We start from the raw sequence: 71014 nt of genomic DNA on the forward strand, positions 1-71014 counted from the left end.
GGGTGCTTGGTACTCCCTTGGAAGAACAGGTGGGCTGAGGGCAGGGAAGGCATGGTACCTGGGCTGGACTTGCTGCCATAGGGGAGCTGGCGGAAGCGTTCAGAGGTGAGGAGTGTGGTGGGCTCACTGACTCTGGTGTGAGGGTTGAGCCTTGATTCTCCCCGAGTTCACCCCTCCATGATACCTGAACAAGGAAGGACAGTGCTTACTATATTCTATTTGCTAATGGAGATAGGGTAGTTTTTAGAGTGATAAAAATGTTCTGGAATTAGATGGGGGTGAGTTGTACAACTCCCTGACAGAGAGGGTGCTTTTCAAGGGGCATCGAGGTCTTTGTGGAGGAAAAAAAAAGGCAAACTGTGTCTGCAGATGTTGAGGCACGCAGTGAGAGACCTCAGAGGGTAGTCTTGGGTTCTCCTGGGGTAGGATGAACGGGAGAAAAGATGAATAGCAGCCACCATCTCAACGGTCTTGGCCGTGGCGCCATTTTGCCGCCTTGTGGGTGATGTTGTCAGAAGTAGGCCTGGGACACATGCTCTTCCCTAAGCTCTGGATCAGTGAGCTCTAAGCCAAACCAGTGACTGCTTCAGAGGGCGGAGCACCAAGGCTTGAGGTGCAACGCGGTGAAGTGAGGACATTGCAAGGTGTTGGCCTTGAACAGAGGTGAGACTGCTTGCGGGTGGGCTGTCGTCTGTGGAGGAAGGAGTTGAGACTAACTCAGGAAGAGAAGCGGGCATGGGTAAGAAAGAGGAGGGGAGGAGGAAGGCAAGATGGGTGTGTCATCCTGCCGTGTGTGGAGAAGGGTTGGGGGATCTGATTGGAGGTGAGTGGCGGGCCCTGTGCCTGAGGAAGAAAGAGCCACTACCTAATGGCCTCCCACAGCGCAGAGTGGCATAATCTCAACAAGGTCGATCACTAAGGATGCCCTAACATTTTGATTCAAGAATTGTCTCTGCTGGCAATGACTCTGATAAGAAGGAAATGTCACCATACACAGTGGGGACCATATCGGACCACTTCCCAGCACATTTCCTTAGCTAAAAAAATAATAATTTCCAGCTTTCCCAGACTGGAAATGGTGTAGGAGGACAAATGTGAGCCCTCAGCACCTGACCCTGGGGGTGCTGTGAGGGCATCTGACCCTGGGGTGCTGTGAGGGCATCTGACCCTGGGGTGCTGTGAGGGCATCTGACCCTGGGGGTGCTGTGAGGGCACCTGACCCTGGGGGTGCCGTGAGGGCACCTGACCCTGGGGGTGCCGTGAGGGCACCTGACCCTGGGGTGCTGTGAGGGCATCTGACCCTGGGGGTGCTGTGAGGGCTCCTGACCCTGGGGGTGCTGTGAGGGCCTGGACACCCGAGTTTGTGGTGATTTGATCAGCTGCACCAGTTCTGCTACACGATAGACACAGGATCTGTGAGCCTGGGAGCGGGGGTCTTGTTCAAGGCTCACCCCAACAGTGGCCCAGGGGAGCATAGCACAGGCTCTGCCTTGGACAAGTGAAGGAATCGCCCTGCGCAGGTACACACACCAGAACAGTGCTTCTGCATGGTGGGCTCATAGCCATATTTCCCCTACTTGTATTTTTTCTTACAATGAAGCTGTAGAAATGCATTCTTCTGTCATAAAATAAGCAAGGGGCGGCAGCTCCTCAGTGGCCCATTGCCCCACGGTGCCCAAGCCCCATGCAATGGCTGAGGGGGTCTCAAGGGTCTGGGTTGTCCCCCCGCCACACTCTGGGCACTGAGCCCACCCAATGTGAGGCTTTGTCCAGCCCAAGTCCTTCTCCCTGCTCCTTCCCAGCCTAAGGCTTCAGTGGCTCAACCTGGCCATCCCTGACCCCAAGCTCCAGACTGGTATGTCCTCAGCGTGACCCCAAAGCAGTGGTCACTCTCCGCCAGGGCCCCTGTGGTGATTCTCATAAGGACAGGAGCCACCAGGTAACAATGAGCCCAGTGTGTCTCGGTGTGGGATCCAGGAGAGAGACGCTGCAGCCTGAAGAACTCTGTCAAGATGGCCAAAGCTACTGAGGATTACTGGATATTTACTTATCTGGTTATTTTCAGATAGTTTTACTCTATAGCCCGGGCTGGTCTTGATCTTCTTGAGTAGATCAGGCTGAGAATCTTGTCATCCCCCTCCTCGGTCTAGAATTGAAGCTGCGTACCACTATGTCTGGCTGTGTACCTGTCGGCTTTGGATGAAGCACCTTTCTTACTACCCTTCCTGGCCCATCCTCCTCCCCTGCCCCTTCCCTAGTAATCCCCAGGAGATAACTACAGGAAAGACGAAAATCCGGGTGGAGGGATGAAGGGCTGGGTAGGTGTGAAGAGAGTTACATGATGCCAGGGGACCGATGGCATGTGGATGGGTGTGTGGAGTATGGAGAGGTGGGTTTATCCTGTGTGGGTAGGAGGGGCATACATGCTGGTGTGCAGAATGGTGGCTGCTTCGGACTAGACCCACAGATGGAGCAATGCCTACACTCACCACCGGGTGGCGCCCTGTACTAGCTAGAGTCCTGGGCCTCCCAGTGTATGTAAATCCCTGCCCAAAAGGGATTTACAAAAAAGGAACCTTTTGTACCCACCAGGTGAAAGGTTCCCAGTGACGTAGACTTGTAAACAAGTTGCAAAGACTGGAGCTGGGGACCCACGTCAGGGGAGACCATGCAAACAGAGTGCACTGACCTTGCCTCTGCTCACCCCAGCGTCCCTGGGGAAGGAGCACAGGTGGGGCCAGCAGCAGAGTTCCCAGGCCAGTGTCCAGACTGCACCTTCTCTACTTAGCGGTGGAAATAGGCAGAGATGTGGCAAGGCAGAGAGCCTCAGAGCTACTCCACCCATCCCTCTCCAAACCCTCCAAACAGCCTCTTCTACCCTGCCCAATTCCAAACTTTCAGGGAATTTTAAACTCAGAAGCCAGTGACAGCCCAACCCAGTCACACCTGGCTATCATCAGACCCCAGTTTATTCTAGATACCATCCAGGCTCACATTTACACCCAGAATTCTCTAGGTTTTTTTGGGGGGGTGGCCGGCGGTATCATACCTCAAACATCCTACAAGGCCGATTGGCTAGTTAGAATTACATAGATGTAGAGGGTTGGTACATCGCAGGTCCAGAGCCCAACTGTCTTGGGGTGTTTTTAGGCCCCTTACGTCATTCCTTGCCCATGTCCTGTCTATCCTAACTTGTGACTACCATGTTAGACCTTTTTGGATAGACTAACAAATCATGCCAGCGTCCGACGACCCGGAACTGGGAACGTCGTAATTCAGCCTCTGAGTCCCAGAGCAGCCCTTTGCTTTAAACCACCTGCCTGGCGTTTCTACTACCAAAGCGCTGAAAAGCGCCTTGACTTACAACTCTCCTTGTTCTGTTGCTATAAACTTGACAAGACACTTACTGCACTGGAGTGTGGCACTTAGGGGACCCAAGTCTGGATTCCTGGGCCACAGCCACTCATGCTTGGCTCCAGAATAAACTGTCTGCTTCCTATGAGGTGAGCACAGGGTTTTGTACGGCAGTGTAAGAAGTCCCAGTGATATGGAAGTGATCGAGGTACAAGTGGCCTCCCCCTTTATCAGCTGCCGCTTCTACTCTGAGTGTAGCCTTGATCCGACAGGTGTCCTAATGACTGCCATCTTCCTGTGGAGGTCTCTTCTGACCATAGTCTCCAAGCTTAGTCCTCTGCAGCCTCTGGAACACATTCCTCCCCACATCCCTGGAGCTCAGCCATTCTCCTGTTTCAGCTTCCCGACACCTGGGGTACCGGGCGTGAACCACCAAGCCCAACAGCTGGGGTACCCGGCGTGAACCATCAAGCCTCGCGGTCTTTTGGCTGTTTCTTTTAGAGTATTTCCTCATTTTTCAGAGGAAAATCTGGGTTTATCTGGTTTAGCTTCTGTCCCAGGAGGCAAGGGTTAAGCTCCTCTCTAGTCAACCCTGTTTCCACTCACCAGCCTCCCAGCACCGTGCACACAGGGCATGGAGTACAGTCTTGACCACCTTCTGGAATGTCCTTAGAGAAATTCTTTTTGTTTTTCTTAAGGTTAAACAGTCCCCTTGCCATATTTTCTCAGGCTTTTACTCCATTTTATTATGAAATATTCCAAGCTATAGACTATGTAAATATACACACATTTCAAAGGATGTGTGTGTTGTGTGTGTGTCTATGCACTCAAGCACAGAGGAATATTGGTGTCATTTGCTCTTACTCTCTGCCTTGACACAGGCTCTTCCACTGAACCTGGAGCTGTGCTGGTGGCTAATGAGCCCCAGTGACAATCCTGTCTCCACACACAGCTTTTACAATGGATACTGGACATAATTAAGGCCTTCACGCTCATGCAGCCAGTATTCCCATCCACTGGACCATCTCTCCAGCGCCAGAAATTATTACTATTATTTTTAAGAACAAATACCTCAGTTAAGACTCAGAATAGTTTTCACTTCTTAGCTTTGGCTAGGGTGTGCCTCAGTGGCAGAGCTCTGTCCTAGCATGAGAGCAGGGCCCTGGGTTCCATGTGAGCCCCGCATCCCACCACGACACAGCCACACAAAGGTACTGAGTATTCCTCGACAGTACCTTGTTTAGTTTCATCCAAGGTTGAACTTAACCCCTGAATTCTTTGCCCTTCCAGGGACCCTTTTTTTTACTGGGAATTGTGAACCAGAGCCACAGTGGGAGCCTGTGGCTTGTGTGACTTGGGTGCTGCTGGGAGACTCCCACTGCAGGAAGCCAGCACAGGGTGTTTATCCATTTTTACCACGGAGAACGTCTATTCTGCACCACTTTCCCTTTCACTAGCAGTGCCTGTCTCCATGCACGGAGAGCCGCTGCTCGCACATGCTCACTGCTGCAATTGCTGCTCATGGCATGTGCATGAGTTCATGCCACTAGATCATGCCATGCTGCTTCCCCAAGCCTTTGTGCCAACTCCACTCCCCAGTGGGCGAATTAAGGTCCCTTTGAGGCATTTCCTTGCTGCTTTGGAATACACAGTCTTCCAAGCATGGCAGCAATTACCATCTTTGGAGCAGCTGTGACTCCTGGCAAGAGGCTCCCAGTATTGGGCCTGTTAACTTTCCCTACACAAAACAATAGTGGAGAGGTTGTCACACTTCATCTGACGCTCATGGTATCTGGGGTGCTGGGCAGACTGAGTACATGGAGGTAGAGGGTTAGCTGATGGAGGGACTCCATGTGGGCAGTGGGCAGGAAGTCCTCAACCACGCTGGAATGGGACCTTTCTGCAATGCAGCTGTTTGGGGGTGGTCACCCACACTCCTGTCGGCAACCCCTCTTATAAATATGCCCAATAAGCCCATTGGTCCACAAAGCTAGGCTTAAGTAGAATCATACTTTGGTATGAATTTTTTTGAGACGGGGTCTCTTGTAGCCCAGGCTGGCCTGGAATTCATTATGTAGCTTGTAGTGATATATTATTTATGATTTATTAAAGCTTGCCTAAGGATTCAAAACACAAAGTCAGCCACAAAGATGCACACCTTTAATCCCAGCAGCTGCATCCAGAAGCTAGGAGGTAGAGCAGTACATACCTTTAATCCTAGGACTCAGGATTAAGAAGCAGACAGATCTCTCTGAGTTCAAGGCCACCCAGGGAAACACGAAATCGAATCAGTCTAAAAGAGTAACAATCGCACACCTTTCATTCCAGCACTAGAGGGCTATAAAAGATAGAAGCAGGGTCTTTAGTGTTCAGTATGAGGCGTTTGTTCTCCAGCCACAATGAGCAGAGGCAGCAGTTTGAGACTTGGTGAAGAGCTCGTGAGTGAGTGGGTTAGCCCTTTCAGCCTGAGGTAGAGGTAAGAATTAGTGGCCGGCTGATTTGCTTTTCTGATGTTCAGCTTGAAGTTTGAACCCCAGTATCAGTCTCATGGTCAATTATAAATTCGTGTTATAGTAGCTGAGGGTGGCCTTGAGACCCTGCTTGTCCTGCCTCTGCCTCTGATGCTGCCGTGTGCCACTCCCCCACCCTGGCTCCAGTGTGGCTTTAACTTGCTTGCCACCGTGGACAGTGAGGACCAATATCTTCCCAAGTGCTGACCGGCTTTGAGCTTTCTTCTGTGACACGTCACTGAGTGTCCTTCCTGCACGTCCTCCTCTGTCTGTCCCTGGTTATCTGCAGTTCATGCCTTGTGGGTATCTGCTCTTTGTCAGGTAACTTCATTACCCTGAACCTTTGTAGACGCATCCTTCGTGTTTCTGTCTAACCCCCCTGGAAAGCAGTTTTGCATGCAGATTTCTCTATCTAGATAACCAATTGCCACACAATCACCTATTTTAAAAGTCTGCCATCTGGGGCAGGGATGGCTCAGTTGCTAGAAGGCTTGCTGTACCAGTGTGAAACCCTGGGTTTGAGTTTCCAGCACCCAGATAAAAAGCCAGGCATGTAGTAGATGCAGACAGGTGGGTCCTTGGAGTTTTCTGGCCACCAGCATAACTGAACCATTGAGCTCCAGGTTCAGTAAGAAACTCTGCCCTGAAAAAAATGAGTTGATCAGGGTGGTGGTGTACACCTTTAATCCCAGCCCTGGAGAGGCAGAGGCAGAGAGATCTCTGTGAGTTTGAGGTCAGTTTCATCTACAAAGTGACTTCCAGAGCAGCCAGAGCTCTTATGCAGATAAACCCTGTCTTGAACAAAAATATAATAATACAATAATAATAGTAATAATAATGATATTATTATTATTTGAAGTTACTGAGGAAGACACCCAGTGTTGGTATCTAGCACACACACACACACACACACACACACACACACACACACACACACACACACACAAGTATAAAAGAATAAAATAGCCAAAACAGTACATCCAGCCTCATTTGCTTTTCTGGGATCTTGCTGTTCAGGGTCAGGACACAGAGACTGGGTGGGTCTCCAGGCCGCCTGGATCAATAAGATGTGGCCTGATTGTCAGGGCTCAATCATAAAAGCTGTCACAATCCCTTCCCAGTGCTCTCCTGGGGTGCTTGGAAAACAGCCTTAGGAAGTGGGGAGGTCTGGCTGTATAGAGGACCCATGTGTGGGTGCTCCAGCTAAGATCTAGTTCCCTGGGAATCAGCACTGATTCCCAGACAAGTGAATGAGCAGTCTCTCAGCTAATTCCAGCCTCTAGCCTTCAGACCACCCCTGATGATGCCATGTGGCATAAATGGAGTGCTCCCCGTCACACAAACCATAACCAAGCAGGAGATTTGACAACACAATAGATGTTGCTACTGTTACAGTTGCTAAGCTCCAGGATGTTTGTGAAGCAGGGAAGGTGGCTGGGATGCCCATCACCACACCAGACGCCATCTAAGCAGACTCAGGGCAAACTCCCGTGGCTAGGTCTTTCCTAAAAAGGTCAGCGTGTTCTTATGTAAGCCCAATACTTCTGTAATCTCAGGTCAGCGTGTTCGTATGTAAGCCCAATACTTCTGTAATCTCAGGCTGGGAGTGCAGCCCAGTGGTAGAGCACTGGCCTACCTCTATAAGCAGTGGATAAAATATAGCAAAGAGGGGCTGGAGGAATGGCTCAGTGGTTAAGAGCACTGACTGCCCTTCCAGAGGACTCAGGTTCAATGCCCAGCACCCACATGACAGTTCACAACTGTCTGTAACTCCAGGATCCAGCACCCTCACACAGACATACATATAGGCAAACACCAATAAAATTAAAAGATTTTGTGTGTGTATGTATATATATGTATGTATATATATATATATAGAGAGAGAGAGAGAGAGAGAGTGTGTGTGTGTGTGTGTGTGAGTGTGTGTGCAAAGAATGAAAAATCCCCACATCTCCAAGTGTCCTGACATCTGGACTTAGCTGGACACAGCCAGTTCTCAGCTTGCTGTTTGCTTGTCTGAATGGTGGGCGCTCTGGCAGGGTTACACCTCTGGGAAGTGTGGCTGAACAAGGAAGCCATGGCTAGTGACATGAGGGTGACAGGGACATGACAGCACTGGCCTGAAGCACCTTTGAGCTGGGGCCTGCTCACATCTGCACTTGCACTGTGCAGCCATGTCAGCTGGGGGGGAGGGGGCAGAGGAGGTGAGGGGCATCCCAGTTCCCAAGGGCAGAGCTGCAGTCGGCCGTCTCCCAGGCCCTGCTCTACCATGACCCCACGGGCCCCAGACTGAGCGGGCTGGCTTAGCCTTGGTCACCACTGGGAGAGACCTGCTTGAGCAGTCAGCTCACGACAGCAAGTACAGCCGAGAACAAAAGATGCCAAATCCTCCCAGAGGAACTTTCTCACGGAGGGAGGCCCAGGGGACAGTGCAGCGGGCTAGTGGGCAGCGGGCCAGGCCAGAGTGACCAGGGCCTGCAGAGAAGCTGCCGCCTAGAGGGGGGGTGGGGTGGGCAGGGGGTTTGTTTTCGATGAATGGTCAGGCGAGCCTGGGAGAGAGGGTCCTGCAGGAGCAGGGGCCTCCAGGCAGCAAGGACATCGCTGACCTAGATGAAGGAATGGTGGCAGACTGGTGGGTTTTCTCAGAGCAAGCAAAGAAACATAGCTCTCCCTGGTCAGTCGCTGTGGAGCCCCGTCATCTTCATGCATGTGGTTCCTGACGGGGCACAGGAGTTCACTTTACCGTGGGAGGGTCTAGAGGCGACTGCAATGGTCCAAGTGATGGACCTGTCAACACATTACCGGCCATGGTAGGTTTTCATCTGAGCTGAGAACTGTCAGGTCTCAGTCCCACGACCTTGATCAGTGTGCTTTCTCACAGAGTCACGATTTTTCTTTCTCTACTCCATGAGTGAAGAAACGGAGGCCCAGAAACGTTAATTCTACATGGGTAAATGATCTCTGAGCAGAGTCAGTGTGCATGGAGACATTCTTAAATTGCCCTGCACCCCAAATGCCCAGTGCCTTAGGGACTCGTAACACAGCTCCACGCCCCTACTCCAGGGTCCCCTCCACTCCTTGCTTTTTTCCAGAATTGTCTTGCTTGTTCCTCCTGGTTCCCTACGTCAGTGATCTACTGGGCAGCGCTGGGTGGGCAGCTACTCTCCCTCCCCCACATTCCCAGAAGATGAGATGGAGATGGGAACAGGCAGGGTGGGGGCGGGGCCTCCCCTGCCCCACCTGAACTCATTCTTCCCTGGAGGAGCTATGGGACAGCCTAGTCATACTCACCTTCTGACAGCTCATCTTCCTGATGGAGGCCCAGGATTCTATTTTCTTTATAAATAGTTTCTCATGGGGGAGACATCATAATCTTCCTTCTTAAGAGCCTGGTTCCAGTTTCCAACAACATGGGTTCAAATCTTGACTATGTGGTCTTCTACCTGTGTGACTTGCGGGGAGTTAATTAACCTTTCTGTTCTATCTCTGCAATGGATGAGGACAGTTCTTTACTGGGCTGAGTGAGTTCGTGCTCCTCAATTACTCAGAACAGAGCCCTTGAGGTGAGCAATGATCCTGCTAAGGACCCTGGTGAGGAGCCACCTTGAGGCTGCCCTTGCTCAGATGTCCTTAGCACATGTCCCTGTCACTGGCCTCCCAGATCTACCTACCTCCTCCATGTTCTCCTGGCGAGAGATTCCAGAAGACCTAGGCTGGACCAAGTCATTACCCAGAAGTCTCTGCTCACCTTGAGTCACACCCTCCCTGGAGCCCACAAGGTCCAGCGTTTGCTCTGTTCTGACTGTCCTTGGGCTGCTCCAGGCCACACTAGCCTCCTTCTGCTTGTTAGTCACATCAGACTCACTGCCCCAGGACCTTTGATCTGGCTATTGCCTCCTCCCCAGCCTCTCCTTCAAGACTTCTGCCGCCTTCTGAACAAGTCTTCTTCCATGGGCACGTTTGAGTCATTGTCCACGCCTCTATCCTGGCTCCCCAGCATCATCATCCTGTCTCATGTCTTTGGTCACTTCCGTCCCTTCTGATCTCACATGCCCCTGGCTGTCTGAGACACGTGGAGGACACCCTGTTTCTTCTCTTGTGTAACTCTCTCAAGGGTAGGCATGGTTGCCTGCTACATTGTCTGGTGGGACAGATGCCCTCACAGCCTGTGGCATGGCAAAGGCTGAATTGGGAGCGCCAGCCCTCTGAGAGCATCTCTGGGGTAGGGCTGAGTACCACTCCGCTGCCCAACTTGGGGCTGTACCTGAAACAGGACCACATTTGACAGACAGTGGGGTGAAGTGGGGTCTGCACCCCAGACATTTCCCTGCAGACATATGCCCCAGCACAGACACTGCAGGTCGCAGACCTCGCTTTCTATAGCGTTCTCGGTGCTCAAGACTCCAGATGTTTCTGATCTGTCTATAGGGGCAAAATGCCCCAGGCTGTGTAATGAACACCTTGAATCACACAGAGGCATGGAAAGGAGCCCCAGTCAGGAGGGGACCAGGTGAGGGGCCATTTCCTGGTGGTTGCTGACATCTGGGTTCTAGAGAAAATGGCTGAGGGTGGCCAAGGAGGCTTACAGTTAGTTACCCTTTGAAGAGTTGGGGGCCAGCCATGCACTGATGGCCTGTAAGAGGAATGGGAGCTGGCCAGGCCCTCAATGCTTTCTGGTACTACTCAGGCAGAAGAGTCAGGAGCCATTTAACCCTCTTCTGTCTTAGGGACCCTCACATCAAGACTCATGATTCAATGGAGTTTTGTGGGTGGTGGTGGTGGTGGTGTGTGTGTGTGTGTGTGTGTGTGTGTGTGTGTGTGTGTGTGTGTTTCAGGCAGGGTTCCATACTGTAGACAAGACTGGACTCCAGCACAGAGACCCTACTGCTGCAGCCCCTGAGTTCCAGGATTACAGACACGACGAACCCTCTCACCTGTGTGTGTGTGTGTGTGTGTGTGTTTCAGACAGGGTTCCACACTGTAGACAAGACTGGACTCCAGCACAGAGACCCTGCTGCTGCAGCCCCTGAGTTCCAGGATTACAGACATGAGCCCTCTCACCTGGTCTCTGCTTTCTCCACTCCTGCCAGATACATCAAAAGCCTGATGTCTGCTCTTCTCAGAGAGGGCACTTCTCAGAAAAGAACACACCAGCAGGAGGTGCTGGTGAGGTAAGTGCGGGTCCTCCCACAAGGCGGCTACCCAGGAATTGCCTGAATACCCATGCAGGACAGCCTCACTGGGTCTTAAAATGGACACACTCAGGGCCCAGGGAGATTGGTCAGCCTGCATTCATTCCTGTGCTTCATCCCTGGAATCCACGTGAAGGTGGAAGCAGAGAGCTGACTCCACAGTCTCTGACCTCTGACCTCCACAGTGCATCCTGACACGCATGGGCACCCTCCTCCTTAACAAGAACTGTAGATGTGCTTGCTTGTGGTTTTTTGAGAAAGGGTTTCTCTGTGTAGCCTTGGCTAAGCTGGAATTCTCTCAAGAGATTCATCTGCCTCTACACACACACACACACACACACACACACACACACACACACACACGTCCTATTGCTGGGATTAAAGGCTTGCACCACAACCACCTGGCAATGGTAAATTTTTTAATGAACTCAGTCTTTGGCCCAGCATCTCTAGGGAATGGCCTTGGCATGTAGGCAGAGGAGATGGGCTTTTTGTGTGTACCCTCTCATGATTGACTGAGTGACTCTGGGTCTCATATAACCACTGCTGCTCTGGAAGCCAGCTCATGTGTCACCATCCTGGCAGCTGGATCGATGGCAGGGTCCTCTGGTGCCCACAGTGAGCCACTGCTGCTCCCTGGTGTCCTCCTCAGGCTCCACCCACACTGGCACAGGCTTCCTTCTTTGAGTCAGCCATGCCTAGGGACCTTTGCTCACCCTAGGCTCCCAGCCAGGACTCCTCTCGCTAGACCCTCGGCCTCGGTAGGCACTTCAGTCCTTTAGCTCTCTACACAAAGTCCGTTCTAGGAAACACCGCTCACGTTCTGTCCCAGCCCGTCTGCCTGTCTGTATCACAGCTTGTCCTGACAGACAGGACTAAGCATATGTGATGGCTTGAGAGAGCTCAGGGCTTTACATGTGGCTCAATCAAACACCTGTCTCCTCTGCTATCACCCCAATCCCCATACCCAAAGATGGAGCAGTGGGGCGCTGACCCAAATACCCCTCACTCTGGCTTGTCCTCACCTCTTGAGTGCTAATTCCTGTTCCCAACATCAGTAGTCTTCACCATCACCTTGCAAGGCCTGATGAGACTCCGCCAACCTGACAACTACAGCTGGGTGTCACCGTCTCTAGGTGACAAGTCTGTCCTGGAAGCAGAAGGAGCTTGTCCCCCTCTGCTGTCTAGACTATGTCCCTGCTCCTCTGTGCTCTTTAGACTCCCAGGCCCTTGTCTAAGACCTGACGAATAGCATGCCTGCCCTGTAGCACCTGGTACAGCCTGAGAGCAGGAGGGAAAAGTCTCTTTCTGGGGAGGCCAGTGCTCGCTCCCCTGACTGTGGAGAATTATACAACCCCTGTCTCATGCTGGCCTGGGATACTAAGTCCCCTGTGTCTCTGGCTCAGGCTGTGTGGTCAGCAGAGGGCTCCTCCCGTCATGCAGGTGGGAACTATCTGGAGGTCTCACACATCCTAAGGCAAGATCAGAGGGAACACAGGCAAGCCAGATGTGTTCAGTCTGTACAGGTGAGATCCTGACTTTGGCCTGGTGTGAGGTAAAATTCCACCTCCTCGGAAGAGGTTTCATCACCTGGTCTCTGGGCGTGGAGGGAGGCCAGTACCTTGTGGGAGGGCAATGGAACCAAACACACACAGAACCTTGATGCAGAGGAAATTTTTTCTAAGCAGATGCCAGAGGCAGAATCCATGGCTGTATTTGGCTTTAGAAATGTAAACAAATTCTGCTATTTTAAAAGCATGTTGGGCACAGATAAGACTGGGTTTAAGTATCCTTCCCAAGCAACTAATTCATAGTCTTTTGTCAGAGAAAGGTCTGGATTCCAGATCTGCAAAGAGGTACACACAGGCCCTTCCTAGAGACTCGCAATGTCAGTCAAGGGCAAATGAGCACCTGGGAATGTGCATCCAGCAATGAGAGGATTGCAGACTAAGACCGTGACATCTTTCACTTGTCAGATTGGCAATCAGCTGTCACTTTTTATCTAGCGGCGACCCTGAGAGCTGACATGGACCCAGGGAAGGAGGCCTGGGAGCCCACTGGGGCAGGAACCCACAGGACTGCAGCCCCTAGAGTACAATCAGGACGCAAATGTCATAATGAAAAACACTCTTGGTTTACTATCCTGTTCTTCAAATTCTCCTAGAGAGACAGGATGGAGGCTGGGGATATGATTCAGAGTGGCTGCCTACCTGCCGTGTGCAAAGCCTTGGGTTCCCTCCAGCACGCTATAAACTGGGCATGATGGTTCATGCCTGTAGTCCCAGCACTGAGGTGGTGGAGGTCATACAATCATCCTTGGCCACACCGCCAGAGGGAAAGGCCAGTCTGAGCTACAAAAGACACTATCTCAGGAGAATGGGATGCGTGGGTAGGGAGACAGAGACTCTGAAAGGAAGGCGCTAGGGTGGAGTTCAGAACATAGGCTTAAGGTGGGGTGGGCCAGGATTGAACCCTGGTCCACCCCCATCCCAAGTAATATAAATTTACAGAAATATATGCACGGAAGTATGTATTGCGATTGACGTTGTGTTTGCTGTGCTGGGCACTGGACAGGGGTTCATGCCCGCATGGCAGTAGCCTTGACACTCAGCACCAGCCCCTGCCCTTTCTGTAGTTTTCATTTTGAGACGGGGGTCTCACTGACTTACCTAAGGTGACCCTGACTCACTCTGTAGCCCAGGCCTCAGTCTCCGCATAGCTGGGATGACAAGCCTGTGCCTCCAGGCCTGGCTTTTTATTACATTGTCATGTGTGATGGTAAAATTGACTTTTCTAAATTGGACTTGAGTCACTTTTGACCTCCAGTAGCTCATTGCACATTTCAAAGAACTAATGGTAAAGATTTTTAATAATAATTTTTATTTAACTTTTTATACATGTTACTCCCAGTTCCCTCTCCCTCCCCTCCTCCCCCAGCTCCCCAACCTCCCCATGAGGGATTTTCAGAGTCTGTCAAATGGTGAAGATTTTGAATGCTCCCAACCCAAAGAAACAGTAGGTGTCTGAGGCCCTATGCCACTCATCTGCATAAACCTTCTGACATCACCTTGTACTTGATAAATGCATAGTTATCATATGTACTTAAAAACAGGTCTATAATTAAGTTAACAAATCTACTTCTATAGGCAACTAGACTTATTTATTGTCAAGATTTATTTTTATTTTACGTGTATGGGTGTTTTGCTGTATGCATTTCTATGCACCAGGTATAGGCAGTGCCTTCAGAGGCGGGAAGTAGGCTTTGGACCTCCTGGAACCAGTTATAGATGGTTGTGAACCTCCATGTTGGTGCGAGGAATTGAACCCAGGTCTTGTGCAAGAGTAGCCAGTGCTTTACTGCTGAGCCATTTCTCCAGCCCTGCCCTGCATTTTTTATTATAAATCTTTAAAAAGGCTCCAAATCCAAGCTCCACCTCCGAAATGATGGGCCTCTTCTGTTGTACAGTAAGAAACTTAACAGTGCTGTGACCGTCCGAATTTCCTTTTCTTTTTATATGTGCTTGCATTTTCTGACATTTTGAACATTTAAAAAAGTGTGTGTGTGTGTGTGTGTGTGTGTGTGTGTGTGTGTGTGTGTGCTTTTAAGACAAATTTCTTGACAAAGCCCAGGCTGGCCTCTCACTGGCACTAGGCAGGGCAACATTACTTTTACACTCATAAAAAGGGCTATTTTAAAATAACACACTGTTATACAAGAAAAAGTAAAGCTATTTTATTTTGATTACATTGTAGAAAGATCTAGACCTGTGAATGGAGGAGCTAGAGAGATGACTCGCACTCTGAGTACTCTGTAAATATTGGTTAACGTCACTGGTACACATGTTGCAGAACTGCTTGTGCTTTCTGTTTCTCTCTCTCTCTCTCTCTCTCTCTCTCTCTCTCTCTGTCTCTCTCTCTCTCTGTAGGTAGAACTTTGTAGAGTTTTGTGTCATTGTTTTTCCTTCTCTTATTTCTTCCCACTCCCCATCTCTCTCTTTTGAGACAAGATCTTTGTTAGTAGCCCTGGCTGGCTTTGAGCTCATAGCAATCCTCCTGCCTCAGCCTCCTACTTGCTGAGACTACAGGCATGAGCACCCAGGCCAGACTCACATTTTTCCCACTTTAAGCTTCATAAAATAGCCTTTCTAAGTTTTGAATTAAGTTGACACATGAGGATTGGAGATGAGGCCCTGAGTTCCATCCCCAGTGCTGTAAGACAAGACACAGAAACACTTTGAGGTGACAAGCAGTATTCTACTGTACAGATGAGCCATAGTCAATGATCAGGGTTTTTAAAATTTATTTTGTGGTTGTTTGTTTTGTTTTTTGGCAAGTTTCTAATATTTCCCAAATGACAGAAGAAAAAAAGAAAGAAACAAACAAAAAAAAAAAACATGTTCCAGAAATCTGACAGAACACCTGGTCATTTCTTCAAGCCACTCTCCTGAGAGCCCCTGGTGAAGCAGGACCACTTTGGGGAGCTTTCCTGAGTCTCTCAGCTGGCCCCCTCCCCAGACTACGGCCTTGTCTGCTTAGCCCCAGAGCGCTCTCCCTGTCCCGACCTTTGCAGAAGCGCTAGGAGGCGAAGCCAGGGCTCCCGCCCTCACTTCTGCAGGTCCTCTGCCAGCTACCGGGGTGTGAGGGGACACAGTCTTTCTTTGGGGTCATTCAGTTGGGAGGCAAAGACACTAATTCACGGATCATAACAAACCTAGAGAAATGCTTAGAAAGGAGGTGGGGAACATGTGACCTCCGACCTAAGAATAGGAAGCAGCGGTGCAGAGGGCCTGTGGCCAGCAGCAGGGGAGCACAGCCCAGGCCCTTAGGAAGCCTTTTGCAGAGGTCTCGGGTTCAGTTCCCAGCACCCACATGGAGTCTCACAACCATCTGTAACTTCAGTTCCAGAAGATTGGACACCCACTTTCAGCCTCATGGGAACTACATGCACCCGGTGCATAGACATATATGCAGGCAAAGCACCATACATGTAAGATAAAAATAAATCTTTGCAATAAGTTAGTCTAGTTGCCTATAGAAAGTAGATTCATTAACTTAATTGTAAACATATTCTTTTTAGTATATATTAATTTTTATTTGCTGTGTGGTAATATTATGCATTTATCAAGTACAAGGTGATGTCAGCAGGTATATGCAGGTAAGTGACATAGCGCCTCAGACATCTGTTTATCAGACATCTATGCACAGGGTAGTTGTAGCCCCTGAGACTCTTCCAGAAGGAGCTGTGGCCCCAACTCAAAAACTTCTACTTGGTTCCAGGTGCTTTTGTGAGGTTTGGTATGTATTTCACTCAATCCCTGAGCAAGCCAGAGTGTCTCCCTGCATTCATCTATCTTCAGAGAAGCAGATGCCCCCAGGAAAGGGCTTGTAGAGGTTTATCATGGTAATGTCTAGGAGACTCAGCAGAGAGGAACTCAGCAGAACAACACGCCAGCCAGGATTCAGGACTGATAGGCAGGAAACCTCTGACTGCAGTGTGGCCTGGGGAGTACTGGGCATGGAACACCAGCATCACAGCTCCAATCAGCTTTATAGGATTCCTGCACCCAGAGGGAACACCCAGACAGCACCCAAGCTCTTTTCCCAGCTGGGAAGATAGAGGAGGTTGTGTGGGATCTATAGGAGGGCCTCCTGAGGCTCTGATTGGCAATAGTCATTGTACAAGGGATCTGAGTGAGTTTCCTCCATGGTCCAAACAGGTCAGGGGCAGTCTCATTTTCAGATAGGAATGGAAGGGACACAACTTGCCTAGAAGCACACACCCAAGGCTCAGGAGCAAGGTGTGAAATAAGGCAGACCACCCAGACCTGTTTTGCTATCTGTATCAGCTCCTTCCTTGAGATGAGGCAAAAGGTCTGTTGACAAGGATGCGACTGAGCAGAGCCTTGAACACCAGGGTAACTTAGACAGGGCTTGTTTTGTGACTGTAGGCTAAGAACTCATGGCCAGCTGGACCCTTGGCCTGCCAACCCATGTGGGCCATGTGGGGGTGGGGGCAGGTAGTGTGCAATGTAGCCTCAGCCTCCCATGGGGAACTGGACTGGGGGTACTGAGGATGGCTCCAGGTGAGGCAGCTCTAGGAGAGCTGTTTATCCAAGGTACCCAGGGCCATAGGCTGCACGATGCCTCTCCTGAGCTTATGTCATGGTGCTAAACTCCAGTCCTTCAGAAAGCCTGTGTTCCAGAGACAGGGCCTTCAAAGATGGGGTTAAATCAAAGCAAAGCCACTGGGATGGAATCCTTAGGAGAAGAGACCAGGACACAGACAAACACAGAGAAGGCTGTACAGGAGCTGGGCGAGAAGAGGACCGTGTCTCCAAGCTGAGGAGGAAGGTCTTGGGAACCCTTCCCTGTGACGCCTCCTCCTGGACTTGCAGCCTCATGCTTGTTCATGCTGTAATGGAGTGGGCTGCCAGAGAAGCAGGCATCCCACGCAAGGCAAGCCCTGGCCAGCACCCCACAGGACTCTTGCTGAGCCCACTTGCATTCCTTCAGAGATCTGCCTCTGCAGGAAGAAGCCAGCTGAGAAGCTAGCAGGATGGGGGCCCCATTGTCAGCAGCTGGCAGAGGGAGGGCTGCAGGTCTTGGGGTGTAGCTGGATCTGGGGTCATGTGCATGGGAGAGGAGATGAAGCCAAGCTAACCAGGAGAATGTCAATCCAAGATTTTTGCCCTTCATTTTATTCTCTGTGAGTCATGCTTGTACCTGTGCGCGGTGCTAGGAGGCCAAACCCAGGTCCCACAAGCTAGGCAAGAACTCTATCTCCTGTCCAAATCCATGATCTTAAAGAGCTTGCTGGCTTGTGGGAGACAATAGCACATAGTAAAAAATAGAAAAGCAGAACTATGACATAAATCAAGACTAGAGATCAGAGAGCAGCGCAGACAGTTTCAGATCAGGTGACCAAGAGAGCCATGGGCGAAAGTGAGTAGAGAAGTCTGAATAGGAGGGATGTAGCCACGAAGATATCTCAGGAAAGAAGGGAATAACCGGAGAATGTGCCCCTGACATGGAGAAAGACTTCTGTCTCCCGTTAAAAAGGTAGACCTCTGAGACTGGGGCTCAGTCGTAGAGCGCTTACCTTGAATGCATGGTACCCCAGATTCAACAGCAGCTATTGAGGGGAGGAAAGTGTAGCAATTCTAAAGCAGGAATTAAAGAAGGAATCTGAAACCAAATATATCTCAATAAAATGTGTGAAATCTGGTGAGAAAAATATCAACATCCCCAAAAGGACATATGAAACTCAAATAGCATACTTTTATCCATTTTATTTCTTTTAAAAAGGCAACGTAAGTTTTTCTATTAAAGGGGTATTTAAAATTAGAATACAGGATACTAGAGAGATGGCTCAGAGTTTAAAAGCATACGCTGGGGTTGATTCCTAGCACACGATTCACAACCGTCTGTGACTTCAGTTCCAGGGATCTTGCACCCCCTTCTGGCCTCTGTGGGCATTGCATACATGTGGTGCACATACAGAACACTGGTACACATAATATGTAAATAAATCTTTTTTTTAAATTAAGCTTTTAGCCGGGCGTTGGTGGTGCACGCCTTTAATCCCAGCACTCGGGAGGCAGAGGCAGGTGAATCTCTGTGAGTTCGAGACCATCCTGGTCTACAGAGCGGGTTCCAGGACAGGCTCTAAAACAACACAGAGAAACCCTGTCTCGAAAAACCAAAAAAAAATTAAGTTTTTAAAAATGAGGCTGAGCTAGGAGGATCCTGAGACCAGCCAGGGATTATTTGTAGTAATAGCTTGCTTTAAAAAAAACAAAACAAAACCAAAACCAAAACAAAACAAAAAAACTAAAAGCAAAATCCCTGCAAATTTACAGAAATCTATGCCATTCCAGTGTCAAAAGATTGTCCTCAAGATTTAAGAGTCCCAGAGATTGGTAGCTTGGCACCCCTTCTGGCCTTTTCTATGAGGCATTCCTTTGAATCGAGGGCACATGGGATGTACTCTGCCCTGTGAAGAGTTCCTACTGTCTGGTTTTCTTCTCCTTCTCTCTGTGGGTGTGGAAATGGAGCATCAGAGATAGCTTGCCTACCAAGCCCAAGGCCCTGGTGTCTAGCTCCAACTCTGAAAATATGAGTAAATAAGTCCTTCCTGGTGTACATGGGGAGTTTTCCTGTCTAGATGGTGAAAAGGAGTGTGCAGCAGATCGCAGAGGCCTTTGCATGGTCAGGATCCCTGCGAATCCTTCCCTAGGTCAACAGGAATGCCTTGTCCAGACTCTGATCCTGGCCGTGCACTGTGGTGCACATGGAGAGGTATCTAGGCTGGGGTGGGAGCTAATGCTAGCACGGGACTCGACTGCTGTCCAAGGATGAAGGATTGCTAGGTCCTGCTGTGGAAGGAAACAGGCAGGGAGCACAGCAGACATGAAGGCACACTCTGGAAGGGTCTGACGGAGGGTTTGTTTGTTCTATGGCTTGTACAAGAAAGTTGTCCTGATTTCCCCCAAGGACCAGCTTGTTCCCTGTTTAGAGTAAGTCCTCAGAACCCTATTTAATTTGTGTGTGTGTGGTGTGAGTGTGCATGTGTACTGGGGCACACATCACATATGTATGTGTGCATGCGGAGGCCTGAAGCCGATATTTGGTGTCTTTCTCTACCTCTCTCGGCTTTATTCATTGAGGCTAACCCAGCAGCCAGCTTGCTCCAGGGATCCTGCCTCAGCTCCCTATGTCCTAAGATTACATGGTGCTTTTACATGGTGCTGGGGATGCAAACTCTGGTTCTGAATACATAGAAACCTCTGTCTATGCAGCTTGCATTCTCTGTAGGAGGCGAGCACATGGAATGAAGTGAGTTTTTTTTAATAAATTAGGAGATCGTAAGAATCCAGAACTGTTAAACTGAATAGGAAAACAGGGGGAGTGCAAATGCAGGCTCCCCTTGAAGGTATCACTTCAATAACACATGATGGAGGGAGCCACGTTGAGTGTTGGGGTGAGAGCATACCCAGGCAGAGGGAACAGCATATTCAAAGGCCTGAAACTGTGCCTTGTAAATTGGAGGCCAAGCGGCTGGAGTAACACGCACAAGAGGAAGGGGTCAAGGACGGAATGAAAGGGACCCAAAACAGACTGCAGAAGACGGAGAAAGCTTGGGTTATGTGTGCTTTGTGAGCTGGGAGCCTCCGGAAGGTTCTGAAGCAAGGGGGCCTAATCTGACTCAGGATTAGGCAGGATGCCCTAGGCTGGTCATGGGTTTCTGGACAGCTGGGGCATCTTCCTTGTGGGCCAAGGCTGCTCAGCTACACCTTTGCTGTCAAGTTTTTGACCTTTGGCTGCACTTCTCCCTAGGGGGTGAGAGGCACTGGACAGAGTGTGAGGAATGCAGAGCCCAGCACAGGCAGCACGGTGGAGAAGTGTGCTGGCCCAGCCTGACCCTGCCGTGCATGCGCTGCGCTGACAAGATGGGATCAATCAACTTTACAGACTGACTACACATGCTCTACCTGCTAGCTCTGGCTGCAGAATGCCCCAGTCACAGGGGGTACCTTGTCTAAGATCAGAAAGTTGATGACCAAAGTTAATGACCGTCTTATGATGAGCACAGGTTCCCTCAAGTGCTCTGGCTAAGACTCAGTTCAACTGGTGGGTCCTGGGCACCGTCCTGAAGGGCCCCCAGATCCTTGATTAAGGGGACCCAGGCCCCCTGGCTACAAATTCTGGCCCTGGCACGGACCGCTGGGAGAAGCAGGGGGAACAACAGGCCAGGTAAGAAGTGCTACAAAGAAGGTCTGTCCAAATGTCTTAGGTAAGAAGCCCCCTAGGCAGACACATCCGGCTTTGCCTGGTCCTCTACCTGTGTGGGTAGGAAGGTCCAAGCTCTCTCTCAGTGTTTCTTCATGCAGGCCCGGGAGTCAGGCATAGTGTGAGTTAAAAGGCACAGCAGGGTACCCAGCACCCTCTGCTCACGTGTTTTCTAGAACTTCACTTTCCTCATTAAGCCGGTGCAAAAGCAGCCCAGCCCAGGATGGCTTGGGAATGAAGTGTGGAACTCCCTCTGCAGATGGGGAGCATCCTGCAGTCTTTGGGGAGGCTCCTGCACTATCACAAGCGGCCTCCAAGGACAGTCTGTCGCAGAGGCCGAGGGCAGCACAGCGAGCGCACATTCCAGTGGTTAACCATGACCGCTGGAGAAAAGACCAGATATATTTTTACAAATGGTCCCTTTAGACACGGTCCCTACTAGATCCGGTTTTGATCGGTTTGCGGAGGGGGGGCTGCGAGGATGATTCCGGTCCTGAGGCCCCACGTGGCCTGCACTTCAGGATTGTGCGGGCTTTCCGTGGGTCCTTAGGCCCGTCTCACGTGCGCGCCGGAGGATCGAATGCGAGTCCACGCAGAGGCCCTGGAGCGCGTGGGCAGCGGGAGGGAGCGGCCGGGGCGGGGCGGGGCGCGTGACGCGCAGCGCTAGCCAATGGGGCGCGCGCCCGAGGCCGAGCCTCCTGCGAGCCTTCGCGGCGCCCGCGGCGTCACGTGAGCGGCCGGAGAACGCGGAGAGGGGCGAGCGGCGAGCGCCCAGCTCGGCCGCAGGGAGCGCGGGCTGCGGCCAGGAGCGCTGGACGCGCGGCCGCATACGGAGCCGGGCCGCACGCGCGAGGCCGTGCCAGGCGACGCCGAGTCCAGGTGGGAGACGCGCGGGGTACCGCGGCCGCGTGGGTCCGCCCGGGGGATCGCGGGCCGTCCCCTGGCCTCGCTGTTCCAGCCGTGCGCGGGGGCCCGGGGAATGCGGGAACCCCCGTGTGAGAGTGTGGGGCCCGCGGAGGGCGAACCCCGTGTGCGCAGCTCCTGCTCGCGGAGCCCACGCGCGTCCGTGGCACTCCTGGACCTGCGCTCCCATATGGCGGCGCCCGGCGGGGCCTGGCGACCGAGGGGCGGAGAGGTTACTGTCGGTCATAGCAGTGGTGGCCTAAGAGGAGACGCGGAGCGGGGGTGGGCGGAGGTTAAGGTGCTCTCCGAAGCTGTGCGCAGGAGTCTGGCCCACCTCCTTCCCACGTACTTCTCACCCACGGGTGGGCACCCACGCGCGAGCACCTGGCGGACACCCGCACGGCTGCACTGCGCCCCGCACACGCAGTCACACGACACAAACTCACACCCATTTGCGCGCACCCGCAGCGTTCCTGCGCTTATGCTCCGATTCCCCACGCAGTCCCCAGGCCGCTTTGACCAAACATTACCCGTGAGACGACCGAGGGTAGCAGCCGCGGAGCATGGCAGGCCACCCCTCTTGGAAACCGTCTCACCAGCAGGGCCCAGGGGGCTGTTTTTTCCCACGGTATGCGAAGGTGAAATTCCAAATGTTTGATTGAGTTCTTCAGATGTTTGCCCCCCCCCCGAACGTGGGGAGCCCCCACCGCCCTACAGGTGCGAGAATGGCAGTAACTTTGGGGCCTTCGGACTGCTCAGGGAGGAGACTCTTACTTTGAAGAGCGGCCCCCATTCGCCACCCCCGTGATTTGCACGCTGACCCAATGGCTAGCCCTTGGCCGGCTCTCGGCTTGTTATCAATTACATGTTGTTCCTACAGCCGCTGTGTCCCCGGGAGGATAAACAGCAGGCCTGGCGGGCTAAGAGAGGGGGCGGAGTCCAGCGGCCGGCCGGGGACCGTGCCCAGAACCGGGTGCCCCCTCCCCCTGCACGCAGCCTGTGCCTCTGCCTGCGCCACGTGCTGCTGTTTTTCAGGGACTGGCTTGAGCGCTGGTACTCAGGCTTTCAGCCCTAGATCCTTAGCGCCTCAGTGTCCCTGTGTTGCTCAGTTCTGTTTTAAGATCCTGTTAACTGGCGGGGAATCATTCAGCAAAGAGGAGGGCTGTGTTTGACTCTAGGTCTAGACCTGTACTGAAGAGTCAGAATTGCTTGGTTTCTGGTGAGGAAGCGAAGCATACACAGGTCTGACAGTGGTGCCTGTTGTGAAGAGTATAATCCTAGGTAATTTGTCCAAGGGAAAGTGACTTCTGAGTTGAGATCTAAGTAATGGGCTGGGGTGCTAGCAGAGCCAGGACTTCCACGCGGTGCCATGGCCCAGGTTCTGTTAGAGTGGATGAGCAAGGAGGCCTGAGGCAGCCGGAGGGGCAACGTGTGGTGCTCTGCGCCCTGCAGGAATCATTTTAACGGGGAAGGGAGATTCCTCCTTGCAGTTCTGTTTTGCCATCGTCCCTTTGTACCTGTTCCCCCCACCTTGTATGTTTCAGCAGGATCTCAGTAGCTGCCCTTGAACTCGCGGGCCCCTGGCCTGTCTCCCAGTGCTGAGATTACAAGCGTGGGCCACTATGCCCACTCAGCATAGTGACTTGGTTTCTACCCTTTTAAAGTGAAGCCTGGAGACCACCATCGCGCTTGAAAACAGTGCGATCGCTCAGGGTTGGGTGTGTCCAGCTGTGGTCATACTTCATTTCAGAGCACTTTCAGGTCCTGGGACACCATGTGCCCTGCATTTGCTTGGCTGTTCAGACCCAAATAAGTGTTCAGTACACATGAGCCATTTGGGTGTGCATTCAAACAGCTAGGAGCCAGGTCACACCGGCAGTACCCAGAAGTGCACACAGAGAAGTTGTGTCACTTGCCTGAGGTCACACAGGTGATAGCTGCAGACAAGGTGTGTGCCCAGCCCCTTTGCCCTTCACATTGTTACTTTTTTCCTCCCCAGACATGCTTTAGTAAAGAGTATATACTTTAAAGCACACTCCCAATTTTAAATCCTCAGCTGAGTGTTTAAACCCAGATGGCCTCCTGGCAAAATTACCCTTGGGCTCAGATCTTGCCTCTATTCCCTGGAGCAAGAGAGAAACTTAGCATTGAAGCATACAACAGTCGGGGAAACTGAGGCACAGGAGGCTGCTGGGCGGTGCCAGGTGCCAGGCTGTGGAGTGGACCTGGAGACAGACGGATAGGGCGTGGGTCTGTACTCTGCAGCTCCAAGCATTCCCCTTCGCCAGTCTTGATAATCACAGCCAGCATGGTCACCGGGTGGGGACAAAGGTCCAGAGAGGTGGCCCCATCACAGCCAGATGCTGTTGACTCTCCTTGGACAGCAGACCTAGCATGGACTTCAGCTTCAGAGGACGCAGTTTTCCCCTCTTCGGGGCACGGCAGAGTGTGCTGCCAAGAGGGGACACAGGTATCTGCTGAGCTTCCCCCAGCTGGTGAGTGTCCCAGCAGGAGAGTTGGGGAGGGGGCAGGACAGGAGGCTCTCTTCCCACACATTGGCCTGGGACCCATCCTGCCCAAAGGTTGTGAGGTCCCAGGAAGTTATCCATGGGCTAGGCTCTCAGACCTCATGGCCATCATGGCAGCAAAGTGTTTGGTGCCATGAAGGGAGAGCTTTGCTCAAATGTGTTACCTCTCCTAGTCATGGAGGAGAGAGGTGGTCTGGACAGTCTGGGGACTAGACTGTAAGTTCACGAGGAAACACCATGAGGGCAGGCAGGCACTTAATGGCCTTTAACCCTTTTTTCCCTCCAAACTATAGCGACCAGGCTACAGCACAGGCAGCTCAGAAAAACGTGCGTCCCATCCAATTCTGGGAACTCTGTGCTTGCATTCACAGAAGTTCGTTTTTGAAAATCTGAAGTGAACATCTAACAAGCAGCCTGTGTTTTTATTTGCTCAATCTGGCAACCCTACAGAAGCCCGAGGAGCATGGGCTCAGAGTGCAAATGGCCATTGTCCTTCCCACCCCCTCTCTGACTCCAGGTAGGGAGCAGAGTTTAGGATCCTGCCACTTGCAGGGCCTCCCTTCCCTGGCCTCCCCTTCCCTTGGACTCAGCTGTTCACAGACAAGAGCATTCCTTGTCTTACTCTTTTCCAGGATCATTCTGGAAAATGTTTGAAACCAGAAGTGCCCTGGGTTGTGCAATGGGCCTGGAGAGGGCTCTTTTGCAAACAGGGTGATGCAATTTCTGAAAACACACTCTCCGGCCCCATGCTCCCTGGGGATGGAAGCAGGGTCTGGACGTTTGGCCACAGGAGACCTTGGGCAGGCAGTGGACTGTGGGGGCTGCAAGGCGCTGGTGAGTACGCAGTCCTTCTAACCAGACCTCCCTTGTTCCCTCTGCAGCCGCCACAGGCTCGGCCAAGCCAGCATGGTGGACCACCTGCTTCCAGTGGACGAGACCTTCTCGTCACCAAAGTGCTCAGTGGGGTACCTGGGTGATAGGCTGACCAGCCGGCGGCCATACCACATGTTACCCTCTCCCATCTCTGAGGATGACAGCGATGCCTCCAGCCCCTGCTCCTGTTCCAGCCCTGACTCTCAAGCCTTCTGTTCCTGCTACAGCACAGGTCCAGGCCCTGAGGCCCAGGACAGCATCTTGGATTTCCTCCTGTCCCAGGCCACACTGGGCAGTGGTGGTGGCAGTGGAGGTGTCGGAGATAGCAGTGATCCTGTGACCTGGGGATCATGGAGGAGAGCCTCTGTGCCTGTGAAGGGGGAACATTTCCGCTTCCCTGAATTCCTGTCAGGGGACCCTGATGATGTCTCCAGGCCCTTCCAGCCTACCCTGGAAGAGATTGAGGAGTTCTTGGAGGAGAACATGGAGGCTGAGGCTAAGGAGGCTCCAGAGAGCAGCAGCAGGGACCTGGAGGCCTGTGGCCACCTCTCAGCTGGAGCACATCGGAGCCACCTCCATACAGAGTCTGATGGGAGGGAGCACTGCACCCCACCACCAGGTGGCACCAGTGGGGGTGGTGCCCAAAGTGCTGGAGAGGGGTCAGCACGCGATGGGCCCATGCCTGTGCTGCTGCAGATCCAGCCTGTTGCTGTGAAGCAGGAGGCAGGTGCGGGGCCAGCCTCCCCAGGGCAGGCTCCAGAGAGTGTCAAGGTCACCCAGCTCCTGGTCAACATCCAGGGGCAGACCTTTGCACTCCTGCCTCAGGTGGTGCCGTCCTCCAACTTGAACCTGCCCTCCAAGTTTGTGCGAATCGCACCTGTGCCCATTGCCGCCAAACCTATTGGTTCGGGATCCCTAGGGCCCGGCCCTGCTGGTCTCCTTGTGGGCCAGAAGTTCCCCAAGAACCCAGCAGCTGAACTTCTCAAAATGCACAAATGCACTTTCCCTGGCTGCAGCAAGATGTACACCAAGAGCAGCCACCTCAAGGCCCACCTGCGCCGGCACACAGGCGAGAAGCCCTTTGCCTGCACCTGGCCGGGCTGCGGCTGGAGGTCAGTATTCATGGACAGGCTGGGCGGCGAGCTACTAGGCACATCTCTGCTCACTTGAGTGTGTAGCCAAGGCCCCTTTCTCCCTTAGATAAGGTGGATTAGGAAAGGAACAAGGGGTGGGCAAGGGGCAGGGTCAGAGCTGGCACAGTCGCTGGAGACTTCTTGTTCCACTCGTTGACTAAAGCCGGAAGCCACCTGGTTTCTGGTTTCTTTAAAGACCAGGTAAGTCTTGCTTGGGCTTATGCTATGTGGGGGTCTCTCAGGCTGGGATGGAAGATGGAGGGCTGGGCTAAGGTGGAAGGAAATTCAGCTAGGGAGCAGCTGAGTTTGGTGGCACACAGGCCATAGGCCAGATGTCCACGGAGGCCTCACAGCATCCTTGGGGTAAGTACCACCCATGACATTTCTGGTCAGGCACATGGATACTGACTGACCAAGAACCACCTGTGCCACAGTACTCTGTGAGTGGAATGTGAGTCCCGAGACTTGAACTAGAAAGTTGTACTTCCCTCCAGCCAGAGGATGAACTTCGCCTTGTTTCTTCCCTGGGGACCTGGAGGTGTCTTTGGGAAGCCATAGAGAGCAGCCAAAAGGAAGGACAGATGGCTACCATATGGGGTCAAAGGTAGCAGAATCCTTTAGACTTCTGCTCTATACAACAGGGCGCCCTGCTCTCCAGGGCAAGGAGCCTCATCCAACTGCCCAGGTGTGATGCCAGGGACCATGGAACCCTGGTGTCAGTTTGCCTGCACCCTGGATGCTGCCCATTGTCTTCAGGAGGCTGGTGGCCCATAGAAGCTCACATGCTCAGGGTGCTACAGCCAGGTGGAGGATGCTCTGGCCTTGGTGAATAGGACGTGTGTGTGTGGCAGCAACACTGTCCCATCTTGTCTGTGTGGATGGGCATGTGTGTCAGGTGAGGCTCATCTGTGTGCACAGGACTGACAGTGCTAGACCTCCTGAAATAATGCCTGAGGTATATGGGCACACCTGCCTGTGTATTGTGTGACATATGTGTCTTGTACCTAGTGTGGGTGGCGTAGAGGAGTAGTCATAGTGGTGGAGTTCTGAGACAGCCTTTGGTCCTGAGGTAGAGGTGCTGGCCCTCTGAGACTTAACATGGGGTGAGGTAGATGACAGTGGCCATACTTCCCTTCCAGCACCACTAAGCCAGAAAAGGAACTTTCTTAGTTAGTGTCTTGGGTTGTAGAGGCCCTTCCTGAGAGGGCTCACTGTCTTCTCATACCTGTTCAGATGCTGGGCTCCCTAGATCTGCTGTCTCCACCCCTCTGAGCCACATGTTTTAGTGAGCTGGGTTGTAGGGCAGAAGGAGGAGCCTAGACAGAGACCTGGCGGGGGCTGTGAGGAAGAAGAGAGCGATGGGCCCTGTTTGGAAGAGGCAGTGGGACAGGGGCCTTGAGCCTGCCCTGGGGTTGCTTTCAACTGGGAATTTCGTGTCTGGCCCTTCTTGTTCCCTGGAGCCCAGAGCTAATGTGGGGTCACTGTGTCCTCTTTTCATGACGTGAACCGTCAGTTTCCCACAGTCAGACTATGAAGAGGAACCTCAAAGGTGTCCTGCCTGGGACACTGGCAGGCGTTTTCACTTACAGGAACTGTTCATGGGCAAGTCACTGAATAGCCTTCACCCAACAGTCCTGACTCCATGGGCCTGCTTGCCCCAGAAGTGCTACTTGCCTACCCCGTCTGCGTTGCCCATTTGAGGGCCGTCTGCAGAGGCAGGGGCTTCAGGCTGTAAGATGTGGTCAAGGATGAGGGCTAGAAGGCAGGCCATTGCCCACCACAGTGCTGCTCCAGGAGGCAAGAGGTCCAAGGAAGGGCCTTGGCTCCGACCCTGAGTCTCACAGTCCAGGCAGAGCCCACTCAGCAAGACTAAGGACATGGTATCCATGTTAAGGTCCCTGTGCTGCATCTGCTGCAGGAAAGGGCTGGTAGTGTTAGTGTGTGAGGTCCCCAGGATGTTCTTGGTGATCAGAAGCCTAGGGGTTGTGCCTAGAAGGTTTGCAAGTTCCCTGCGTATGGCCAGTCTTCCACCCAGGAGCAGTGGGGTGGCAGTTAGGTGGGAGGGTGAACCCACACACACTCTGGATCTGGGGGCAGAATGGAATGTGATGTCAATGAAGATGGTGGTAGTAACATGTCCCATTTAGGGATGACTTATGTGCTGAGATGATTACATGCTTCGAAGAGTCCCCACCAATCCTGTCACTTGGGTATGCCCTTGTGCAGGAGTTCATTCTCCCTGAAACTTATCTGGCCTTCAAATGCAAAGAACACTTTGGAGTGTTTGAATTCCAGTCCAGCCTTCTTGTTGTGGCTCACAGCTTGCTCTCTGGCTTTTACCCCTTCTCTAGCAAAATAAGTCATGCCACCCTCCCCTCTGTCTCCCTTACCATCCCCATTGGTCCAGGGATGCTTATGGTGGTCCAACCTTTGCTGTGAAACCCAGTGCACTCATTAACTTACTGAGTCCTCACAACAGCTCTCCAAGCATGTGCAGTGACCCCCATTCTACAGAGGGAAATTGAGGTACAGGACAGCCAGCTGTCACAAGGATGCAGCTAGTGTGTATGGTTTGGGGGCTGGGGTGCGTCCCCTTGGGTGCCACACCAGACTGATTGTCTAGCAGTATAGCCAGATTTAAAAGTGACCATAGTGTATGATGTGCTTTTGCATGAGTGTGTGCATGCGTGTGTGTGCATGCGTGTGTGTGTGCCTGTGCCTGTGTGTGTGTGCCTGTGTGTACTCAGATGTTCACATGCACATGAAGGCCAGAGGTTCTTGTCATGTCTTCCTCAGTAGTCTCCACCTTACTTTTTGAAGCAGGGTCTCTCGATGGACCTAGAGCTCATGGATTGTCTAAGCTGGCTGGCCAGTGGGCTCCAGCCTGTCTCTATCCTACCAGCACTGGTATTACAGGCACAGCCTGCTATGTCCAGTTTTGATGTGCGTGCCAGGGATTTGAACTTGGGTCCTCCTGTTTGCACAGCAAGCACTTTACCAAATGGGCCACACCCACAGCCCCTAGGCTGTGCTTTTTCTATTGTGCTCCTGGCTGTGGGAAAGGAGAGAGCAGCAGCAAGCTTGGTGGTGACTGCCCTGATGAGGCCCTGCTCTGAGTGTGCTGCATGTTAGTCCCTTTAAAGTTAGACCAAGAGGTGGGTCAAGGGGAGGAGTTTGAATCACAGAGCTGGGAAGCACATTCTCTGTGGGCATACAACTTATAAGTTGCGGGGTTGCCCAGCACTTGGGAGGCAGAGGCAGGAGGATCTCTGAATTCAAGGCCAGCCTTGTTTATAGAGTAAGTTCCAGGACAGCCAGGGCTACACAGAGAAGCCCTGTCTCAGGAAAATGGGAGAAAAAAAAAAGCAGGACTTTAACAGCTGTTTGCTCCCTCACCCAGCGTGGACTAAGGGTGCTTCTCCACAGTCTTGCACATCGTCAGGGGAGAACTTGTAGTGAGGAGAGGCCCCTCCTCCACCTGCAGCTGGGCCTGGCTGGTCCAGCATGTTTTATACTTCCCATCTGGCTCTGATGCTGGCATTGGGCCCTGAGTTCCTAAACCTGCCTGAGCCCTTGTCCCTACCCCCACTTCTCCTCAGCCCAGGGGACTGCCCCACAACCGAGGTGGCACCTGTCCCAGCCCCAAATCCACTGCTTTCTGCTTTTGTGCACCTAGGACTCCCTGTCTCTCCCCGTGGGGACATAGTTTTGCATGCAGGAGGGACTAAAACCAGTTTGCCTATTCTGGTGTAACCATCTGGGAAGTGGCTGTTTGCCGCCTTCCTAGAAGTTTCCTCTCCTCACTTGCAGACACAGGCCTCCTTTGTTCCCTGCAGTGGAACATCCTGTTCCAGAGTGGCCAAGCCGCTCCTTCCAGAAAGAATCTCGCTGGGCCATAGCTAAAGTGAATATTAATAGCTGTCAGCAGCCTATGTGTCATGTACTGCCGGCCGGTATCCATGGTGGACACGAGAGGCCCAGAGGAGGGCAATAGAGTCCAAAGCCACCCAGTGCTGTAGGAGGTAGTAGGGACAGGATTCAAACTCAGTGGTCTGGTTTCAGGCCAGCTCTCTTAGCCCTCATTACTGCTGCCCATATTCAGGGACATGTCCTCTGCCTTGTGGTTGGCAGATGCCCCATGTATGATCTGCAGGTTATACAGTGCATACACAGCCTTAGGGGCTGCAGCTTCTGAGATTTGACTGTTGACAATGGCTTGCTGGCAGATGGCAACTGGTGTCTCATGCAGTTCTCATGCTGGCATTACTGATGACCCCTGTGAACAGCTAGAGTTATGAGCCTGACCCACAGATGCCAGGCACCAGGCCTTTGCCATGTACCAGGAAAGTCCAGTGCTCTACTCCCTGTGCTGAGTAGGAGCTCACAATTCTTAAACAGTTGCCACATCTGAAGCCCCACTGTCCTGGTCCCCTGAAGTAGGTCTGTCATTGTAGCTGTCCCGAGGTAGGGAAACTGAGGTTCAACAGGGCTGGGTAACCTGCCCAGACCAATCCCAAGGCTGTGCCCTGAAATCCTTTTTCTCTTGCTCCATTGCTGCCTCAGGCTTCTCCTTTGACTGTTGTCAGAGGGTGTGATCCAGTGAGGCAGGGGTCATCTTCAGCTCCGCTACAAGGACAGTCCTGTCATGTACCAAAGGCTGTGGCAGCAGAGAGGGGCTCTGGAATGAGGACAGCTTGTTCCCTGGCATGGCTGCCCCTCAGCTGCCTGTCCCTCTCTGAGTGTCATATAACCTGTTCCCTGGAAGGCAGGCAGGAAGCGAGGGAGGAAACTGAGGCCCAGGATGTTCAGGACCAGTGGGATAGGGACGGTCAAACCTGTTCTTCCTTGTGAGGCTCTGTGCCCAACACCTGCTGAGGGCGTGTGGCTGTGGCACAAGGTCCTGGTAACAGCACTACCAAGCCAGGAGCAGACAGCCGAGAGGCAGGAGCAGCCAGGCCAGGGGAGGAGCAGCCAGGCCAGGGGAGGAGCTTTGTCCCAGCCTCAGCTGCTGTCAGTTCACACCACTGTGAGCTCATCTAGCTGGTTCTCTGAGGGACATCCCTGTGCCAGCTCTACCTGCCTTGAGCAGGTCCTGCACTGTCCGAAGCACAGGGGGTTGAGGTCCTTGGTGTCATGAGCCTTGCCTGTTGTCAGTGCCATTATTACTCTCGTTTCCTGGGCTGAGGTCAGGATGGCTCACTACAGAATCTGAGCCGAGATGACCACAGCCCAGGCAACTGAGAGTGATGGCTCTGCTGTCCACCTAGTCTGCCTCATCAAGTGGCCCCTCTCTACAAATGGGGCCAGGCGTAGGGCCTCTGTGTATTCCTTTCTCATCGTGGGGGGCCTGCTGAGGCCCCTCTGTTTAAGTGCACCTCCTGGGCACAGAGAACAGGAGATGGACTCTCCTTCCTGGAGCTAACTGTCCAGGGACAACTGGGCAACATTAAGATGTTGAAGCTAATTTTAAAATGCTGTGGAGCTGAAGGTATAGCTCATTGGTGGAGGACTTGCCTAACATGTCCAAGCTTTGGTTCCCCAGCACTCACTAAAGGAAAGATACAGTGGTGGGCAGTGCTTTGAGACACTTCAGTGGACAGCAGGCCCCCAAGGAGGTGATATTTGGGATAAACTAAGAGGGATGAGCAGATGAGAACAAGGAGAGGAGAGGGTAGACTGTGCAAGTGTCTTGTGGTAAGAGATAAAGTCTGAATAGGTGGGCTGTGTAGTGGTGGGGTAGCCGAATGGAGAGAGTCTCAGGTCCCAGAAGTTGCTTACAAGCAGCCGCCCGGCCATCTTGATCTGGCTCTGGCTCTTGCCTGTTCTGTGGATGTCTGTTCCAGGGCCTGCAGTGACTTGAGAGAGAAGCCATTTAAATGTTTAGACATACCATGCAGGCATATTTGGAGATATCTCAGAAGGTCCCATGTCCAGATCTGCAGAATGCCAGAACCAGACAGGCACGAGTCTGAGGTCCTGGCTCCCTGTTGCAGCAGAATCAGGGGAGCCAGGCACTCCTGTGCTCCGAGGAGGCTGGTCTTCCCCGGCCCTTCAGGGATGTCTCTGTGGTCCCCTCCAGGGGAAGGTGAGGCCAGTGGACCAAACACTGCTGATCTACTGTTGCCAGTATAGGAGTGATCCAGTGCCCAGGGGCTGGCAACTGAGTTACTGGGGGGGTGAGTCCCAGCTGGCTAGCAGCCTTAGGTCCTATCTCATGCAGAACAGTAGCTAGCTACTGTGGGAAGCAGGCCCTGGCCAGGAGAGCAAACCTGTGTGCCTCGTCCTTGACTCTTGCCCTCTGGGGGGTGGGGGGTCTCAGGGGCGCTGGGGTTTGCCAGGAACTCATTGGGTGGCTACAGAGGTGGTCTAATTGCCTAAGACCCAGCCTGGCTTAGCCTGGCCCACCGCACCCCCACCCCCACCTAGTGCTGAGGAGGCGGTGGCACTGACTTTGAGGTCACTCGTGGTGGCAGTGACCACGCTGGCCTGGCTGACCACCGTGTCCCACAGGTTTTCCCGCTCAGATGAGTTGTCACGGCACCGGCGATCTCACTCGGGGGTGAAGCCGTACCAGTGTCCCGTGTGTGAGAAGAAGTTCGCTCGGAGTGACCACCTCTCCAAACACATCAAGGTGCATCGCTTCCCACGGAGCAGCCGTGCAGTACGCGCCATCAACTGAGTGCGGTGGCCGCCCGTCCTCCCCCAGCCCCATGCTTTGTTTTTAGATGCAATAACTTATTGCCTCCTTCAGAAGGATGTGGCGACATTACCAGCCCCCTTCTGAATCTTAGGAGGTGTGACCCAGAGCCGCCAAGGCTGCCTTTCCAGGGAGGACCTAGAGTCCCCAAGGTCCCTGGGGGCTGGTTCCCCGGTGGCCCAGGCAGACCTGTGTCCTTGTGCCTTTGTGCCTTCCTGCCAGCTGGGAGGATTGTTAGGGGGCCCTTGCCCTTTGCCCCATGGGGCTCCCTACCTGGGCCAAAGCCAGCATTACTGCTGGGGAAGAAGAGTTTTGGCTGTGTCGAAATAGTTCCCAGAGGGAGCCATGCTGGGAAAAAGGGAGCAGGTCAAAAGTGTAGGGCTGCACTGTGGCATGAGAACCGCCATATGCAATAGGCCTTTGAGGGTCCAGGAGGACGGCCACCCTCACTCTCGGCCATAATGCATGTGCTTAAATGCAGGACAAATGGAGCCATATGCATCTGCACCCAGCCTGGCTCACCCTCCTCCACACATCAGCCTCCAGGTGCGGTGGGAGGAGATAGCAGCAGGCCTGGTGGATGCAAAGCAAGAGCTAGTGCCTCCCAGTCTGACTTAGATTTACATTCCCACCGGGTCTAGAAATTAGTACCAATTGGACTAGCTTGTTTTGACAGGTCTATTTCACATCCTATGAATGTATGTAAATAAACTGTACATAGGTCCGCATCTACATAAAAAATCTTTTAATAACACATTGACATTTGTGTAAATTTGAAATTAAAAAAATCTATAAAGTCAGTGTACATATGTTACAATTATGTATATTTTCTTTGGTCCTTCATAAAAAATATATATTTACTTTGCCAATAAAAAGAGAATAAAAAAGAACTCAACCATTCTTTGGCCCTGTCTTCCTCCACTGGCCCAGGACATGGGTGTGTTTCTGGGCTCTGCCCTTTCCAGGTCCCTGTGTGGACCTTCCTCTCTTCAGCCATTTTCTGGTACCACCTGTGGGCAGTATCTCATGCCAGCTAGCCACTGCTATTTGATACCCTTGCTAGGTGCTTCATATGTTCCGAGGCACCCATCGATTCTATAGGCCCTTCCCAGGATGGTGACTGGCCCGTTTCCTCTCTGCCACGCTGACTTTGACATCTTAGGAATCTTCCAGGCAGGACATGGACTTAGGCTACTTCCTCTGCCTACCCCACATCCCTGGCCGTCGGGTTCTACTCTCAGGTTTGGATTCAGGTACAGGTCTTCTACAGGTTGGGCTCTAGGACTTTCGGGAGCAGACAACAAAGGGAAGCTGTGGGCTTTGTAGGGATTGATTCCAGGAAGTTCTGGCCTGGTCTGATGAGGGTTAGCCACCTCAACTGGTGCAAGGTACTCAGTGGGAAGACCTTCCTGGTTCACCCGTGCACAGTGTAAGGTGAGAACCTTTTAGAAGTGGCCTTTCCTATTGACCCCACTAAAATGTCTGGGTGCTGACTGGGCCAAGGTCTCCCAGGAGTCCCTTGGAGATCTGGGGACAGCTGGCAGGTAGGTTTCCAGCGGAGAGATTTCTATACAGTGCGAAGCTGTCAGTCTCAGAATGTGGAGGTTGGCTTGGGGTAGGCCTGCTAATCTGTTCTGTCCAGTGGGAGCTGGCAGTCACTGAGCATTCAGGTGTGACCAAGCCAGCTGATTAGAGGATGGACATCCCATCTGACCAGCTTGTGACCTCTGCCCTTTGCCTGTGACTACATATACCTTCTGAGGACCAACAGGCCCTGGGGGAAATGAGACTTTGATTTCCAGCTGTGTTAGTGTAACGTCTCTTCATACTAAACAATCAGTGCAGCCACAGATACCGGGGCACTGGCGGGACAAAGGAGCTCCGTTTTGTGATCATGCCGGTGACACCGAGGAGAGGAGTAAAGCCATGTCCACATGTGTCTCTGTGGCCGGTGGTGGGTGAACACCCTCTTCCCCTCATCAGCACTTCGCTAACAGCCTGGTTATAAAGCCAGCTGAGCTGCGAGCTATCTGGGGCAAGGAGTGGGGTGGCGGTGGTTGTAAGTCAGTACGGGCTCCTGGGCTCCTCTGCCAAGGCCTGCATGCTCACCCTGCACTACAGGAAAGGCTGAGGTGATGGACAGCAAGACAGACGCTATTGCATCTCCCCCATGCAACCTCTCGATGACGCCACTTTGGGTGGGTTTCTGCTGCTCCTCGTTGCAGCTGGACTTTGCACAGCATGTTGGTGAGAAAGTCCCTGGTAGTATGGTGGCCAGTGGTAAGTGGGGTGAAGCCTGTATCTCAGCAGAGAGGCCAGGAAACTGGGACCACGAGAGGCTGAACGTGGCGTAGCCCGCACTGTGCCCTTTCTGCCCTCAGTGCTGCCAGTGGACGGAAGAGAAGTCTTTGTCCTGTTCTGTGTGCTGAGAAGGCAGAAGGAGACATAGTCCTGTGGCCCTGCAATTATTTGTACTAGGGGAGGTTATGAAACAGGTAAAGTGACCCAAATCTCCCCAAGGTCTTGGGGTGAAAATAAGAGTTCTGTGAAACACTAGTAAATTGTTTTTAGTGTCAGCGATAAGCAACCCTTGTTCATGTTTGTTTTTCTTTTAAGTAACTGAGTTTCTGGGGGCTACTGTGATTTGACTCCCCAATTGAAAGCTAGAGAGAGAGAGAGAGAGAGAGAGAGAGAGAGAGAGAGAGAGAGAGAGAGAGAGAGAGAGAGAGAGAATAATCAGAGCAAATGGAGAGGTGAGAAGCAGGGCCCCAGCCTGAAACTCTGACACTACGGGAGTCATAACAGCTTTCCAGAGCTGGACAGCTGGGGGTTCAAGGGCAAGGCAATGAGCCTCCTGCCCGAGCACCTGGAACCCCAAGTTCTGGCTTCTGTACCCCACCGCCACGCAACTTGCTTTGTAACTCAAATTTGCAGTGCTCCTGCCTCAGCTTCCCAAATGTCAGAATAAAAGGTGTGTACTAACACACTCAGCTTCCTATGCAACAATTTCTACCCACCTAGAACAAAAGGTCCCCAATCCGCTTATCCTAGTTTAGTTTCTGTTGTTAAACTAAACACCATGGCCAAAGGCAAATGGGGAGGAAAGACTGATTTCATCTCACAGAGTCCGTCACTGAGAGAATTCAGGGCAGGAGCTTGAAGCATAGGTCATGGAGGAATTCTACTGTATTGGCACTGCTGCCTGCTTCTGCTTCCAGGACGGTACTGACCACAGTGGATTGGGCCCTTCTCCATCAATTAGCAATTAATAAATCCGCCCCCCCACCAATACACAGACAGGCAGACATGTTCACAGGCCAATCTGATAGAGACAATTCCTCAGTTGAGACTCCTTCTTCCCAGCCGTATCAAATCGATATCCAAGATCCACTATCACACAGCTCATTGGTGGCAATCACAAAACAAAATGTAGACATAGTGTCTGTCCATAGGCATACAATTAGACCATGGCTAATAGCAGGTAGCACACAAGTCAGCCTGCTACAATGCAAAATTCCTGTTCTGTGGTCTAAACAAAGAGGACAGCCACATTCCTCTATATAAGCAGTCTGGGGAAGAGTGTGGGTGGTGGCTGCTCCAGGTTGTAGTGTGTCATCGTAGATGGCTCACTGGAGGAAAGCAAGAAGGGGCCTCTCGCTCTTTCCCAGCCCCCAGCTCTTGCCACTTCTACGCATGCCCACTGGCGAGGATGTAACCACATGGCCTCTGCTCCAATGCCCTCAGTTAGGAAACCACGGTCCCTTACTGGTTAGACAGTTGCAGCGTGCCCTGCCTCCCTCTTGGTTGCAAGAACTAGCAGACCTCACTTTCCCAGGAGTCTGCAGAATAGCATCTGTGAGGCCATGAATAAGTTTGGCTCCCAGGGCCTTATGAGTGTGATTTAGGGGCATCCCTGAGGAGTGTGAAGCCAAGGGGAGAACTTCTAGAGCAGTGGGTTGTGAGGAGGGAAAACTGGAACCAGAGAAGTCAGGAACTTCCCATGCAGGCTGCCTTGGCTGAGGAGGCAAGGTCACAGATGAAGGATCCTGACTGAACAGAAGCAGAGCCTCCAGTACTACATGAGACACTCCCTAATAGAGCCAAGACCATGCTGGGGCCATAGGGAGGAGGGGACATTGCATTGGCTATGAGTGTCAAATGCACAGGCTGGGAGAGCTGCAATGGATGTCACAAGTGTGAAAAGGGTAGTTGAATTCAGGAACTAGGTATGAGCAGATCCTATTTGATTTGAGGCTATGCATACACAGTGGAGATACCTGTGTAGACCCTTCTAATACACAGAGTAAGCAACATCCAACACATGCCTGGACCTTACCACTTCAACAAGGAAGGGATGAGGGGCTGGAGAGATGGCTCAGCAATTAACAGCACTTGCTGCTTTTTCTAAGGACAGAGTTCAGTTCCTAGCACACACATGGTGGCTCACCCTGTAACTCCAGCTCCACAGGATCAAATATCCTCCAGAATACACACTCACACACACACACACAGAGAGAGAGAGAGAGAGAGAGAGAGAGAGAGAGAGAGAGAGAGAGAGAGAGAGAGAGAGAGAAGATATAACATTTAAAAGGAGGCGGGAATGACCCTAGCTCCTGGGAGACCCCAGAGAGACCCAGAGCACATCAGAGTGTCATCACAGGGTAGAAAGAGAAGCATATGGGGGGAATGCAAGAAGGCAGATAGTCTGAGGCTGCGGGTGGCAGGGAGTGTCGTGTGAGTACAGTTGGGAGGCACAGGAATGGAGCTGCTCAGATGCTCCCCAGCACAGGGGAAAGGTGGAAGAAAGAAATGTGGATGGCTTGGAAAGAGTAGAAGATGGGGCTTGAGTAGACTCAGATCAACACCAATGACACAGACACAAAACAAGGTTATTAGGTCTCCAGGGAGTGCTGACTACTGAAGCCTTGTCACTTTGACAGAAGGAGGCCACCTGTGTTCCACAGCAAAGTTGTGGTTGGGATGGCTATCACCAGAGGACTCCCAGGATTTGTACCAATGATTGACAGCAGCTCTGGCTCACTGGGATGGCAGATGGTCCTCCCTGCCTAACAGTGCCCTAAGGGAGGACGGTGGGACATGAAGGTCCCTTCCTTCTCTTTTCCCTCCCGGCCATCCTGACCTGATGGGCCTGTCTGGAAGTCTGGGTGCAAGGCTGGAGACTGCTATTATATTGTGGTTCAAGGATGTCCCATATATTTTATGCCAAAGTAGTGTGGGCTGGGTCCCTTTTCCAGTCCCTATGCTAGAAATGTTTTACTGGTTTTTTTTTTACTATTACTTATTGTGTGTATATGGAACAGGGTGGGGGCACATACATGACATCGTGTACATGTGGAGGTCGGAGAACATCTTGTGGGAGTCAATTCTCTCCTACCAGGTGAGTCCCAGGGACTGAACTCAGGAGGTCAGGCTTGGCAGCAAGCACCCTTACCCATGGAGCCGTCTCACCAGCCCTCAAATGTGTTTTAAATGTGACTGCAATGTCATTCAGGGTTACATGCAGAATCCATCATCTTTACTCTTTTTGAAAAGAGTCAACTGTCCTTGGGGCATCACTGAAAGTTTTCACCATCAGAGACTCCAGTAGCTTTACTTGGTATATACATTTAAATAGTATTATGAAATATATATTGTTATTATATTATATTCATATAACATGTATATTGCTGTAATTATAATAAAACATATACTTCAGTAGTATGTGCACAGAGTTTAAATAATTATGCATATGATGTCATTTCTAATTGAAAAATTAGGTTGATTTTATTTTACATGTGTGGGTGCTTTGCATGTGTGACATGGGCACGCAGTGCCTGTGGAGGCCAGGCTCCCCTGGATCTGGGGTTTCAGATGTGAGCTGCCATGTCAGTGCTGGGAACCAAACCTGGGTCCCCTGAAAAGCAGCAAGTGCTCTTTACTCTCTAACCCTGTCACTTCTAATTTAAGTAGTAGGGTAGCAGTTGTATGTGGTTTAACAATGAGGATGTATCCTGTTAAATGTCACTCGGTGTTCACAGTGGAGTTACCTTGGTGACCTCAATAGACACTATAACCTGATGGGTACCTCATCATTGGCCGACACATGGTGCGGTACTTAGCATGTGTAACCTAACTCAGAGTGGTCTCTATAGTGGCCATGGCCTTCTCACTCCTCCTTCCTGTCCCCACCCTCCTCTAAGTTTTCTTGGAGCTTCAGATTTCTACTACTTGAAATCAACAGGTGTGCAGAGGCAGACCCCTCACCAAAGGGGCCCAATGGTGCTAGGACCCTTTTCTGAGATCACTGGGAAGATGAAGAGGAGGTGCTTGAGTGATACCTGACAGATGAGGAAAAATTCAGGGTTTGTAGGTGGCACTAAGGATAGACCTGAGGCTTAGCCTGTGTTAGTAGACACTCTCCTCCTGGGCTTCACCACCAGCCTGCTGCTGTCCTTTCCGTTGCTACTCCTAGCTACCTGAACATTCTCTCAGGTCTTTCTTTTGCTCCAACGAGTGTAGCAAGACGGTTGTCCTAACTGAGCCCAGTACCCCTCCCCATTCATGTTTCATTAAAGCAGGTGCTCTGTGGCCACTGAGCCTAAGTGTCCTCCTAGACGGGTATTTGCAAGACGTGAGTCCCTGGAAAGGCTGCCAGGCTGCCTGGTAGGCCTCTCCATGCTCACTCACAGGCCATTAACTTCTCAACAACCAAACACCAAAAGCCTTGGTACAAGTCACAGCTGTTACGGAACAAGCAATACATGGAATTAACACTGTCTGAAATTGCAGTGGCTTTACATGGCTCCCTGGGTTGTCTTTGCATTTTTCTAGATCAGAGGCTAGTCATCTGGCTGCTCCATCCCATGCTAGGTGCAGGGGGATGTGCCCCTGAGCTAGCACCCTTCCCTTGGGAACTGTCACTCCCTTCACTGTCTTCTTCCCTTTTCTACATAGAGGTAGGCCTCAAAGATATTCCCATCCTGGAGGTCCCTTTCTCTGCTCAATCACTGGACACTGAAACAGTCTGAGACATTTATCCCTCAGCTGAAGAGGCCAATGGGCATTTCTTTTGGATGCCAGTGGTATGAGTCTGTGACTCTTAAGTTTGGATCCCTGGACTTGTGCATAGGGTTTCCATGGCTGTCATGAGACACCATGAACATGGCAACTCTTACAAAGAAACCATTTAATTGGGATGACTCAGAGTTTCAGAGATTCAGTTCATTGTCATCATGACAGGGAGCATGACAGAGTGCAGACATGGTGCTGGAACTGGGAGTCCTACATCTTGTAGGCAACAGGAAGTTGACTGAGACACTGGGCGTTATCCTGAGCATAGGAAACCTCAAAGCCCGTCCTCACAGTGACACACATCCTCCAACAAGGACATACTCACTCCAGCAAAGCTATACCTCCTAATAGAGCCACTCCCTATGAGATTATGGGAGCCAATTATATACAAACTACCACAGGAAGTATATTACATGTGTGAGCTCCTTTCCTTGTCCCTAACCACTCTGCAACCCTGGATCTTTTGTAGAGGGACAGATTGTCTCTTCAAGCCCTACTCATGTTGGTGCATGTCTGCTTTGCTGCACTGGCAGCCTAGGTGTGCAGGCCACACACACTCTCTTCTGCCCACTTGAGAGGCACTGGTACACGATTACCATGACCCTGAGATGCTTCCAGGCTGGACGAGGGAGACACTGAATTCACACCCGTATTTTCAAGCAGCAGCATGTGCACAAACAAATACAACTCTGAGTTGTTTGCAAAGTCCTTGTCTTAGCTCATTTGTCATTACTGTGATGAAATACAGTAGGTAGGGTACTTTATGAAGAAAAAATGGTATATTTTGCCTCACTATTTTGGTTTAAGGTCAAGGGTCCATATTTGGTGATGATCTTCTTACCTGACAGAATCAAGGTGACATCACCTTGAGAGACAGGGTGCGCACATGCATTTTGGGAGTCTCTCTTTTTATAAAGATGGAATAATGATTCAGTCTCCACTCCACAGGGTTCCACTTCTTGCCCTTATCTAAAATTTCTTAGGTTTTTAAATTTTTATGTGTATGATTTACCTGCATGTATGTATATTTATCACATATGTACCCAGTGCCCTTGGACATTAGAAAACATTGGATCCTCTGGAACTGCAGTTACAGATAGCTGTAAGCTGCCACATTGGGTACTGGGAACTGAGCCCGGGTTTTCTGAAAGAGCAACAGGGATGAAGGATTGCTGATCCATCTCTCTGCCCCCCACAGCACACCCCCACACCAACCCCACCCCTCCCCTGTGCCCTTATCTCGTCCTAATCAACTCTCAGGTTTCAACCTCTGATCAGCAACAGACAGCGCTTCTTAATAACCCGACAATGGGAATTAAATTTCAACACAAAAAGCCTTGGATGTCATACGCAAACCATATGCTAATGATGGCCCATTGCCAATGTAATACAATAAAAAATTAGCAGAGGCAATAATAGAAAAAAGGCAAGGTGTAACAAGCATTCCTGCCAGCCTGGTCCCAGAGGCACATCAGTCCCAAAGGACGCTATATTAATTATGAAGCTGTTGGCCGTTTGCTATGGTTTCTTGTTGGCTAGCTCTGACCTAATTATTAACCCATAACTGTTAATCTGAGTAGTTCCACGTGGTCTTCTCTTACCGGCGAAAGGGTCCGGACCTCTTCCTCCTCTGGCGTCCTACATGGTAACTGACTGTGCCTCTGTTTCTCAGAATCCTCTACCTATCCTAGTCCCACCTATCTTGCTTCCCTATTGGCCAACAGTGCTTTATTTATCAACCAATAAGACAAACATACACAGAAGGACTTCCCCCATCAGCAAGGTGACCTCTTGAGTCCATGTGGTATGACTACGAGGAAATTTAAAATGACCAAAAGAAGGCTCAGTTCACATTTAGTCAATGGCTAGATTGGAGGCAGGTACATGGAGACAAATGACATATGTCACCATGCACTGGAATCAGCTGCCTTGGTGCCCATGGTCAGGAGCAGCAGTGGTTTAGTACCAAAGCTGCCATGCTGTTTAAACGTGGCTGGGGTGTGCTCACCTAGACTCATCCTGTTCATGCGTCTCTGAGCAAGAACGAGGTAGAGCTATAAATTGGGCCTAAGTAGGACGGCCGGGCTGGGACTTGGCTCTGTGTATTTCTTATTGTACTACGGAACCATTTGGGTGGCTGGGTGTATGCTTGTGGCAAGAAGAGACCTCTAGAGCTCCATTCTCCAAGGAAGCAGTGGTCTGTGGGGGACTCAGGATGATGTCTAAAGGGAGGGCAAGAAAAGGAAGATAGATTGGGGAGACACTGTGTTGCTGTGCCAGGCAGGGAGCCATTGGATGCAGGTAGCTGGGGAAGGCAGGGGAGAGGTTGACTGTGAGGCCAGACAACCTCCTATTTATCTTCCTATTCCTAGAGCTTCAGTGTGCAGGGCTGCATGGATGGGCTGTGTGTTGTCTGCATATGTGTGTGTGCGTGCCACTGTGCACACGTGTGCTTGTACGCAGCTGTGTTTTTAAACAATGACCATTGCCTATCAAGATGAAAGGCCAAGTTGCCATTAGATCCATAAAGCCAGGGCTTCCCGTGGAGACCTTTGGATCTCTTCAGGGTGGGAGGGTGGTTCTGGCAGGCAGATCTGGGTTATATCTGTATTTTCATAAAATTAGTACTTTTGGTGGAGCGGGCCACAGACATGGTGTTTTTCTTTTTCCCTTGGTGTGATCCTAATCAAGATCATCAGGACCCCTACCCTAGGGTTTTCTTCTTTTTCCTCTTTGCCAAGAAAAGCAACGATCCCCAGGCTAGCTGGCCCTTCAAAAGAAAATGTAGCATTTGAGGAGGTACCATGCCTCTGCTTCCTTTTGATTCTGTCCAGGCCCGTTTGATACCCAAAGCATAAAGGAGGAGGAGGCCAACTCTTCCGATGCTGGTCAGTGAGCCCCAGGAGAAGGCAGTTTCACAGAAGAAAGTGGATGGCTGTGTCTTCCACAGGGGAGACTCCCGCCAGCAAGGCCGGAATGTACCTGGAGTTAGAGCCATGCATGAAAATCTCTTCAGCCTCCTACAGTCACAAGAAGCTTTGACTTCACTGACTCAGCAGAAAGTTTGCTTATTTTTCTTTTGTTTGTTTGCATTTCTTTTCTTCTTTAGTGTGCCTGGGTGCAAGTATGCCCCTGTACATTTGTGGAGTCAGAAGATGACTTGTGGAAGTGAGTTCTCTCCCTCTGTCAGCTGGGTCCCAAAGACTGAATTGGAGTGGTCAGGGTTGCGACTCTATCTGTAGACCAGACTGACCTGGAACTCACACAGACCTAGGTGCCTCTGCCTCCTAAGTCCTGGGACTAAAGACATTTGCCACCACACCTAGCCCATTTAAGAGGATTTATTCACACAGGGTATGCTTTCTCATCATGACAGAGTTAACTCAGAAATCTGAAATTATAAGATACTTGGAAGATTCAGATACATTTGAGAAATAACACATTTTCTTCCCCCGTTTTGTTTTATTTTTAAGTGTATGGGTGTCTGTATGTGCGTCTGCACTCCACATGTGTGCAGTGCCTGCAGAGGCCAGAAAGGGCATCCGATCCCTTGAGTTACAGACTGTTGTGCGTCACTGTGGGTGCTGGGAATTGAACCTCAGCCCCCTGCGGGAGCAGCCAGTGCTCTCACTGTGAGCCATCTCTCTAGCCCCATAAAGCACCGTCAGTAACTCTCTGGTCCATGCAAACCATTAAAAGGGACATTTGCAAGTCTTTTAAACACAACTAAATGAAACAATATTCAACTTTATGACTTGTTAGTAGTGGGAATTGATAGCACTAAATGCTTACACTGGAGTTGGAGAAATGTGCTCAAATTAGGGTTCTCACATTTCATCTTGAGAAAATAAAATGAAATTCAAAGTACTCTGAGAAAGGGAAGCGATAAAGTCCTGACTAGGAATAGACACAAATATTGGGGAACAGGACATCTGTGGACCATACAGATGTGAGTGACTTTATCTCCTCTTCTAAGGACGCCAGTCGGATTGAATCAGGACTAGACACATGTGTTTTACCTCCCTGGTGAAGTGGTATGTGGTGGAGACTGCCTCCTATGCCTAGCTGGGTCCTTGTCCACCCTGTCTCCAAGAATGGAGTCGGAATACAGCATAGTAAAATCCTAAGACCCTTGGTGCCAAAAGTATGTCAGCTAAGATTCTAAGAGTACCAGCTCCAAGCCCAGGGCAGGTTTTGGGGTGCCTCGCTGAGAGGCTGCTGATGTTACACACCATTATGCTCTTGGCAGGCTTCAGGGTGCCAGCTGTGAGCAGTTCCTTGGAGAACACACCGGCAGATCACTGATAGGAGGGGCAGAAGTAGGTCTCCTGTCCCCAGCAAGTCTCTGTTGCTGGGTCAGCAATGAGTCCCTCTGCCTGCAGCTGCTAGTTGAATCCCAGTGACTGACTCCAGTGAGCTAGCCCCTTGCCCTGGGCAGAAGCCTTGGGTGTAGGAAACCAGTGAGTCCCTCTCGGAAGACTCCTGAGGAAGAAACCAGCAGGTGACTGGCAAAGCCAAGAGGCAGGATCTGATGTCTTCCTTCGCCCTTGTGTTCCCAGGCAAAAATGGCTTGAATCCTCAGAATGGCCCAATTTATTGAGAAGCAGTTGGGCCCTGATTGGCTGAATGTGAGTTTGTAAATAGGGTGAAAGATGGAGCCAAGGGGAGAAGAGCCATCAAAGGGTCTGTTTCTGGCTGTTCTGTGTTGCTAGGGTAACCTTTTTAGGCTTGGTCAAACTTGAGGCTGGGCTGTCAAAAGCTGGAGCTTCCCCAGATCTGGGGTTTTGTTTATTGTGCAGCTGCTGCATACAGGCAGCTGCCAGCAGTCTGATCTTTGTCCTGGGGGCTTGAACTTCAATGTCTGAGAGTCCTACAGTGGACAAGAAACTCTTCATCAGGTGTCCTTCTGGCCCCTACATGTGGTGTCTGTAAAGAACCCAGCTAAAAGTACAAGACAAACTCTGACATGCTGTGCTCAGAGCCTCAATACACACTTTGACCCAAATACACATAAAGGTGGCCCCTGTGACCCCTGCTAGCATTAGTGGTTGTTAACCCATCAGACCCTCTCAAGAACACCCAAGGGGTTACTGGCATCATGGGAGGCTGATTGGCTGTGTCTGCTGCTGCTGAGTGGCACTCATATGACCATCAGTGCCTGAGTATCCTGGAAGATTGACAGCTGCAGGAACCTTGTGAGCCCAGGTGTCTTCATTCACTTCTGGCAGCTGGCATGCACTAACATGGCTTCCTTGCTGCTTCCCTGAGAGCTGGCAGCGACCAGAGGGAGAGGTGCACAGTGGTGACCTGATACAGTTCAGACAAACAGGGTCAGCCTCTTCCACTGCATTCTGTCCTGTAGGCTTCACCCAAGTTCAAAAGATGTGACGACAAAGCCACCCTGATCCCCCTGCAGGAGGAGTTGGGGGGTTACAGTGCGCATCTTAGGACGTGGCAACCGCATTCATCACCCCTTTCCCCAGAACCCATCTGTACTCTGTAGAAAGATGTGTGGAGATAGAGGACAGCTGTCACCAATGACCCCCTTGGGGTGTGTTCTAACAGGTAACTACCACAGCAGTACCACAATGGGTGCTCTTAACTGTTAAGCCTTCTCTTTAGCCCAGGACCTGTGCTTTTGCCAACACTGAGGCTCGAAGAAGACAGTAAGGTCAAGTAGCTTATTTTGAGCATGGCATGAAATTCCAATATCCTTCCCACTGTAAATCTTAAATCACCTCGCAGCCAGCACAAGTGGACCTCAGTTAATCCTGGGATGCAGGGATGCTTACCTAAGGTCCACATGGGCTGCATCTACCTGGGTCCTGCTCATGGCCACACCCATCACACGTGCATCTAAGTAAGCTCCAGGAGGAGCCCACCCACCCTTCCCCTGCCTCCTTTGGCTTTTGTGCATGCAACCAAGAGCCTACAGCTGAGGAAGTCAGGAGGGCATAGAGAGGGGGCCCAGGGCTTCAGCTACCCTGGAGGATCTGTGACCATTCCCAAAGGTGTCCAGGATGCCAGTGTGAGATGCCTAGGTGGGCAGTCTCTGGGGGTGCAGAGTGCCCATCTCCACAGGCTCCTCTCTTACCCACACCCTACTGGTCCTTCTTGAGTCAAAGGCTGTGAGGATCTTAGTTGGTAGGGTCCATATATTCACTTATCCTGCCTTGACCATGTTCATCTACCACCTCTCCAGCTGGGCCCCTCCCCCGGGTTCCTAGTAATTCTGCTCGTGCACAAGTGTCCACACGCTAGAGGAAACACACCAAACCTGTCTCTGTATCTGGCTTGTTTTGCTTAATGTGTTCTTACCCAGTTCCACGCTTTCCCTACAAGTTAATACTGTATTCTTTTTTATGGCTGAATGCACTGGTTGCACCGCAGTGGCCAGAATACTTAGGGGAGGAGCTTAACTTAGGAAGGGTTCCTATTGGCTCACAGTGACAGAGGGTTCAGTCCATCACGGAGGGGAAGGCGCGGCAGAGCAGCTCAAGTCACAGTGAGCAGGAGGCAGAGGAAGGGACAGAAGGCCTGGTGTGACCTTCCCAGGCACACTCGAGTGACCCACTTCCTCCAGCGAGGCCCCGGGGTTCTTACAACCTCTGGGGAAAATGGCACCAGCTGGAAATGAAGCACTGAAGACACGAGCCTGTGGAGACCAGTCCCATTTGTGCTGATTAGGTTCGCTTGTTTGTCAGCTTGACACAAGCTAAGGTCGTCTGGGAAGAGAGAACCAGGACTGAGAAAATGCCCCCCTCCAGATTTGTCTACAGACAGTCTGTGGGGGCATTTTTGGTTACTGACTGATGTAGGAAGGTCCACTGTGGGCAGTGCCATCTTCGGACAAGTGGTCCTGGGTGCGATAAGCAGGCGGAGGGAGCCTTCAGGTTCCTGCCTTGATTTCCCTAGGTGATGAACGGAAGAGCGAAACAAACTCATCTCCAAGTTGCTTTTTGGTCATTTTTATCACAACCATAGAAAGCAAACGAAGACAATATCCAAACCATTGCACTGGACAAAACTCCATTGCCTAAGTAGTCCTGTGGTGGTTTGAATAGGAATGCCATGCCCACTCCCCCTCCCCTCTCCCTCCTCCTCCCTCCCCCTCTACCCTACCCCCTCCTCCCTCCCCTCTCCCCACCACCATAGACTTATGTGTTTGAATGATTGGCCCATGGGGAGTGGAGCTATAAGGAGGTGTGGCATTGTTGGAGTAGGTGTGGTCTTGGAGGAAGTATGTCACTGAGGAGGTGGGCTTTGAGGTCTCATATACATGCTCAAGCTATGCCCAGTACAGTCTCTCCTTCTGTTGCCTGTGGATCAAGATGTAGAACTCTCAGCTCCTTCTCTGCCTGCCCACTGCCATGCTTCTCAACATGATGATAATGGATTAAACATCTGAAACTATAAAACAACTCCAATGAAATGTTTTTCCTTTATAAGAGTTGCTGTGGTCATGGTATCTCTTCACAGCAATAGAAACCCTAACTAAGACAAGGCCATACTTCCATTTTTATTCTTCTGTGTGCAGGTGACTCTGCTTACTCCATAACTTAGCTATGTGAATAGAGCCCAATACACATGGCTACAAAGGCTTCTCTTTCATTTCCTCTGGATAAGTATCCAGAAGTGGGAGAGCCAAATCATATGATGGTTTTCTTTTTAGTCTTTTGAGAACTTTACATATGATTTTCCATAATAACTATGTTCTGATTTGCATTCTTGCCAATGATGTAAGGAAGGATTCCTTTTGGCCTAGAATCTCACTGAAATTTCCATTTGGGTTTTCCTGATGGCTAGTGATATTAAGCATGGTTGCATATATTGGCCTCTTGGATTTCATACTTTCAGAACCCCCAATCTCTGTATGTGCATCTTCCTGTGTGTATGTGTGTAACACAATTTCACTATGTAGCTCAGACTGGCCTAGAACTCACAATCTTCTTCTTGCCCCAGCCTCCTGGGCCAGGCTTACACCACACCTGGCAATTTACCCATTTTTAATTGACTTACCTGTTTTTGTTGTTGATTTTTTTGTAGTTCTTTATATATTCTGGACATTGATGTTCTTTTCTGTGAGTACCTGGCAAAGATGTGTTCTCTTTATACAGACTGTCTCTGTGTTGATTATGTCCTTAGATTTGAAGAAGTTGTTTAATAGTCGTAATCCAATTTGACAGTTCTTGTTATTTTCTGTGTTTTTGAAACCATTTTTAGAAATTGGTGCCATGCCAATATTTTGATGTCTTTCCCCTATGTTTTTCCCTGGTAGTTTTAGACCCTTGGGTCTCACATTAATGTCTTTGTTCCATCTTTAGTTTATTTTTGCTTAGAGTGAGAAGTAGGGATCCAATTTAAACCTTGAGCATGTGGATGGCTAGTTTCCACAGTGTCATGTATATAGGTCTGTGGTTCTCATCGGGCTTCGGTAACAGGGTAAACATGTTCTTGTAGAAGGAAGGCTCCCTCTGCAGAATCATTTTAGAAGTGCTGTTGATACCTTGTCTGTGAAATCCAGTACCATACTGGTCTGGACTTTTCTTTGTTGGAAGACTTTACAGATATCCAAAGGTTATTAGTGATTATTTTGGAAATCTGTATGCCAATAAATTATAAAATGTAGAAGAAATAGACAAAATTCTGGACATGTAAAGCACAGCAAAGTTGAACCAAGAGAATTTTGTTAAACCCTGAAACATATCAATATCAAGAAATCATATGGAATCCGCTATCTGGCATGGTGGTGGTGTCTGCCTTCATGGACAGTTTTCAGTCTCTTCAGATGAGGTCAGAGAGCCTGTTGACTTCCTATGCACCTGAGATAATCAGCTGATAACCGGTTTATCTTGGCTCTTGATTTCAGAGGTTTCAGGTCATGATCAGTTGGTCTCATTGCAAAACAGCTCATCATGGCAAGGGCTGACTTGCAGAGCAAAGGCTCTGACCTTTGCCAGGAAATGAAAGAGGGGGAAGAGACCAGGGCCCTTTGGTCCCCTTGAGGACTCTTCCTGAGTGTCCTTCAGACTTGCAGCTAGGCTACATTCCTTAGTTTCTATCGTCCTCCTAATCACGTCACCAAACTGGAGCCAAGCATTTAAAACATGGGCTTTTGGTAGGATGTTCAGTATCCAAACTACCCAAGAGAAAGTAATCAAAGTTCCAAGGTCATGCCTGGCATCCCAGCCCATGAGCTGAAGACTTCTCATGAAGGCAGGGACAGACATAAATATTGTTTTAAAATGTGACTTAAATATTTGACACAAAGTAAGTATAAATGCACACAAACTTAACACACAGAAAGCCGAGCTAAGAGCTTTTGCATATAGTCAGGCTGAGAACCACAACGCATGAGCGGCACCATGCTGTGGCCCGTGGCGTGTTGAAAATGACACAGTGATCATGTCACAACACCATCAGAAAACTTCATCAGGATGTTATTAAACTTGAGGAGTCACACCTGTGCCCCAAGTCAGAACCACCTATTCAACAAGTCCATTTAAAAAGCCAAATTAAAAGTGGAAAGCTGACTGGGTGGTGGTAATGGTAACTCTCACCTTTAATCCCAGCACTCAGGAGGCAGAGGCAAGTAGATATATGTGAGTTTGAGGTCAGCCTGGTCTACAGAGCTAGTTCCGGGACAGCCAGGGCTACACAGAGAAACCCTGTCTCGAAAGATAGACAGACAGACAGACAGACAGACAGACAGACAGACAGACAGATCGCTCAATCAATAAACATGAAAAGCTGGAAAAGGAGATTATTTAATATGGTCACATTAGAAAGAGAATGCAGATCCAGGGCAGGAACTCTCTCAAGTCCATCTTCCAGATCCTAAAGTGAGACCAAAGTTTAGAAGGCCAAGGATAGGCACATCTAAGATAAACATATGTACCGAAGTTTTCCTCCATCATCTAAGCAGGTGTGGTCCTGCCCACCATTGGCTGATCACTGTTTAGGCTTTAGTTTCATCCTGTAAGGTTACTGACAAGCTATTAGAACCGTGGGTGAAATCTCTTTCTGGCAGACAATTTCCCTCCTGTCTTTCTCCAGCATGAGATTCCAGTGGAAATTCCATTTAGGGGAGCCCATTGTTCCAATAGTCAGATTGAGAGACAGAAGTCTCTCTTTAGAATGTTTTCATTTCTGCCAGGCCTATTACAAGGGCACTGCAGTAGGGGCGGGGACCACAACCAGGGAAAGGTACACTGGTCTCCACTCTGAAAGCATGAGTTAGAATCAGCACATAGAAAATGACTGAAGAGACTTCAGGAAGAAGGGGGACTCTGGTCGTGCTGGAGCCCAGCCAGGGTATCAGACATCACCTGGAGGTGGTGGAGGAGGGGCCTAGTAAAGCATCCTCAAGGGGAGCAGACCCAGAGGGCAAGGTTCTTAGTAAACTGACTGCCTTTCATCTTGCTAAAGTTGCACTTTGCAAGTGCACAGATGGGTCTTGGGGACTGTTCCGAATTCCACTAAAGCTTGGCCAAAAAGAAGCTCTCTGCCAGGGCACAAGCAGCCTCCCGTATGGTTGGCAGACATCTGAAGCTGGCCACCTCTCTTGATGAAGAAGAGGGCAGCTGGATGGTGGGGAGGGCAGACCCTTTGGGATGATGTGGTGGTACAGTGAATAGGCCAAGGCACGCCACTCCCTGGATGCCCTCTAAGGGAGCAGGAAGGGTTTCCTGGGGGACTAGGCCAGCAACAGTACCTGTCCTTCCAGCTGCACTGAGCACCAAATGAGTGTCACTGTCAGCTTGTAATACCAGGAGCAAACATCTGGGATTCAGTTGTGTAAGTGTGTGTCTGTGCATGTATGTCTATGTATGTCTAAAAAGCATACATGTATGTGTGCATGCATGTGGCAATGAATGAATCTGTGTGTATGCATATGTCTATATGTTTCTATATGTATATGTATGAGTATGTATATGGCTATTTGTGCATGCATAAATGCATATATATGTGAGTGTGCGTGTATGTGTGTATGTGTGTAGCTATAAATGAATATGTGTGTCTGTGCATGTTTGCATATATGCATGAATGTGTATCTGTAAACAAGTGTGTGCACATGTATGAATCTGTGGCGTATGTGTGGGGGAACAGCGGGAGCTTTGGTGCTGGAAAGGGAGCTCTGAGACAAGGTTTCCTCTTGGGCAAGACGAAGAGCTTTAGAGGTTCAGAAGGAGAGGATTTGGATGTTGCTTCTGGAGAAGCCTCACTAAAGGTCCTACAAGGCCTAAGCCCAGGCTGCTGACCTTAGCAGCAGAGATGGGGCAGAGCCAGCAAGGGCAAAGGCAACCACGGGTCAGGCCCCGCCAGAGAGAGGTAACGGTTAAACAGTGACTGGGCAGCCTTTGCTCTTCCTCCGTGCTCTGCTGGCGTGGGGCTTAATTATTGACGTTTAACAATTCCCCACTGAGCAGTTCCCATTAATAAATATGGAAGGGATGAAGAAATAACAAGCTGTTCACCAGAAGACTGCAGATTCGTAGCTGTAGGGAAGGGGTGCACAGAAGTATTCACGGGTACAAGCATCAACAGGAGAGTCACTGTAGGGTCCCAGAGTGTCACCCCTAAATGTTTGGTAATTATGAAACAAGTTTATAATGGTGACTTCTGGCCTGGTCCCTCCTCCACTGAGAGATCAAGGATGATATCACTGGGTTCAAGGCTTGATGACATCATGTACCTGCTGATATGATACTGTGAGAAGGACATTGCCTCAGACCTGCTGAAAATGCAAGATGCCAACATGAGAAAGTGTCAGGAACTCTGCGCAGAGGGACAGTTTTCAGAGCAGGGGTATTCTGGCAGACAAGGGCGTGCTGAGCCATGACACAGCCAGGCCCAGGGAGACTGACGACAGAGCCTGGGTGGGACACTGGTCTGCTCTTGGGCAGAGTAGGGCCCTGGGGGACACAGGGACAGAACAAATCTATCCCCCCACTTCCTAGGCCTGGCAACAGAGCCTGTCAGCTCATAGGCCCCCTCTTCCGCAGGGAGAGGTTGCTCTGAGGGGAGTTAGGTGGTGGCTGCAAAGGAGCTCTCTGTGCAGCACCGAGGATTGTCTGGTGGTCTGAACGGTCTCACGATGAGCATTTTCTGAAGTGGGCTCATTGTGAGAAAGAGGCCAGGAGCAGGTGCGAGACTCCATGTGTGGCCCGTAGTTGTCCCAGGGCTGCACTTCAGGTGGTGCAAGCACGTTCAGTGGTCAGGGTTGCACAGAGCCACTGAGGCATGATCACTCTTCTGACCGCTGGAGGGCATGGAAGGGGAGGAGTCAATGAGCCTGACTGGGGTCATCTAGAAAGTCAGGACTAAGGAACAGCCAGGGTCAGGATGTTTCAAACATAGAGACATGCCCAAGTCTTCCATCTTCTCCCAGAAGCATCTATAGCTAAGATGAATTCCAAAATTCCACCCACCCAAGCCTACTGTGCTGACTAGTTTTGCGTCAGTTTGACACAAGCTAGAGTCATTTGAAAGGAGGGTTCCTCAGTTGAGAAAAGACCTCCATAAGATTCAGCTGTAAGGCATTTTCTTAATTAGTGATTGATGGGGAAGGGCCCAGCCAATGGAGGGTGGTGCCATCCCCCGGCTGTTGGTCCTGTGTTCTATAAGAAAGTTGGTTGAGGCCGGGTGCTGGTGGTGCACGCCTTTAATCCCAGCACTCGGGAGGCAGAGGCAGGCGGATCTCTGTGAGTTCAAGGCCAGTCTGGTCTACAAGAGCTAGTTCCAGGACAGCTTCCAAAGTCACAGAGAAACCCTGACTCAAAAAAACAAAAAATAAAAAAATTAAAAAAGAAAGCCGGTTGAGTGAGCCACGAAGAGCAAGCCAGTGAGCAGCACCCTCCATGGCCTCTGCATCCATGCCTGACTCCAGGTTCCTGCCCTGTTTGAGTTCTTAGCCTGACTTCCCTCGAAGATGAACAGTGGACGTGTAGATCCAGCAAGCCCTTCCCTTCCTGAGTTGCACTGGTCCTGGTGTTTCATTGTTGCAGCAGGAGAAGTCTTAAGTCATCCACCTTCTGCCTGAGATGCTTCTGGCCACAGCAAGCCTGTTCCTCCTTCTCCTCCTCCTCCTCCTCCTCCTCCTCCTCCTCCTCCTCCTCCTCCTCCCCCAGCTCAGCAGAAGGCCCTGAACCCACAGGCAGTTTCGCTGTATGCTCCACTGTCCTTGCTGGCTCTGCCTCCAAAATCCGTCCTCAAGCAGCTGTGTTTCAACATCTCCATCACTGACTATTCAAACACACAGAAGGCATCTGAGCCCCCTCCCCCGCAAAAAAAAAAAAAAAAAACTCAGGTTAGCAGCCTCCTTACAAGACAGCGGCGACGCTGTCCCTTTCACCGTGGCCCACTCTCCTGTTCCTGCTGCTACCTGAGTGACCACTCACACGTTGCTTTGTGTGCCTGCTCTGGCTCATACCTCCTTCCTGTCCCACATACCTTCCCCAGAGGTTTTCTGGAGTGGGAAGATGGCCATGGAACTTGATGGCCCGCCCTGAGGCTGAAGTCTGGGGAAAACCCCGTGTAACTTAAGAGGTCACGTGGCAATTCCCACTTTGTCCACACCGGTCGAACTCGTCCTACCCACGGATGAGGGTGAGTGGGGGCAGAGTCCCATGCAGCATTCCTGGGGAGCCGTACACAGTGAGCCATTAGCTAATGCACACCTGTCTGGGTAGTGCGGAGTCTTCTCTGAATGCAAGGAGAGCTGAGGCAGGAGACAGGAAGTGGTGGACGGGGTGAATGAGGTGAAGAAAAGCAGGTGGGGGACAGTGTGAGTAAATGCTCTGTATGTGGCGTTTAGGGCAGAGCGGGAGCGAATCAGGGAAGCGTTTCAGCGCTGAGTCCCCGTTCTCCTTTCGTGAGACTGGGCTGTCTGCGCACAGCAGTGGCGAGGGTAGTGGCCAGCATCTCAGAGCCAGGGGCTGAGGGTCCCTCAGGAGTGGTTCCCATGCTCACATTGGTTGCTGGTGGTCGAGTCTGAAGTGGGGGACAGAGGCTTCAGAGCAAGCGGGAGTTTGTGTTGGCTCCAGACCAGTCGGTGCCTCTTTCTGTAGCTGCAATGAGCTTACACAAGGGGCTGTGGAGGAAATGGACAGAACGAGGTGAGGGACAGAAGACACACAAGGAGCATCTGGCAAGAATCGCTCCATCCCACCACAGTCGAATCCCTGACGGATGACAGGAGCCGAGCCCGGGCCCCAGGAAGGGCGGGGACTCTTCAAAGCATTCTCTCTTTGACACTCTGGTAGCCCAGGACTCAGGCCCTCCTGCGTGCCAGCCGGAGCTCAAAGGCCCTCTGTCTCCCCCCAGGCCTGGGGTTGAGAGCCAGGCCCAAAATAATGAAGCAAATGAGCTGGGGGCACCCATTTGGAGCTGCTTTTTCTCTGGGAAAAGGAGAAGGACCCATACAGGAGGCAGACTTGTCAGGTTCACACAGACTCCAAGTGGCTCAGCCTCTCCTGACTGGGAAACCAAGACTTTCCACAGCCCCTGGCACAACCTCAGGTCTTCCCACTGTTTCCGTGGCCACAGTGGTAGCCCTTGCCCCAACTAAGAGGAGGGGACTAGGAGTCTCCAAGACATATCAGAGGTGTCATGCGAAAGGGGCCAGAAGGAACAATGTGGTAAAGAAGATTACCCCTTTACCTCACAAAGATTTTGTTTGTTTGTTTTTAGAGACAGGGTTTCTCTGTGTAGCTTTGGAGCCTATCCTGGCACTCACTCTGTATATCAGGCTGGCCTCGATCTCACAGAGATCTGCCTGCCTCTGCCTCCTGAGTGCTGGGATTAAAGGCATGTGCCACCAACGCCCGGCGAAAAGGAAGATTTAAATATCTCAAAGCAAAATAATTTTCTAAAGAATTGCCATGTACTCAAGAAATTTAAAATGTAGATAATATAGAACCTGAAAAATCTCACTTCTCAGGAAAACAAATGTAGCAGAATGTGAAAATAATCACTGTGACAAAATTAAAGACCTCTAAAGAATGTGTGTGATCTGGATCATGACAAAGTTGGTTAGATTATCAGGCACAGTGAGAATCAGGCCCCTCAGTAGATGCTCAATAAACGTTTCATCAAACACAGCTGTGTTTATGAAACAAAGACAATTTTATCAGAACGGCACATGAAGAATCCCCGTGGGCCCAAGTGTTGGAGCCTGGGTCCCCAGATGCTGATGCTGTTTTGGGAGGTGGTAGAAAGTCTAGGAGGCAGGGTCGAGAAGCAGGAAGCAGGTCACTGGGGCATGCCCTGGGGTTCTATCTTGCCCTGGCCTGTCTGCCCTCCTTCCCTGACTGCCATCAAGTGAGCATCTTCCATCCACATCACCCTTCTGCCAGGATGGACCCATCTCACGTCAGACCCAGAAAGTGGAGCCAAGTGATAGTGGACTCAGACTTCTGACTGTAGAAGCCATGGTCTCTCCTTTCATGTTCCCATGCCAACTCTTTTTGTCACATGATAGAAAACCTGCCTAGGACCACTAGGAATATGGACACGTCCAGGGAAATAGACCGCTAAGTATTCAATGTGCTTTCTCCTCACAGAAATAAACATGTGGGCATGCATTCCAAATTTTGTACCGATTATGCACAGGTTTGCAACCTACCTACGCTTGTTGAATTATGGGGGAAAATCAGAATAGCATGCATTAATGGTATAGACAGCTCTAGACTTAAACCCAGCTCTGCCCTGTAGCTGTGCAGATGTGACAGTGCCCTTATCTTGCTCGCCTTGCCCCAGCTTCCTTAACCTTGGCTCATGGTGGAGCTTGGTCCCCAGTGTTGCCAGGAAAAGGAAACAATCTTAATGTGTGCAAAGTCTTACCTTGTAAAAACAGCTTTGTGGTTGGCTAGCATTCAAAGGAGTCACATGTTTTCTGGACTAGAATAAAAATCCCTGTCTAATCAATGACTATTCCATAGTGTATCAGAGATCCTAGACAATGATGTGATCTAGAAACTATCAAAGCTATAAATATTAACAGTAAAGATAAGGATAATTTTTGTAGGTAAATGCTTTTTTCTCCTTCCAGAGCTAGGGTTCAAGCCCAGGTCCTTGGGCATGTGGAAACTACTAAAGCTAAGATGTGTTCAGTAGGGGCAGGAGAGGTGGCTCAGTGGTTAAGAGAGCTTGCTGCTCTTAAAGAGGACCTGGGTTTAGTTCCCAGCACCTCACAGACTAGTTCAGGGCATATGATTCCCTCTTCTGCCTCCATGGGCACTGCACAACATGGAACACAGATACATGTAGACAAAACACTCATACACATAAAATAAAAATAGCACAAAATTAACAGTTGTTCAGTAAATTCACAAGATTTCTAAAATAAAAATAATCATAAGACAAAAGGAGCCAAATTCCATTCCCTATGACAACAAAACACAGGAATGATTTGAAAAATAAATTTGGAATCAGGCTGGTGAGGTTGAACATTATTGTCACCAAGATTTATGACCTGAGTTCAATCCCTGAACCCACATGGAGGGAAAGTTGTCCTCTGACTTCCACGTGTGGTGAGGTACATACATACTCTAAAGAAAACAAATGATACAGTAAATATAACATCCAGGTTGGTTGTGTGGAATGTGCTTTTAGGGTTTTTGTTAGGACAGAATCACATCTTGAGTTGGGGTGCATCCGCATTTTTAAACATTGGCTCATCCAGGCCAAGATGTGTGTGAGATCCCAAGAACCAGGAAGATGAAGTGTTCTCAGAAGCATCACCCTGGGAGTTGTGGTAGTGCTGGGATTTGAACCAGCCAGTCTACCCCACAGTTTAGCTCTCAGACCATTTGGGCTCCCTTATCCCTCTTTGTTCTGCATGGAGCCCTGCTCTTGGTTTGACCCTAGGCCAGGCCTGTCTGTCCAACCACAATAGGCACTAGTGTTCATGTTCACCTCTTGCCTGACTGGCTGGAGGCCCTTAGGTGTGCCACTGCCGCCCACTCCCTCTGATATGATCCAAGCCAGCTTCCACAAGGCTGCCAGGGGTGACGTACAAGGCTTTCGAGAGTCCCTCTCATTCTCCACCTGTGGGCTTCTGTAGGGCGGAGTAGAGACAAGGCCACACCCACACTGGATGTCTGTCACACCCACATGCCTTTGGGTGTGGCTCTAAACCTCTTGCTTCCGGCTGTACTCCTATCTCCCCTGTCAATCACAGGGGTTCTGTGGAACATCCGGGCGCCCCCACACACAGTCTGCATTTCAGCCATAGCCCCTTCATCTGCTCCTCTGATTCCACTGGCTCTGAAAATGTACATTTGGCTTATAAGTATCTATTAGAAAGAAAAAAAAAACTGAGCCAAGTTGAACTCACAGAGAAGCAAAACTCAAACAAAACTGACTACAGCTGTAACAGCCTTAATGAGGACCACTCATCATGGCCACCTAAGGACCGATAATGACTAGTGTTCTGTCTCCACCCCAGTCAGAGAGAGGTACAAATAACTAAGTATGATCCCCAGAACACCTGGAGGGCCAGAGATCTTAGGGATACCTTCCCCTCTTTTCAAAAAGGCTGCTCTTGACTCCTCTTTCCTAAGACTGTGCCTTTCTCAGAGGGAGGAGAACCAAGCAGAACTCAGTCTGGGACATTGTGTGGGGCAGGGGTGTCACTTTAATTAGTAGGGATTGGCAGACAAGGAGATGAGGAAAGAGGGAGGACACAACCAGCCAGACCTCTTGATGTGGAAACTTGAAAACAGCCCATCCCAAAATCCTGCAGAGAAGATGTTCTCAAGCAGGACATGCTTCTGAGCATCCGTCCTGGAACAAATAGTGTGAATTGAAGGAGAACCACTCCATCAGACCAAAGAAAGGATTCCTCAGAATCGTTAGTGCCCTACAAACTGATCTGCAATGGAATGCTCCAGGAACACTGTGGCTAGTGCCATTCTTTCCTGTATGTAACTATGAAAAAGTTTATAAGTTACGACGGCAAGAGACTGACTACACAATCACAGCAATGCACTGTAACAAGATATACACAAGCATGATCTTTCTCTACCTCTGAAAACCCCACACTATACTGTCTTGTGATGGGGCTGGGCCTTGTGCTGGAATGCCACAGCCTTGAAGCTCAGTGCTGGGCTGCAGCAGGAAGGCTATACGAGACAAGACCCCGATGGTGAGATGGTTCATTTGATAACCTTGGGGACACTGAGTGATAGGACTGGCCAGGGTTCTCTAGAGGAACGAAAACAACAGAACGTACGGATAATTACCAGAGGGGTCTGTTAGCTGGGCTTATGGGTTCAGAGATTACACATTCCCACCAGCGGCTGAGCGTCCACTGTCTCTCTCACCTTGACATTTTCTGAGGTCCCTTTCTGGTTCCTCAGTTTTGAGCAGCAAGAGCCAGTGGCTCCTCCTGCTGTTGGTGACTGGAGAACATTATTGAGCCCACCCTGTCCTGCCAGCCTCTGGTGGCCTGGAGACTTCAGTCCCGGGGCCTCTGTGAGCCTGTGCCCATGCCCCTGTGGCTCATCTGTGAAGGATGGGGCACTTCCTGCTGCTCATAGCAATCTGTAAGGCACTTCCTGCCAAAAGACATCCAGACATAAGAATGCACACGGGGCTCCTGGGCATCTCAGAGTGTCACTTATCACTTCTCAGGAGGCTCTTATTGGGTCCCTAAGGCAGTGATGGGAGTTTGATGTGGGTGTCAGGGGAGTAACAAGGCATGAAATCGCTGGCTTGCTTCCCACAGTCGGCTGAGGGAGCCTCTGAGGGGCTGTTGGGCAATATTTCTCATTTGCAACATGGAAACTTTACCGTTTCGTAAGCACAGCAGCGAGGTCTGAGTAGGGGAGACTGTGTCAGGACTGCTGATGTCTGCTTACAGTCTGTGCATTATTTTCGGAGCCCTCCATCAGGCTCAGGAAAGACAAGGAAGGAGGGGGACAAGAAGGACGGAAAGAAGGAGGGGTGAGGACAGATGAAAGAAGGAAGGAAGATAGAAAGAATTGAAGGAAGGGGGGAGATGACTAGAAAGAGGAGGGGAGGCAGGGACTGAGCAGTAGTCAGGAGGGCTGGGGGACAAGGCCATGGATGTTAGGGATGTTTGAACCCTCACTTGCTGGGCACCTTCTGTATACTTCTGCTCTGTTAACTTTTCCTGAAGATGTAAGACATCCACACATACGGAAAGGATACTGACAACTGAGCAGAGTGTGGGGGGGGGGGCACCCGAGCTACCTGATAATGAGGTTACCACACTTACTTACGGGAACACGGGTGACCCCAACAATGTACCATCAGAGTGTTCCACCCGAACATGGCTGATTCCCCCACGGCTGTGTGGATGCTCCTTTCCGCTAACCTTGATCACTCTCTATTTCCTTAATACCACAGAGACCAAATTCAGCTGGGGTGGCATTACACAGAGCTGGGAGGGGCACACAGGCAGGAGTGGTTGGGGCTGCAGGTAAGTGACCCTGCCTGGTATCCCCTCCATTTCTGTGAGAGAATGCCAAGAAAGGTCTGTCCTGTTGAGGATCTCAGTGGGTCATCCCAGCTATTCTTGTTAAAATGGCAAAGGCCTTTAACTTGAGGACAATATTCATCAAAGGCTTCCTGTCAGTTTCCAAGCCACTGAGGGTTAGGCACCCCCATGCCTTTGGCAGGAGGGGAAGGGAAGCAGGGATTGGCTACAGTCACCCATGCAAGGGTGCCATGAATCTTGCTCAAGATAGCTAGTGCTGTAAAGATTAGCACAAAGACATGGCATCTTCCCAGAGATCAGAAGTCATGCTGAGTCAGAGGTGATCTTCTGCCAGTAGATATAGGTTGATGCCCCTGAGAAGGTTCTAGAAGAAAACACAGAAGAGTTCTGTTAAATACAGAGAAAACACATGTGGAACTTGGGTCAGTCAAAGTCCCAGTAGAAGCAGGAGGAGACCCTGGGAAGGGCCTGAAGGCCATCAAGGCACAGACAGCAGGGGAGAGACCAAGAGGTAGTGAGGTCCCAGACTCACAAGATATGAGCACCACCCTTTGGGTCTGAAAGGACACTCAGATGATTCCTCAGGGAGGGTAGGGCCAGAGTGGGAAATCCTAGAGCAGTGATTCTCAAGCTTCCTAATGCTGAGACCCTTTAACACAATTACTTGTGTTGTGGTGACCCCCAATCAGAAAATTATCCTGTTGCTACTTCATAACTTTAATTTTGCTACTGTTATGAATCATAATGGAAATATCTGATATGCATAATATTTGATATATGACCACCAAAGATGTCATAGCCCACCAGTTGAGAACTGCTACCCCAGAGAGAGGGAGTAGAGACTCATGGCTCTGTATGCCTTGTATTTTGGATCCAATGTCTGGATGCCCCAGGTTACTCATGTCACATTTTATACAGGAAGAAGCTGGGTTGTAGCTAGTGGCTCATGGGTAGATATGCATCTGGGAACACAGGGCTGGGAAGAAAGCTGGATTGAATCTTGGGAGCCTAGCAGCAGAATCTGTATCCATAGCCGCTAGCCTGGCCAGGGGTCAAGGCCTCTTCAGGGAAATTGACCCGCAAAGGCATGCCCATAGCTGAGCCTCTGCCTACTTGACTGCCCTCAACCCTTCAAAGCTTTGGTCTCAGGCCCACTGCTTCCCTTTCATCCAGACCTCTTCCCAGCACCCCTGTCTCTCACCCCCCACCACCCACCCCCGGGAGCCTGAACCATACCCTCCCAGGGGTTGTCCTTTGCTGGTAGCGGCATCTCCCAGCCATTTGTTTACCTTGTCAAGATCATGATTCTTCCCGTATACTTGAATCCCCTGTGTTATGCGTTTAACCATGCTCTCCAAATCAATTCTCCATTTAAATATATTTACTTACAATCAAAAGAAAATCAACTCCTTTGATGAAGGGCTGCTGAAGAGGTTTTTCTTTTTCTTTCTTTCTTTCTTTCTTTTTTTTTTTTTTTGTACAGAGAAGGATGAGACCCCTGAAAAGGATGCAGGTTGGGTCCCAGAGAAGATTCCAGAAGATTTCTTCTCATAGATTAATTGCCACCATCTGCCACCTGCGTGGACGGCTAGAATCTCTAAAGCTGTGCATTTGTGTGCGTGGGGGGGGGGTTCTTTTCATTGGAGGTTTGTGTTTTTGAAACAGGAACTCACTCTGTCTCACAGACTAGCCTGAAACTCAAAGCAGTCCTCCTACCTCAGCTATCCGAGTGCTGGGATTGTAGTCATGAGCCCATTCCTGGCTCAGGTGTGTATTTGCATTTGTGTGTGTGTGTGTGTGTGTGTGTTATGTATACGCACACTCATGTGTGTATATTTAAGTGCCAGAGGTTGACCATTGCCCATCTTACTGATTGCTCTCCACATTGTACAGAGGCAGGGTCTCTTGCCCAATCTTGAGCTCGCTGATTGGGGTAGTCTAGCTAGCCCGCTTGCTCCAAGGACTGCCTGTATTTGCCTTCTGAGGGCTGGAATTACAGGCAGGCCTCCAGACCCACTAAACATTTACCTAAGTGCTAGGGTCCACATTCCAAACCCCACACTTACGCTGTAGCACTTTGCCCACTGAGCTGCCTCCACAAGCCCTGGCTTGTGCTTGGATCTAGGTTTCCAATGGGAAGTCTATATGTTTGCTGTAAGCTGTCTAGATGCCAACTCTGTCAGTCAGCTTTGCATCATATAACAAATGCTGGGACCACTGGCTATAAAGAGGACTTTGGGGTTCACATTTTCAGAGGTCTCTGTCCCTGGCCAGCTGCCCTTGTTGCTTTGAGGGAGGGACTGCAAATCATGGTGGTAGCACCTAGTAGAGCAAAACTGCCCACTCTATAGTCAAAGAGAGACACCCCCTTTTAGGGACATATCTCCAAGGACCTAAAGGCCTCCTGCCTCCCGCTAGCACCAATCTGGGGTCTTTAGCAACTGGCCTCTGGGGACATCTAGAGCCACAGGGCTGTGAAATCCACTGAGTGTGGGGCTCTGGCTTTGTCCTCAGCCACCAGCTGAACCCTTGGGGCTAGATGGGCACAAGTTCTGCCCTCTGATGTCAGGGGGCTGCCGCAAGTGCTGCTCGGCAGAGTCCATTTTTTCATTTTAATTAGGTATTTATTTTTATGTGTATGTTTGCCTGCATATATGTACATGTGTGTTTGCCTGCATGCGTGCCGTGGATGCCAGAAGAGGGCATTAGATTCTCTGGAACTGGAGTTATAGATGGTCATGTGTGGCTGTGTACGTGCTGGGAATTGAACCCTTGTCCTCTGAAAGTGCAGCCAGTGCTCTTAACCACCGAGTCATCACTTCAGCTCTGACAGACTCCAGTCGTAATGCAGAGATGTGTTTGTGTTTATTGATACAGAGAAATTTGAACTGTTTTTTTTCTAAACTTTACCTTATAGTTCCAACCTTTGGGTTTGTGTTTAATGAGCTCTCATCCCTCCCAGATTATATAAATTTTCAGAGAACTGCTCTCTGAATGTTTTCGTTGGTTCATGTTACATTGACTCTTTAATCCATCTGAACAAGAAACAAGAATCTGACTTTATTTCATTTCAAGGGCTGGCCATTCGTCCAGATTTCCCCCTTTGGTGCTGGGTCTGGAACCCAGGACCTCACTGGCTCTGGGCAAGCACCCAACCACCTCTGCACCCCCAGCCGTAGCCCAAGTAGTTTATTGGAAAGAAGCCTAGAACTTCCTTAGCAGACTTGAAAGGCCATCTTTTCACGTGCTAATGTTTGTGCTTCAGGCTGACACACACATTTCCTAGTCTGTTTTTGTATCCATATCCGGAATTCAGTGTTCAAAAGATTTTTGCTTTAATATCTGATAAAGTAATTCAAGATTAGTTTCCTTGTTGAATACTTGTTGCTGGAAAATGGGCATCTTTTCCTGTAATGTGTTCCTCTACCCCAGGCCCTGTTCCTCTGTGCTAAGTGGCCCTGTATTTTCTCAGCTAAGAGTGGTGCGTGTTTCCTTGCCTAGCTTACTCCCAGAACTTCTCATCCCTTGCTGAATCGTGAATGGGATCTTTTTTGCCCCCAGTATATTTTGTTACAACTATTTTGGGGTATTTGGCAAGCCGCAGGGTTTGTGTGTTTATTTTGTAACTGGCCACCTTACTGGATCCACTCTTCAGCTGGAAGGTTTCCTTTCCCTGTGGCTTTCCTTGAATGCCTTATTTCTGTCTCCTTTTGTGGCAGTAGCTTTCTTCGGAGATGCTGGGGGCGGGGCCGGGGGCTGCCTGACCCTCCCCACTCCTAGTCCTCATGCCACAGCCAGGAAAGAGATGCTTCACCTTCTGTGAGCATTCAGGGATCCATCTCCAAGCAAAATATTTTTTTGTGAAGGAGCTTGCTTTACGTCAGCTGGTATTTTGGTCAGGAGTTACAGAGTGTACTTCATATCGAGTTGAAAACACACAACGTTTAGAACCAAGCCTTTCCAGTGAGCCCAGCCCCAAGAGTGTTGCTTTTCTCACACCTTGGACACGTAGGAAAATGTGTGCTCAGAGAGATGGCTGGGTGCCCGTCTGGGGAAAGTGCCAAGCTGGGTGAATGCTACAGGCAGGGGCTCGGCTTGTTCTTGTTTGCTGGACTTTGAATAGCTGCTAAAAGTCCCTCCAGAGCCTGTGGGCACCACAGACCTGTAGAGTCTAAGTCATGGCATCTGCCAGCCTTTGCACAGGGGACGACAGCACTTCAGGATTCGGGGAGCTGCATGTACCTCCCCATAGCATGCATCAGTAACATGCTGTGATTGGGGTACTTCATTTATGATCCACGTAGCCCTGTGACAAAGGTGTGGCTTTGAGAATTGCAGTGATGTGTGTTCAAAGTGGTTTCATCCAGCTTCAGGGACAGAACTTGCAGATTCAGAAACAGATCTCAGGGGCCCTTCACATTCTTAATTGTGTATAGGTGAGGTATGAGATAATTTTCATTTCTTTTTTGTTGTTTGTCTGTTTGTTTTGTTTGAGACATAGTTTCACTTTGTAACTCCAGGTGGCCTGGAGCTATGTAGACCAGCCTGGCTTCTCATAGACACCAGGTTGGCCTCCCATAGACCCATGAGGCTGTCTCTGCCTCCTGAGTGCTGGGATTGAATGGGTGGGTGAAATACTTTTAAATGTGAGTTATGCTTGTGGCTACTCAGTGTATTTGAAGTTCAATGGATCTGTGGCATGAATTTAGAATAGGGATGATGGGGCTACTAATACACTAAATTTCAAGGTCACCAGCGTCCTGTCCCTAAGTTAGCACAGGCACGTGTTGTTTTGAACAATTTTGTGTGGGATGTCTTTAGGAAAACACACATTATCTGTAGGCAATTTGATTTTATCAGTTTGGTTGAAGTTTCTGATTTCCAGCCAACAAGAAATCCAAACTGGATCCAGGGAGAAGAGTCTCCTTCCCTCCTGCCCATGTCCCCTTAAATTTTTGTCTTCTCTTCTGCCCTGGTATCCGGCATGGAGAAAAGATGACCACCTGGACTTCATCTCCCAGAGTCTACATTTGCTCATAGGAGTGGTGACAGTCCTACCCTGCTTGTTTCTGTCACCCATACAGAGGCAGCCCTGGCTATCCTGACTGTCCTGGTTTCCTTGGGTCCACTACAACTTTGTCCCAGCCACTGCTGTGGGATTACCTTGGACACAGGGAACCTAGGTTTGCCTTCTAGAGTCCCCAAGTCTCAGCCTGCTCACCTAGTCCTCAGGAGAGGAAAACTCCAGCCAGTAGCAGGTGCCCCAGAGCAGGCTCAAGAGGTGGCCAGCGCCAGACTGCTCTGTACACAGCTCGCATGCTCCTTGCATTTCAGCCGCCGGGGCCTGTGCCAGGGTGAAGGGAACACACAGCCTGGAGCCGCAAGAAGCCTTTCTTTCTTATTCCCCCTTAATAACTGACTCGGGCTTTGTCCCCCTCCCTTTTGAGGAATGTTATGAATGGAATGTACAAATTCCAGCCTGTGAGCTTCAGGCCAGGAATGTAGGCCCTGGCGACCTCCCCACCCAGGGCTGCCCTTCAGCCCTCCAGCCTGGCACTGGAGAGCCAGTTGCTGCTCTTCTGGTCTGTAACAGACACTTGAGGGACTGGCCATGGGAGATTCAGGAGGCCAGCACCCGGCAGAGGGGTGAGCTAGGCCAGGAGCCCACATAGCATCAGGGCATGTCTGGACCGTAGAGCATTTACAGAGGGTAGAGCATTTACAGAGGTGCCCCCAGCAGAGAAGATGAGGGAACAAAGAGCCTCATATCCATGTCTAGGAACACTGCATGTGATATACACAGACACTCAGGGACACACCGACACCATGTTCTTCACAAGCATTTGCATATGCTAGGGTGTGTACACAGAGCTATGTACCCACACAAATACATCATACACCTTCTGGTGGTAGAGCGGGGTTGACACTTGGTACAGGCTGTGTACCCACATCTGAGGATGGTACAGTGAAGTTCACACCTAGTACAGGCAGTGTACTCACATCACAGGGGTGTGTGTATCCACCAACAGTGGGCACCTACAGGAATGCATTGGAGGAAACCCTCTCAAACACAGCTTTTATCTTCTTAGAGGACTACTGTGGATCCACAGATGATCTAATGTCCTTGGTCCCCTGGGAAGATGATGCTAATTCCTCTCTCTGGCACAGTACTGGGTGCCCAGCCTGACCTCTCAGATCTGAGCTTTTTACTGATTGCATGGGCTAGGAGAGCCTCTCAGAGAATGCTGATGCTGTGGCCACTGGTTCCTTCCTCAGGTTCTTGGTCTGTGTGTCCGTTTGCTTCATAGCCTAGAAGTCATTGTCTAGAGTAACGGAATGACAACAGAGACCCTGGATCTGACCAGCAGAGCTGGCCTTCTCCGCTCCGGCTGCTGGCTAAGGATGGCTGCTGGCCAGCCCCAGTGCCCATGCCAATGCAGCATCTCCAGGGCATACTCCCTACGGACATTGTGTTCTCCCGCAGGACATGGGGTAAACATAGGCCTCCTGGCCCCATGAGAGTCAGGGCATCCTGCCAGGCCTTTCATTCACTCACTCACCCATTCATTCATTCCTGTAGGAATTCCTTGCTGAGTGTCTCTGCTAGGCCAGATGCTATGCACACAGCAGTCAGTCAAGACTCCCTAGTTCTTGCCCTCCACTGACATCCAGCTCACAGATACACTTTATTCTGGCATCTCAGTGGTTTTAAAACTTTTTATTTCTTACACAAATTCCAGTTTCCATCCTTTTATTCCCTGCCTGTGCTGGGGCTTGAACTGTGGGCCTCCCGGGCACTGCGCTTACCTTCTTTCACTGTGCAGCCGTGGAGGCCCGCTCCTTTCTTTCTTTTGAAAATGGGCTGGTACTGAGTTTACACCTTCTGCCTTCTCCTTCCCACAGCTCTCCCATGGCCTCTGCCCCACCCCTCCCTAGCCTCTTCTGGATAGTTCAGTCTTTCATGGGGGACCTTAGAAGCTGGAAGAAGCCCACCGATGGCCTCTTCCCTTGACACAGAATGGAGTTCTGGGAAATTCCTTGAAGTAGAATGGGAGAAAAACTGATTGAGTGGAAAGGTAGAAACCTCCTGGGTTCCTCATAAAGGAATACAGATGAATTATCTCTGATGCTGAGCCTGAGGTGCCCGGAGAAGTCACTTAGTCTCTGTGCTCCTGCAGAGAGACCTGTTGCCAACAGCTCAGCAGGTTTCCGGGTTAAAATGGAAGAAGGCTCACACCCTCACAGCCCACAGAGCATGGACTCCCTACCCTCCTCACTGCTTAGGTGCCATCCTGAGGTCACCGATGGCCTCCATTTAGCGTGTGCTGTCATCTTTGTCTCTTCTATTGGACACCCAGTTGCTGGCTTGGGTCTCGCCCCCAGGACCCAGGCATACTTCTTCAGCCCTCAATCCATTTCTCTTGGGTCTCCCGGGTTATGCTATGACAGTTGTCCCTTGTGATTTGTCTAAATATCTGTGTGTGTGTTTTCAGAAACAAGGTCAAAGATCATAGCATATTAGGGCAAGTTCAGAGTGCTAACTGGAGGTACCAAAATGTGTTCTAAGTGGGCACAGGTAAGTTGAGGCTGCTCTCACAAAGGAGGAGCTCCCGGGAATTGTGAGAGAGGACCCAGCACATCCTCCGAAGAGCACTGTGACCCAGGCCTCGTAGAATCTGTGAGATTGTAACGAACACCCACCCTTCCCAGCCTTCTCAGTTTTGCTCCCAAAGCCTGCCCATGTATGGCCTGATTTAACAAAATTCACACCTAAATTAGGAGTACAGCATCAGATACAGTCAGGCCTGTGTTCACATGTTCTGTATCCTCGGGCTCAACGAACCAGAGACTGAAAATACTTAGGGAAAACTGCAACTGATTTAAAAATTATCATTATCCTGTAACTAAATATAGCAGAACAAGTGTTTGTCCGGCATACACGTTACCCAGAGAGGACATAAAGTATACAGACAGAAAGATGTACAGACCCTGAGCAAACATCATGTTACACACAGGACCATCCCTTGCACATGCATGTTACTTCCCCCTGCATTGTAGGGGTGTGTGTGTGTGTGTGTGTGTGTGTGTGTGTGTGTGTGTGTGTGTGTGTGTTGGCACTCAGGGGCAAGAGATACACTTGAAGGTGACAGGTCCCTGCAACGGAACCCCAGGCCTCTAGCCCCATTCTGTCTAAGCCTCTCCTCCACGACAGAAGACAATACTGGGCCTGCCTTTTGCAACCTCGTGTCCTAGGGAATGACAGGGCCTCCTAAGAAGGAGTAGCTTGCTGTGAGGTGACATGTCCCTGCATAAGCTTGTGAGATGGCCCAATTCTGTAGCCTCCTCTCTCCTTTCCAGAGTTTCCGGATAGAGTCAGGGAGATGCCGTCTGGGGTTATTCCCATGCCTCTTGCCCCTGCAAGGTCCTCATTGAGTCAGGACTCGAGCCAGCTCATTCAAGATAAGGAGAGGTGGAGAGAAAGCTGCTTCATGGGTCCTCTTAGAACCCAGGTGTGCTGGAAAAAACAATAACCCCTGGGCGGTGGAGGATTGACCAGTCTGAGAAGGCGATTGACGAGGACCTTCTCAGGAGGGGCAAGTTCTCCTAGCAAGTGTCCCGAGGTCTCAGTGTGTGGAGACTAAAAGCTCCGCTCTGCAGGATAGAGGACACAGTCTTGACTATGGGAGGAGGTGGGTGGGGGCAGGGAATCATAAACTCCTGGTGGGGAGCTGGGGAAAGTCCGGCTGCAGTGATGTAGTGAGGTCTTTTCGCGGATCTCAGACTAAGGCGTGTGGAGGATAAACCAGCTGTTTCCCTACAAACCGTCTGCTAAGCTGCTGTTATTTACTGGCACTGGACAGCACTGGGGTTTGCTTGGGGTTTGGTGAAACTTTGACTTCTTCCAGATCAGGCCTGTGTGTGGTGCAAGACTGAACCCAGGCCTAGTGTGCTCAGCTGACCTGGTCACTGTCACCCTGGGCACAATTTGCATGAAATCCTGCCACTTACATGCTTTGTGACTTAAGATACCTTCACCGCCCTCTCTGAGCCTTGGTTTCCTCCTCTGTAATGCTGAGAGCATGTTAGTCACTTGTGTGTCTGCTCTATGGTTTGGAATGTCCCCACGGGTTTGTTTATAAAGTCCTAGTCCCCACATATAGTGCTTCTGGAGTTGGGGCCTAGTGGAAGGACGTTCCATCAGTGAGGATGTCATGGTGGTGCCTGCTATGATGTGAATACAGGTGCCATCACAGAGGGCTACAGTGCTGTCACCTTAACACAGGCCTGGGACAGCGCAGTTGTGGAACCACGCTTGAAACCTCCAAAGCCCAGAGCCAGAATAAGCCCCTCTCATTTTAAAGCCCAAACAAGACCCCCTTTACAACCTAAACAAGCCCCCTTACAGGCCCCAAAAGCCCCCTTTTACAACCTAAACAAGACCTCCCCTTACAGCCTAAACAAGCCCTTCCCCTGTACTTCTTCTCATGAATATGGTCACAGCAATGAAAAAGGTAACAGAAAAGACACTTTACAGGCTACTAAATCAAATTAACAGAAACTCAGTGGCTTAAAGCAATGCACACTCATACTGCTCTGGACTTGGGAGTGTTCAGCAGCAGAAATCAAATATCAGCAAGGCTGACATCTCCTGGCTTCTCTCTCCCAGCTTCTTGGAGCATGGTCCCACCCTCCATCTTCAAAGCCAGCTGTGGCCAGTTAAACCTCACCTCAGATCATTCCTACCAACTGGCTTGGTCTCTGTGTCACACATAGCTAGGGCCCACCCATGTGAACCAGGACGATGCTAAGGTTCCCTGACCAGCAGCAATGGCTATACCGTGTGCTTCCTTTGTCATGTAGCAAGCCTATTCACTGGGTTGCGTTAGGACACTGTCTTCTGTCCTCCACAGGAGTGAAAAGTGTTTTTCATGAAAAAGAGCATAGCCACGATTCAGAGAGGATGGGCTGAGGAGATGACTCTCACAGTGAAAGTGTGGAAAGTACCCAGCAGCCCCTGGGGCCAGAGGTCAGCTGAGAATGACTGACATTGATAGGACTCATGTTTGTGCTAGGGAAGCCATTTACGATGTAGGTTAAAGACAAGGGTGGTGAATTCAGATCTGACTGAGACAGGAAAGTTAATTAGGGCAATAAATTACATTTAAATTGTGTTAGCACTTTTATGGCTTCGAATTCATCCTTGTTGTGGACAGTTACCAAAGTGTTGAGTTTTCTAATGGTTTATTTTTTTAAATTTTATGGGTATAGAGTGCTTTGCGTGTGCATAGATACAAACGTGTGCACGTGGTACCCACCAAGGTCAGAAGAGGGCATTGGATCTCCCTGGAACTGGAGTTACAGATCACTACTAGTCATGGTATGTGTGCTGGGAATTGAACTCAGGTCCTCTGGAAGAGCGGTCGGTGCTCTTAACTGCTGAGCCATCTCTCCAGTCCTCAAGTATTGAGCTCTTAAATAAAAGCTGTCATTTTGATTTGATCATCTTCATTTCCTTTGTCCTGTATCTCTCTTCTTCCTTTTTTTTTTTCTTTCCTTTTTGCTTTTTGTTTCCGAGACAGTGTTTCTCTGTATTGTTTTGGAGGCTGTCCTGGAACTCACTCTGTAGACCAGGCTGGCCTTGAACTCACAGAGATCCTCCTGCCTCTGGCTCCTGATTAAAGGTGTGCACCACCAACACCCAGCCGTGTCTCTCTTCTAAAGCAGGCCCGAGTGGGCCTCAGCGTCAGCTGCCAAGGTTCTTCTGCTCAGCCATGAGTCCAAGTTGAGTGCGGCTCTCTGGAAGAGCAGTAAAGGGCCTGGGAGCCCCGTTCTAAAAGGGACTGGTCAAAGCTTTCCAAGACTGGTGGAGGGGGAGGCAGAAGCGGCCACTGCCGGTGAGTCTCAGGCTTTGCTCCTGGCAGGCAGGGCAGCAGCCTTCACACCACTCAGCCCTGCCAGAGGACAGGTCCTTGAGAGGCCACAGAAAGCTGTGTGATGTGCTGAGTGTGCATGGGCCGGCCTCTGTGATGGTGCAACCCATTCTCCATTGTGCAACAGAGATGAAGGGTCCCAGGGAGCTGCAGGGCTTCGCCTCACTTGCACATTGAGCTGTATCAAAACCAAACACCCCAGAGAGGAGAGTCTGGGGTTCCAAGAGAAAGGAAAATGGAAAGCTGTTTTTGTTTTTGTTTTGTTTTAACTGGGCAGTGCATGTCCTAGAGACTGAAGAGACCGGGCATCGGGAGAAGGGAGGGAGGAGAGGCTTAGGAGGGGAGGAAAAAGGCAGACAGAAAAAGCAAGAGGAGGAGGGAATGATGACTGGGAAAGGAGGAGGAGGAAGAGGAGGACCGGCAGGAGGGGAGGTCCCGGTTCCATTGCTCTCCTAGCTGACAGCCTGTGGCAATGGTGGAAACTCTCAGCCTGACTCTCCAGCTCTCACCCTGAGGCTGACTCTGTGGGGTAAAAATAGGTGTGGCTCATGGGACAAGGTCTTGAAGT

General features: G+C 50.6%; 1 protein-coding gene across 2 annotated transcripts; it reads left to right on the forward strand.

The window, feature by feature from the left end:
• The first annotated feature begins 21589 nt into the window (after positions 1-21589).
• On the forward strand, positions 21590-33869 carry Klf15 (Kruppel like factor 15). 2 transcript variants are annotated; one of them, XM_005071248.4, is made up of 3 exons: positions 21590-21724; positions 25158-26261; positions 32793-33869. In XM_005071248.4, the coding sequence occupies exons 2-3, from the start codon at positions 25183-25185 to the stop codon at positions 32959-32961; spliced, it is 1248 nt and encodes a 415-aa protein (XP_005071305.1). In that variant the 5' UTR covers positions 21590-21724; positions 25158-25182; the 3' UTR covers positions 32962-33869. The 2 variants fall into 2 exon arrangements, with proteins under 2 accessions (XP_005071305.1, XP_040594047.1); XM_040738113.1 differs by having other exon boundaries at positions 32756-32951.
• Positions 33870-71014: the final 37145 nt, after the last annotated feature.

The sequence above is a fragment of the Mesocricetus auratus genome, unplaced genomic scaffold (assembly GCF_017639785.1).
Source record: "Mesocricetus auratus isolate SY011 unplaced genomic scaffold, BCM_Maur_2.0 Super-Scaffold_100676, whole genome shotgun sequence".
NCBI classification, from domain to species: domain Eukaryota; kingdom Metazoa; phylum Chordata; class Mammalia; order Rodentia; family Cricetidae; genus Mesocricetus; species Mesocricetus auratus.

Coding starts and splice junctions, on each gene's coding strand:
- Klf15 (XM_005071248.4), top strand. CDS start 25,183: ATGGTGGACCACCTGCTTCCAGTGGACGAGACCTTCTCGTCACCAAAG. Junction 26,262..32,792: donor TGGCCGGGCTGCGGCTGGAG/GTCAGTATTCAT, acceptor CGTGTCCCACAG/GTTTTCCCGCTCAGATGAGT.